At 36.1% G+C, this 72,089-nt stretch overlaps 6 protein-coding genes across 6 annotated transcripts; 1 reads left to right on the forward strand and 5 right to left on the reverse strand.

Annotated features, from left to right (window-relative positions):
- Positions 1-4,511: 4,511 nt before the first annotated feature.
- Positions 4,512-5,987, reverse strand: LOC145049953 (uncharacterized). The gene has a single exon (XM_078998287.1). The coding sequence runs from the start codon at positions 5,985-5,987 to the stop codon at positions 4,512-4,514; it is 1,476 nt and encodes a 491-aa protein (XP_078854413.1).
- A 3,839-nt stretch (positions 5,988-9,826) lies between these two features.
- Positions 9,827-11,778, reverse strand: PDE247 (Tetratricopeptide repeat (TPR)-like superfamily protein). Its single transcript, XM_079001301.1, has one exon. It carries the CDS (start codon positions 11,476-11,478, stop codon positions 9,931-9,933), a length of 1,548 nt encoding a protein of 515 aa, XP_078857427.1. The 5' UTR covers positions 11,479-11,778; the 3' UTR covers positions 9,827-9,930.
- A 3,232-nt stretch (positions 11,779-15,010) lies between these two features.
- Positions 15,011-19,234, reverse strand: LOC145053287 (stomatal closure-related actin-binding protein 1-like). Its single transcript, XM_079001302.1, has 13 exons — positions 19,016-19,234; positions 18,122-18,422; positions 17,919-18,047; positions 17,735-17,827; positions 17,495-17,635; positions 16,907-16,975; positions 16,535-16,618; positions 16,271-16,451; positions 16,078-16,194; positions 15,940-15,998; positions 15,718-15,852; positions 15,469-15,618; positions 15,011-15,372 (listed from the first exon to the last, which is right to left on the reverse strand). The coding sequence occupies exons 2-13, from the start codon at positions 18,401-18,403 to the stop codon at positions 15,322-15,324; spliced, it is 1,491 nt and encodes a 496-aa protein (XP_078857428.1). The 5' UTR covers positions 18,404-18,422; positions 19,016-19,234; the 3' UTR covers positions 15,011-15,321.
- A 7,662-nt stretch (positions 19,235-26,896) lies between these two features.
- LOC145053288 (ARM repeat superfamily protein) lies at positions 26,897-38,681 on the reverse strand. The gene is made up of 34 exons (XM_079001303.1): positions 38,382-38,681; positions 37,483-37,650; positions 37,280-37,369; positions 37,020-37,156; positions 36,825-36,915; positions 36,643-36,725; positions 36,447-36,553; positions 36,154-36,306; positions 35,985-36,049; positions 35,773-35,860; positions 35,595-35,673; positions 35,399-35,507; positions 35,234-35,293; positions 34,736-34,854; positions 34,283-34,646; positions 34,032-34,216; positions 33,497-33,569; positions 33,256-33,406; positions 33,011-33,180; positions 32,277-32,789; positions 31,886-32,179; positions 31,629-31,805; positions 30,847-31,110; positions 30,663-30,761; positions 29,701-29,885; positions 29,261-29,596; positions 29,003-29,156; positions 28,802-28,912; positions 28,554-28,721; positions 28,314-28,440; positions 28,060-28,218; positions 27,490-27,602; positions 27,346-27,405; positions 26,897-27,265 (listed from the first exon to the last, which is right to left on the reverse strand). The coding sequence occupies exons 1-34, from the start codon at positions 38,574-38,576 to the stop codon at positions 27,071-27,073; spliced, it is 5,442 nt and encodes a 1,813-aa protein (XP_078857429.1). The 5' UTR covers positions 38,577-38,681; the 3' UTR covers positions 26,897-27,070.
- Positions 38,682-48,153: 9,472 nt separating this feature from the next.
- Positions 48,154-50,164, forward strand: LOC145053289 (mitochondrial fission 1 protein A-like). Its single transcript, XM_079001304.1, has 5 exons — positions 48,154-48,388; positions 49,212-49,350; positions 49,502-49,626; positions 49,705-49,768; positions 49,925-50,164. Exons 1-5 carry the CDS (start codon positions 48,296-48,298, stop codon positions 50,008-50,010), a joined length of 507 nt encoding a protein of 168 aa, XP_078857430.1. The 5' UTR covers positions 48,154-48,295; the 3' UTR covers positions 50,011-50,164.
- Positions 50,165-52,033: 1,869 nt separating this feature from the next.
- Positions 52,034-53,669, reverse strand: LOC145051330 (protein PATRONUS 1-like). Its single transcript, XM_078999372.1, has 5 exons — positions 53,541-53,669; positions 52,902-53,009; positions 52,568-52,837; positions 52,425-52,465; positions 52,034-52,328 (listed from the first exon to the last, which is right to left on the reverse strand). The coding sequence occupies exons 2-5, from the start codon at positions 52,966-52,968 to the stop codon at positions 52,161-52,163; spliced, it is 546 nt and encodes a 181-aa protein (XP_078855498.1). The 5' UTR covers positions 52,969-53,009; positions 53,541-53,669; the 3' UTR covers positions 52,034-52,160.
- Between the last annotated feature and the right edge of the window lie 18,420 nt (positions 53,670-72,089).

A 72,089-nucleotide genomic window follows, 5' to 3' on the forward strand; every position in this document is an offset into this window, starting at 1 on the left:
CCACTTATTTTAGACTTCGTCCTCGAAGACTGCTACAAGTGAACACAACTATGGGTAGTGCTCTCTCATTTCATCCTCCGGCTCCCATGTCCACTCCGATCCCTTGCGGTGCTGCCACTGCACCTTCACCAACTCAACCCTCTTGTTTCTCAAATCCTTCGTCTTCCTGTCGAGAATAGCCACCGGTCTCTCGATATAGTTCAGACTGTCATCCACCTGAATATCCTCTAAAGGCACCACTGCGGAGTCATCTATCAAGCACTTCCGCAGCTGGGAGACGTAAAAGGTGTTGTGGATCTGACTAAGCTTGGCTGGCAGATCCAACCGATACGCAACCTTGCCCACCGGGCTATAACCCTGAAAGGTCCGATGTATCTGGGGCCCAACTTGCCCCACTTCTTGTACCGAATGACACCTTTCCAAAGCGACACCTTCAAGAGGACCATATATCCTACCTGAAACTCCAGGTCCGATCGACGTCTGTCGGCGTAGCTCTTCTGCCGACTCTAAGCAGTCTGGAGCCTGCTCCTAACCTGTTGGATCATCTCAGTAGTCTTGAGTACCACTTCTGTACTCCCCATGACCCTCTGTCCAACCTCACCCCCAACATACTGGGGTCCTGCACTTCCTCCCATAAAGCATCTCGAAGGGAGGATGGTGAATGCTGGCGTGGTAGCTATTATTGTAGGAAAACTTTTCCAAGGGAAGGTAGGTATCCCAGCTACCACCGAAGTCTAGGACACATGCCCACATCATATCCTCTAAGGTCTGGATGGTTCTCTCGCTCTGACCGTCCATCTGCGGGTGAAAAGCCATGCTAAAATGCAGACGAGTACCCAACTCGTCATGAAACTTCTTCCAGAATCTGGAAGTAAACAGTACATATCGGTCCGAAATCACTGAAACTGGAACCCCGTGCCGAGCTACTACCTCCATGATGTAGATGTCGACCAACTTCTTGACCAAAATGCTCTCCTGAATCATAATGAAATAGCCACTCTTGGTCAATCGAGCCATGATGAACCAAATCGAATCCACTCCCCATGCGGTCCTGGGAAACTTCATGATGAAATCCATAGTGATATCCTCACGTTTCCACACTGGGATACTCAATGGCTATGTCTTTCCGTGAGGTCTTTGGTGCTCTGCCTTGACCTTCCTGCAGGTCAAGCACCTCTCCACGTATCAGGCTACATCCCACTTCATGCAGGGCCACCAGTAATCAGGACGAATATCTCTATAAATCTTCATCACCCCGGGATGGATGGAAAATCTGGATTTGTATGCCTCCTCCATCAGAATTGGTGCACGCCGCCTGTGTACGAAACCCACACCCTGCGATGGAGTGTCAACAATCTGCGGCTATCATAGTCGAAGGAGGAAATTTAACCCACGATACGCTCACTCTTCTGGTGTTCCTCCTTTATAGCCTCTTGTTGGGCCTCCCGGATCCGCTCCAATAGCAGAGTCACTATTGTCATCCTCATGCAGATGTCTCTAATCGGGTTTGCGAAAGCCTTGCAGCTAAGGGCATCAGCCACAACGTTGGCCTTCCCTAGGTGGTAGAGGATCTCACAGTCGTAATCCTTCACCGTGTCCAACCATCACCGTTGTCTCATGTTCACAGCTAAAACAATGAACTTTAAATAGGCTAAATACAATTGAAAACAGAAAAAATAGCAACGGATCTTTTACTGGGCAAGTAACCCACGTGCCCTTTTATTCTCCTGATTACTTGGTCAGCTTTGACTATCATTTCTCCCCCTCAATGTTGACCTACATCTTCAGACATTCCACGCCTATGAGTGCTCTCATTTCAGCAAATTTGATTTTTGGCATTGCTTTTGTCAACACATCTGCCTTTTGTTGATCTCCACTCACATGCTCCACCTGAATTTGCTCTCTTTCAACACACATACGAATGAAATGATACTTTGTATCTATGTGTTTAATCATCCCATGGTAAACTAGATTCTTTATAAGTGCAATAGCAGATTGGTTATCCACTAGTAGCTTCACCTTTTGATCTCTTCTTCCAACAAGGTCACTCAACAAATTTCTCAACCTCAATCCCTGACAAGCAGCTGCATTTGCAGCCATGTATTCCGCCTCACACGAGCTTAGAGCAACAGTTTGTTGCTTTTGTGAGGCCCATGTTATTAAATTTCCTGAGAAGTAGTATGTCACACATGTGGTTCCTCTTCCATCCTCCCTATCATCACTGTAATTGTTGTCACTATACCCTACTAGCATGCCATCACCTCCTCTATGATACATTAGACCATATCCAGTTGTTCCTTTTACATATCTCAGGATATGTTTATGGCTGCATAATGGCTTTGTTTTGGATTCTACATATATCTGCTCACAACTCCAACACTAAAGTTCAGATCAGGTCTTGTGTGTACTAGGTATCTCAAGCTACCAACCAATTTCCTGTAATTTGTTGCATTTACAGGTTCTCCCTGTTCATCCTTGGTCAGCTTTAGCTTAGCTTCCATTGGGTACTGAGAGCTTTTACACTCTTCCATTCCTGCTAGCTTTAGGATTTTCTTTGCATACCCTTGCTGTGTGAGCATAATTCCATCTTTTCCTTGAAATACCTCTATTCCCAAGTAATTGGATAGAAGTCCCAAGTCACTCATATCAAACACTTGCATCATTCTTTTCTTGAATTCTAGGATTCCCTTTTCACTTGAGCCAGTAACTATAAGGTCATCCACATATACCCCTATGATGAGGATTAAATTGGATTTATGTACCTTATAGATTGCTTGCTCTTGAGCACGTCTGGTGAATCCTAGTTGCTTGAGTGACTGGTTTAGCTTCATGTTCCAGGCTCTTGGAGCCTGTCTTAACCCGTACAGAGCCTTCCGGAGACGATAGACCATATTCTCCTTTCCCTTGACTCAGAACCCCGTTGGCTGAGAGACATAAACCTCCTCCTTGAGGTCACCGTGTAGAAACGCAGACTTGACATCTAAGTGATGTACAAGCCAGATTTCTCTTGTCGCTAGTGCCAAGATTAACCTTATAGTTTCCAAACGAGCCGCTAGTTCAAAAACATCCTCAAAATCAACGCCCTTTTCTTAAACATACCCCTTAGCGACTAATCGGGCCTTGTGCTTGATCACGTTTCCTGTTGCATCTCTTTTCAACTTGAATACCCATTTTAACCCAATTTCCTTTCGGTTTAGTGGCAATTTGATCAAAACCCAGGTATTGTTTTTCTTGATCGATTTCAACTCTGCCTCCATAGCTAGCTTCCAATTTCTTTCAATTGATGCTTCTTCAAATGTTGTGGGTTCATCGTCAAACAATAGCAATTCTTGATTTTGCTCATACAGTCTCTGTACCTCGTCATCACCCATTCTTTCGGTATTTTGGTATATTTCATTAATTGAGAAATCCTTTTGTTGGGGTATCATCGAATGAGGCTGTCGAATATGGGTCTTCGTAATTACTGGGATATTTGCTTGGAGGTGTTGACCGTGGATCACTATCAGGTGGCGACTGCGAGTTTTCAAAGAATGAGTCTTCCAATGTGTTGTTTGGTAACGGCATCAGGGGTATTGATTATGGATCATCCGCTTCCATTTGTTCTTGGGTCAGTTGAGGTTGGGCCACAACATTAGATATGTTATTGGTCTAGTAGGTTGTAGTAAGTGGCTCATCTATTGTATCTTCAGTCTAAACCCACGATTTCGATTCTTCAAACACAACATCTCTAGCAATTACAATCAGGTGATTCCTGGGATTGTACAGTCGATACCCTTTTTTTCCTTCTTCCACCCCCAAATAAACCATGGTTTCACTCCGGTCACTTAATTTGGATACGCCCCGTAATTTCTTGACAAAACCCACACACCCAAAAACCTTAAGGTGTGCCACCGAAGGCTTTGAACCCTTCTAAGCCTCGTACGGGGTCACGTCCTTGAGTGCCTTTGTTCCAGTTTTGTTCAGCAAGTATACCGAGTGTCTCACCGCCTCACCCTAGAATTGATCTGGCATCGTCATGGCCTTGAGTAACGATCTCGTCATCTCCAGAACCGTTCGATTGCGACGTTCCACTATGCCATTTTGTTGGGGGGTATGTGGAGTCATTAGTTGTTGTCGTATTCCAGCTTTTTCACAAAACTCCAAGAATTGGTTGGAGTTAAATTCTCCCCTACGGTCGGTTCTTAGCATCCTGATCGTATGGCCACTCTCCTTCTCTACTTGTAGTTTGAGAACATCCCAAAGGCCTCATCTTTGGTTTTGATCAGGTGCACCCACATGTATCTGGAATAATCATCGACAATTAGTAAAAAGTATTGATTGTAGCCCTTTGTTGCAGGTGTGATGGGTCCACAGAGATCCACGTGTAACAATTGGAGTGGTTCCTTAGCTCTCCATTGGGCCGCCTTTGGAAGGCTTTGTCTAGATTGCTTACCTACCATACATCCTTCACACACCTGTGATGGATGAGTTACTAGAGGCAGTCCTATCACCATTTGCTTCCGTGTCATTTCTTACAACATTCTGAAATTCGTGTGGCCCATACGTGCATGCCACAGCCATGAGTCATCAACCATACTCACAGACAAGCACGTAGGCTTCCCAGGTGTGAGTTTTATCTTATATAATCTATTTCTTAACCTCTGTACCTTCATGATCAACCGACCAGTTTCATCATACATCTTCAGGAATTCCCTCTTCATTCCTATATCATATCCCTCCTCAGTCATCTGTCCCAAGCTAATTATATTGCTATGTAGAGCTGGGATATAATATACATCTGGGATAATAAACTGATCACCATTTTTGCAATCAAACAATAGAGTACCTTTCCCCTTGATAGGAACCTTAGATCTGTCTCCAAATCTTACTTGTCCAGTCACCTTTTCATCTCGTTCTGCAAATAACTCTTTAGAACCAGTTATGTGGTTACTAGCCCCATTGTCTAGGTACCACATGTTATTATCTTCTATTTCTTTTAATTGATTCGAATACACCTTCTCCTCATTCAGAAGGACCATACTTGTATTTTCTTCTCTATGTACGGTTAGCAGCAAATTAGGTCCATCTGTATTTGTAGCTAAGTTCACCTCCTGATCTTGCTGCTTTTTGGCTTTACATTCGGAAGCATAATGGCCAAGTTCTTGGCACTCGAAACATCTTATATGGCTTTTGTCGCGTGGTTTCCGGTTGGAGTTATTTGCTTCCTGTCGTGAACTACCACCAAAACATCCGCCTCTTCCACGAGTCGACCCCCGACCCCGTGAACCGCCTCTTCCGCCTCTGTCACTGCTTGCCCCTATCCCCCGACCCCCGGTCTTGCTTGGACTTCGATGACTTGAGGAGACCTCCGACTTTGCAAGTAACAAGGCATTATCACCACCTGAGTTTGCCTTCCGGAGTCGGAGTCGATCCTCATAAGCCTTTAAGTGCCCAATTGCCTCCTCGAATGGCATGGACTCCATGTCGGAGCTTTGTTCAATTGAAGCCACATGATTTATAAATTTTTCCGGAACAGTGTCAAATAACTTTCTCACCAATTCTTCATCTTCCAAAATTGCCCATGCACTTCCAAACTTTGAGATCATAGCTGATATATTCCCTTCATATTCATCTATGGTCTCTGTTTCTTTCATTTGGAGTGCTTCGAACTCGCTTTTAAATACCCATAACCTCGCCTTTTGGACCCTCTCTACACCCACATACCGTGACTTTAAAGAGTCCCAAACCTCCTTGACTGTCTTCTTCTTCGCAGCCTGTGCTAGCATCTCTTCTGGGATCGACTGAAAGATGAAGGCTCGAGCTTGCTTGCTCTTTCTCTCATCCACAACTACACTGGTTTGTGGCTCAATGGCATCCCACAACCCATGGGTATCCATAATGGCTTCCATCTTGATCGACCATGTATTGTAATTTGATGAGGTTATCATTGGGCATTGAAGAGGATATGGGCTGTCTTTTGGTGGATTGGATGTTGAAGCTACTGTCATGGTATCGTATCTAATGATCTTGGGCATACATACGATCAGAACCTTAAAGCTCTGATACCACTTGTTGGTGGGCAAGGCTTAATCTAACAGTAAAATTACCAGGGGTATAACGGGAACAAGATAGCCGAATGATTGCCTTTATTGAATGAATGAAACCGAAAAAGGTTACATGTACTTGACAGCTAAAACAATGAACTTTAAATAGGCTAAATACAACTGAAAACAGAAAAAAAAAAAAATAGCAACGAATCTTTTACTGGGCAAGTAACCCACGTGCCCTTTTATTCTCCTAATTGCTTGGTCAGCATTAAGTATCAAAGGATGCTAACAACAATAAAAAGAAAAGAAATGAGGCAAAGCATGCACAATTGAGGTCCGTAATTTGTTTGACATGCTATCATTAAGTCCCGTTTAGTATGCAGACAGGACAGGTTTAGTTGTGTTTGGATCAGAACTGGAACTATGACAATGGGACAAACATTGCAATCTTTTCCCTACTCTTGGTTTCTTGTCTGTATGAAAGACATAAATGCCCCTGCCCATTCTCGTCTTCGAAAAGAGCCCTAAAAAGATTTTTGGTTCCATTTGGTCCTTCCATGCAATAATATAAACAAAATTCAAAGTACAATAAGGATTCTTATGACTGTTGGTACTCAAAAACAGTCTTGATTGCCGCTTGGGATTAATATTGTGGATTTCCTTCCTTGGACGAGGGACACAATCCACATACCCGTTGTCTGGAGGCTTTAAATGTAAGTTTTATCATTTTGAATTCCATGAAAAGGGAAAAAGGGAGGAGGACCACATCGACGCATAGCAAATAAGAGTGCCTTCAGACAACTGCTCTATGGACTATGTCCCTTGTCCTTTCAACTGTGAACTGAAGGCAACCTGCATTATTAATCCCAAATGAAAATCACCATCTGCACACACCAATTCAATATGTACTGACAAATAGGAGTTGTTGTTCATGGCATAGTCAAATGGGAAGGAGGTCAAAGAGGAGGAATATTGTTTTTAGACGCAGGTTGTTCCAATCGTATGACAAGTAACAAGAGTTAGTTCATAAATTTGGATGAGCAATTCACACACTTTGCAAGGCTTGGAAACAATGCAAGAATGCAAGTGAAAGGGAAAGGTATATGGCAGCTACAAAAGAAAAACCTTTCAATTTTTGAAAACGATAGCTGCAAACTTTTTCACAGAGATGGGGGATGATGTTGCAATCAAATATGTCACCAAACGGGATGTTTGTGCTTATAGCTAATATAAAAACTCTTACAACATGCCTGTAAACTGCTAGCGAGGATGTCACAACTCACCTATGGAATCGAAAATATGGTCATTTGAAAGTGAAAAGGTTTCATATGTTGCACGACAAAGAGATGCTTAAGGGTGTTCCTTAGATAAGTGATTCCATTGACATGTTTGAAGTCCGCCATTAAGGAAATAACAGCAAGAAATCAATACGTCATTAAGGAATTGATTGTTTCAATTAATGCCATTAAGTACACATTGAATGCACAATATCAGTTACAAAATTCAAGCCAAGGACTAAAACTGTCAAGTTTAGCAAAAACGAGGGTTGCACGAGCCTGAATTTTTGGAGCTGCATTCGTCTCCACATGCCGCGCCCAGACACAAGTTCACATAAGTTCGGTGAATTTGGCCTACAAAATCCAAGATTCACACCTCTTGCGTGCGGCTAGAAGTTGAAGTAAAACCATATATACAAGCTTGTAAGCCTATCATACATTCAAACTTATAAACTCACTTGAGTATGGTCTTTCTACCAATATTTCGAAGCTCTCACGGAGAAGAACACAAATCCACTTAGAGTTATATATATATATATATATATATATATATATATATATATATATATATATATATATATATATAGGGTTAGGATTAAATAATAATCGTATGTATTGTGTGAATGTGTGACTAAGTTCTAGCATTTAGATTAAAAAAAATAAAAGGATATGATATTAGGATACATGTTACTAACATGGACTAGCAATTACTCTATAATTACACTTAATTAATTATAAAGGCAAATATTAAATTTTATGAAGAGAGAGAAATGAAATTTCCTTATATATTAGGCAACTAATTACATCAAATTAATTAATAAAAATCAAATCAAATGTTATATTTTATTTAATACATTCAAATATATGTTTTTAGCATTCGACGTAATGAAACATATATGAACTTATATTTTCAATCTTTCATTCTTATAGAATACGATTTCTTTCAAATATTTTTTTTTTACAGTTAAAATTCTTTAAGAATATTACGACATAAAAGAAGAAATATACACCAACTTATTTACTGTATTCTTTATGAATATGTAACTATTCTTAACGAATATGCACAATTTATAATTTTAACTAATATTCTTTAAAAATCTATAATCATTTTTAAAGACTACGTACAAAATTCATACTATATACTACTATTCTCTAAGAATCTGTAATGGTTCTTGAAGAATTTTTATTTGTTTTTTTTATGGTTTTTGGATGTCTTTATCTTTACCTTTTCACGTTAACCAATAAATCATTCAATTAAAAATTTTATTTTCCTCGTATAAACAAGAAAGAGAAAAGTTACAACATTTGGTACAAAGATTATATATTTTTTATTAGAAAAAAAGTTTATATAAAAAAAAAACAACAAAAAAAACTACATTTCCGATGATACACTTCACAAAAGATTGAGCATACTTGAACTCAACCTGTTCTATTATTTTTGTAGGTATGAAGATATTTGGGATTGAACATTCTAAAAAATTAGTATAAATAAGGACATAAAGTTAATTCGGTAAGTTGAAAGCTACATATTATTGCTTTGTTTTTTTACTCAGTAAACAATGATACATCTATATATATGATTTTAAATATATATTATTGCTTTGTTACAAATTTATAAGTTTGTCCTGTGTGGCCAATTTATGGTTCAAAATGGTTATATGTTTTCATAAGAATTTGTATATTTTTGACTATTTCCCTTATATACTATATATTTGTTTATTATCTATTTTTTGTAACGTTTCATTTTAATAGCTTATTAATTGATTCATTTATTCACCATAATTATTTATTGTTAAAGTTATTATTATTTCCTTATATAATGATTGGTCTAGAATTGGTCACACATTCATACAATATTTGATGATTATATATGATCCTAACTATATATATATATATATATATATATATATATATATATATATATATATATATATACACACACACTAAGATTTCCAACGTAACTTGTGATCAAATTTCAAACATTATAACAAACCCTTTGAAGCTTAAGACTTTCCAGAAAATGCGGAAATTACTTGGGAGTTCAAAGTATTGAAAATACAAATTGAGATTTTTTTTAAGCAATCTCAGTTTGGGTAAGGATTTGATAAGATAAAGCCAATGAAGTTAGGATTTCTTTATAAAGCCCCAATTATGTAGGGACAGTAGTTCACTAGTTCGTTCAAATTTCTCCTAGTTTTGAGTAGGGCATTTGGAGATTATGCTTAGTCATTGTTGATCTCTTTAATCTTTCTGTTTTGTAATGCTCTATATAAGAGTCAGGTATGTTATTCAATACAACAAAGCTTTGAGTTGAGTATTTGTGTTCACATATATGAAATCTTATTTTACAAATGAGAAATTAAATATTCTTCTACTTTTTGTTCCTACTTTTCTTCCTACCTATTTAAGATGATGAGAAGTTTATAAATTTAACAATCCAATCAAATTTAAATTAAGAGAAACTAAATATCCTCTTACTTTTGTTCTTATAAATCCTCCTACCCAATTAAATGATAACATGTGTCATATTAATATATTAATATATCATTAAATAAACATTAAATATTACACATGTCACTATTTCATTTGCCAGTTTCATTATCAAGTGTTCTTGTTCACTAGTATTGTTAATGTTCCCTCATATTAACTTCTGGAACATACCCAGAAATCATCAGCTCACAAGAAAGATTTTGTAACATTTTATAAACACACTCAGATTTATCATGAGATTTATCCCCAGCTACAAATTTAACAACTTTACCATCAATTTCAATTGAACTCACACCTGGATTCTTCTCAATACCTTTATTCTTCATTCTCTTCCTCACACTGCTTGCCTTATGCCAATCTTTTCCAGCAGCATATATATTCGAAAGAAGAACATAATTCGAATCCCCACCAGGGTTTACTTCACTTATAAACCTCATCAACTTTTCAGCCAATTCCACATCTTCAGCCACTCTACATGCTGCAAGAACTGATCCTAATATAACTTCATTTGGTTTCATGGGCATATTCTGTATAACATTTAGGGCTTGTTTTAACATACGTGCGCGACTATAAAGATCTACTAAACATCCGTAATGCTCGATTCTTGGTGTTATTTTATAGTCTTGTGTCATCATGTCAAAAAGTTTCAAACTTTCATCGATTAAGCCACCATGGCTACATGCAGTAAGAGCTCCAGTGAAGGTCACTTCATCTGGCTTGAAACCATCTTTCTGCATCTGGTAAAAATACTTGAGAGTGTTTTCTGGATTCCCATTAAGAGCGAATCCCACAATGAGGGAGTTCCATGAGACTAGATTGTGTTTAGACATGGTGTGAAATACTTGAAGAGCAAATTCGGTGCAACCACATCTTGAGTACATGTCTATTAATGAATTATTTATACGGATGTTGTTGTTTAGTTTACCTTTTAGTACAAGTCGATGAAGCCATAAGCCTAATCCAAGTGCTCCTAAATTTGCAGAAGCAGAGAGTGCAGAAACAATGGTGACATGATCAGGTTGAATTCCAGAAGCCAGCATTTCTTGAAACCACTCCAATGCATGTTCGTAATGACCTTTCTTTACAAACCCATCAATTAACGCTGTATATGAAATTACATCTCTCTCAGGCATTTCATCGAACACCTGGACTGCTCTAGTAATTTCTCCATTTCTCATCAATCCACCTACCAGAGTATTCCAGGTGACTTTATTCTTGAAATCCATCTTCTCAAAGCACAAGCAAGCAATGTCTACCCGATTGCATTTACAGTACATATCAATGATAGCCGTACCCACCTTGACGTTATCTTTATCATACCCGAATTTACAGACGAGAGCATGAATTGAAGATCCAAAAGAAAGAGCATGCAAAGGGAAATCAGCACAGCTGGAGAGAAGAGTCACGAAGGTAATGTGATTAGGTTCGACTCCGGCAACTCTCATACGAGTGAACTCCGCAGCAGCACGATCTAAACGACCGGTTCGGCAGTAACGAGCAATGGATGAGGTCCATGAAGAGACGTTAAGTTCACCGAAACTGGAGTCATCAGCAGTTGTATGGCGGAATATAGCGTGCTGTTTTGTGGGGATTGGAAGGATGCGAGGAGGATGAGTGAAGTGGTTGTCGTTGTGGTCATGTGGTGGTGCACAGATGGTAAGTGTTGAGGAAGCAAAGAGACTCATTTCGTTAGGTATCTTATTCTTATCCCGTCGCTTTGTAAGCACAAGTTAATGCTACAGCTTCATCGTCTTTACATGTGATTTTTTTCAATATCTGCAAGTAAGAGCATACACAAATCCATAGTTTTAAGGGAAGAGTTACCCAGGTAGAATGACTGCTATCCTCTAACCTCCGCCGTGGGCTCTATCGGCTGCCGCTTTTCCTCTCAAGTCTCCTCTCCGCCGGAGTAACTAGGAAAGTAAGAAGTTGCACGTATTTGCTCACTCTATGAATACATCTTCATAAAATATATGAAAGAGACTCGAATGTGGTGACACTAAAATAATTAATATCTAGATATGTAATTTGCACTAAAATATCTAGATACATCATTTATTAGTATGAACTACATGATCATTAATGTGTCAAAAAAAATTATTTTGGGCTAAAAAAAAACTATTTTTTCTAACTTTAAAAGCTTAAAATCTAGTTTTTTAACAGCTAAAAAATCAAAAATCCAACATTACAAAACGACGAATCCAACAAATTTACGAATCAGACAAGTCCAAAATTACAAAAAGAATACGATATGTCCAAAAATATTTGACCAATTATGAAATTAAAGAAAGTGAAGAAATCTTAAAATTAGATAATGTATATATATATATATATATATATATATATATATATATATATATATATATATATATATATATATATACTAATAAAAGAGTAGTTATTTTGCCATGTGTCATTATATTAGACCTCTTAATTAATGTGTTGCCACTTGTCAATCTATTAGTTCTTCATTTTAAATTTATTAAACCTCCTCATTAATGTGATGCTATTTTCAATGTATTTATTCTCCATTTTAAATTAAATTTTAAATTTTATATTATTGTTTTCATTAATTCACAAAAAAGTCTAATATATATTAAAAATTATTTTTATATCTTTATTTGAATCAACGACTATAATTTCACATAACTAATAAAAATATCTCTTAATTAGTAATTTATTTAAAATAATTGATTAATAATTTTGATTTTTTTTATTATAAAATTTTAATTATTTTTATAACCGTGGTTCCCACGGGTTATAAACTAGTATATATATATCCCTTATCTCTATTCTAATAAAAGAATAGGTTTAATCTCCTATTGACAAGTGTCATACAATTATAACTCCTAATTAATGTTATATAGCACATATCACGCCACTTGTCAACCTATTAATTACCCATTTTAAATTTAAATTTTAGATTTACACTCTAATTACATTAAATTAATATTTGATTATTCATTTCAAAATTCAAATTCCAAATTTTAAATTTCCCATTATAATTACATTAAATTAATAATTGATTCTTCATTTTAAATTTCAAATTTCAAATTTTCTCACTTTAATTATATTAAATTAATAACATTAGATTGAAAAATAAAATAAAATTATACTTATTATAAGGTGATATAACTTCACGTGTTTATTTAAATCAACGATATTAATTTTATATAACTAAAAAAATATCTCTTAAGTAATAATTTATTTAAGATAATTGATTAATAATTTTGATTTTATAATATTAAAATGTAATTAATTTTATAACCGTGGTTCCCACAGGTTATAAACTAGTATTCTAATAAAAGAATAGTTTTATTCTCCTTTTGACATGTGTCACCCTATTAAGCCCCTGATTAATGTATATTTTATTCTTCTTTTGTCATGTGTCAACCTATTATGTCTCCTAATTAATGCATGTCACTTGCCAACCTATTAAATCTCCATTTCAATTTTTCAAATTTTAAATTTGTCACTTTAATTACATTAAATTAATAATATTAGAATAAAAATTAAAATAAAATTAATACAAATTATAAAGTGGTATAATTTCATATATTTATTTAAATAAATGATTATAACTTTATATAACTAAAAATATTTCTTAATTAATAATTTATTTAAAACAATTGATTAATAATTTTGAATTTTTATACTATAAAAGTTTAATTAATTTTGTAACCGTGGTTTCCACGGGTTATAAACTAGTATATATATATATATATATATATATATATATATATATATATATATATATATATATACACACACACACAAACGGGGTCCCCGCAGAAGTACGGGACGGAAATACCCACTTCAGCCCCCCATCCCGAAAATAAAAGGGGGTTTAATTTCACACTCGCCCTAGAATTTTTTAAAAATTTAATCTTGTACAGAATCAGAGTCCTACATAAATTTTTAACATCCCTACTATAAAGGTGTTTTTATTAAGATTATCTCATTTTTTTTCTTTTTGATTTTTTTAGCTTTGGTTAATTAAACAACTTGTTTGTTTATCTGAAACCGGGTTTGAAAAAATCCGATAATCCAAATCTGTAACTTTATTTACAACTTAGGTTATTTAATCCGAAAATGGTTATAAATTAATCTAAAACGTGAAAAAACATAAAATTTAATATTTAAAAATAAATAAATAATACTATTAGCTAATCTAAAACAGGTTTCGAGTTATAGATGTGCTAATGGGAATCTATAAAATGTTACACTTTATTAACAAGTTTAGATACAATATAATTTATCGTTATTCAACAACCATAGGATATAGTAAATTAGGCGTACTTAATGATACCCAATTATAACCAAGGAAACAAAAAGAAAATCATTAGTATGGTTATAAACTTATTATAAAAAACATATTTATTAATTGTTAATTTGTTATTTTATTTTGTTATGTTAACTTGTAATTAGTCAAAACTTAGTTGTTAAAATAAGTGGAAGATTGAGTTTTTTTAATGACTCGTTGGTTTTTTACTTGCACACAAAGTTGGTTTATGAGATTTTTGAAAGTTTTAAAAAATGTAAGGGGGTGTTTGAGATAGCTTTTTAAACCAAAAAATCTTTTCTAGAAAATAACTTTTTGATTTATGTCTTTTTCTAAAAGAAAGTTTTAAAATATATTTGTATAAAATTTTGAATGTACAAAAGGAAAAAAACCAAAAGTAATTCACAATTTCGTAACTTCTTAACCACTCATTTTTCTTCTTCTCAAAAAGTTAATTTAAAAGATCTTTTAAAGTTACCAAACAACTTTTTAAATTTTTAATTTTTAAAAAAAATAAAAGTCCAAAAAGTCATTTTAAAAGGAATATCAAACACCCTCTAAAAAATAAATAAGTTCTCCCCGTAATTTTAATGTTCACGAAATAGGTCATTCATGTCATTTGTATATACATAACACTAAGGCTATTTGATAAAATAGAACTATTCATAAACCATCACTAAATTGGTCAGCATTTAGCATATTCGATACAAACTCTACACAACTTTAAATGATTAAAGAACCTTATTAAAAAATCAAAATCATTCAGCACTAAATGGTTCAGGTTCAGTATTATTATCAAACCTATGAAAGTGAGTAACCATCTCACATTCCATTTCCACCTTTTCACTTTCATGTGGGAAAATGAAAATTAATTGCAACTTTTATCTAATTGATATCGATTTGAGTCTGAATCTCCAAGAAAAATACATGCCAAATTTTCGTAAATAATCATGTCATGCCATAACATTACTCCAATAAAATGAGGCTATGTGCCTTCATACAATTACAAAACCTTGTACAAACAACAACAATACCCCATGAGTAACGAGGTAAGGGACAAAACCTTGTACAAACAAAGATGTCCCCAAAAAAAAGGCAAATAAAAAAAAATGCCTAGAAAAAGAAGAAAAAAACACAATCAAGCAAGCATCAACCAGAATGCTCAAAATTACACAACACATTAGAAACTCGATATAATTACAATTTTTTCTGACACTAGGATACAACACAAACTAACTTAGCAAATTTAAGTTGCTCTCTCCACTGCAGCTCTATCCTCAGGCCCACCAAGCATGATCTGGAATACGTAACCATTTACAACATCAGAATTTTTTTCTTCAAGTAAGGGGTATAAATGTCTTTTTGTAATGAGAATGAGAGATGAAGATTATACATTACAATCGAAGGCGAATCTGCGTGCAAGCATAATAGCAGCATTTCTCTCTCTTTCGGACTCGAATGCAAGCACAAAGGAGAGGCCTATTTTTGGTTGCCAGAATGATGCCTGTGCTGCAGCATTTCCACCTCCTCTAACTCCACAAAGCTTTATTTTGGATCGGAAGAAGAAATCATATTATCAAATATATATTAATCAAAATACACATAAGATTTGTTGTTGTTTTGAGAAAGGAATTGAAATTACCTGCATAAAAGGGGAGTAGAATTCTTTTGCCATTGTTGTGTTATCCTTGCAAAGTTTCATCCTCATCTTTCCTACATGAAGCACATGAACTGACTCTGAAGGATGCTCTTCCCCATTCATTTGAACAATCACTACCTGATTCCACATCATTTATCTTTTTTTATTAAAAGTATATATATGAAGAAATTTGTAAAAGAGAGCATAATAGCTGAGCTGGCATACATTAAATTCGGTGTCATGGCGACGAACCAATGCTTCCACATAGTTTCCTAATCCTGCAGCTGTTTTACATAATTTTTATAAGTTGAGTTTGGTATAAAGCATCACGAGGGGGGCATTTACGTCTTTTCACAGACAGACCTGGATCAATGGGACCAGAGGTTGTCAAAGTGATACTCAACCCATCTGACATGACATCAGCTTCAAGTAATCGCCCAACATCAGAAGGTTCAGGAGCATAAATAGGTTTTGTGGCACCTAAAAAGTATAAATTTGGATGAGTTTTATAAAAAAAAAATTAATAAAAATACATCCAAAAAAATAATCTTAATACCTGAAATAAGATCCTTTTTTCCACCTTCAGAAGCCAAACGATACCACTGAATAGAACATTCTAGAAGATCTGGGGCTTCATCACAACATGGATGAATCTGCAAATATGAGCCTAAAGACTCTGTGCCATCTAATTCAAATAAATCGGGTCTATTTTTCTCTCCCTGTTTGCTCATTGCCAACTGAATACAAAAAATAATAATTAGATAATAATTAATAAACCATCTATGATAAATAATTAAGACTGATTATTAAATTATTTTGCCTCTTTCTGGAGCTTCAATGAACACTTAGACTTCTCTGCTAGTTGAGTTCGTAATGCCTGGAGCTCATGTTCCATATCCATAACCTGTGACAAGATAATATTTAAAATTAATTAATATTGCTGATTAAATAATATAAGATGATTTTTAGAAAATTTTATCTGATGCAATTAGAGGATTAAGAAACTGGATGAAGTTAAAACAAGGTTAAGTAGACATAAATACAATATCTGTCTTCTGATATTTCAATATACTATATAGATATGGTGTTTGATGCTTGAGCTATTAAACTCCTAAAATATAGGATACTAAATAATTAAAAAGTTCAAAATTAATAAAAATACACAAAAGCAAATGCAATTAGCATGGTGTACCTTACTAGGCTGATGCAGCATCTTGATCCTTCTAGCCTCTTGTACTTCCTTCATTAGTTCTTCCACATCCTAAATATATATATATATATATATATATATATATATATATATATATATATATATAGTTTTATTGTGACTATATATATATATATATATATATATATATATATATATATATATATATATATATATATATAACACATATAGATATAGTCACAATAAAACTATATATATATATATATATATATATATATATATATATATATATATATATATATATATATATATACTATAATGGATTGCAATTCATCCTCATAAATTAGCACTATAACTAATATATTGACACTCATAAAGAACAAAAAGAAAAGATGGTAAAAAGTGGAAGTTTATATTTCATGTGTTCCACGCTATTACTAACCTAACAAGTGTTTTTGCTTTTTGTTTTTGTTTCTGTTTATTTTATTCATTTCAGGAACTTCAAAAGTTTCCTTTTATGAAGTGCACTTTGTAATATTGCTTTAAAGAATAGCTATAAAGTAAAATCTACAAATATTTTAACATTGTTTATAAAACTCTAAACAAACAAACCTGTGTCCCTGTAGCTCGGGACATTTTTTCTTGCTCCTGAAGAGCTTCTTCCACTCTCTGAACTGCAGCTCTAGCTTTCTCAATTTCAGTTCTTGCAAAAGCTCTCTCTTCATCAACAAGCTTTTTTGCATCTTCTGAAGCCTACATGTAATTATAAATCTTTACCAAAACTAAAAAGCAAAAATATAAGAGAAAATTTATTTCCTTTAAGGTGTTGAACTAAAATAATGGAACAGTAACCTGCTTTAGAAAACTTGCAAGCTTCTTAACCTCAGCCTTTTCTTGAACCAATTCTCCTTCCCTTTGTGTCAATTGACCTGATAAAGCTTCAACCTAAACATAAACATCAAAAATGAAAATTTTTAACAACTTAATTCAAAGGCAAAAGTATGGATTGTGTTTATGTCATCTAAAACAAACCTACCATGGCAATAGCCTCCTCCACATCATCTTTGTTTTTACCAACAGCACGCCCTCTCAATGATTCAAGTGCATCTTTAAGCTTTTCTAAAAGCACATGTTTCTCTAGAGAAACCACATCTCTGAGCTTATTCTGTCCCTCATATGTGAATTGCATTCAGTATAACAAAATGATTTTAATATATGTGTGAAATTACAGAGGCCAACCTCATCAGATAACTTAGCAGCAGCAGCTAAACCCTTTTCAAATTTACTGGCAAGATCACGAACAGATAAACGATTTTGTTGATCTAGCAACTTGGCAGTTTCATGTCGAGTTAACTCCCTCATAGAAACTAACTTTGAATCTTCTTTTGCCTCCATTGTGTTGTTATTAGTTCTGGTTTTGTAATTTGGAAATCGGCTGGATGCAAATAGAACATCTGCTGACACTGGGGAAACTGCATCTCTTTGAGTTGTGTAGCTGAAATCACGTCCCATTCTTGTCATGCTTCTGGTTTAGATACAACTGTCGAGAATCAAGCTTTTAGTAACAATAAAAACCCTAAATCCATAAGTCAATTTCAGATAAACAAGTAGTATGACGTAGGCTGATCTGGTCAAACTGGTCAATGGAAAGGGAAAGGGAAAGGGAAGATCAAACAATTAACAAACGATTTCTAGTTTGCAAAATGCAAAAGAAGCCAATGAAGGTTTCGCCTGATGAATAAGTCAAATGAAACCCCATTTCGTCGTGGAAACGGAATAATAGCCTAATCGGCGGAGTAAACTATTTTATGGCTTGTAATTACATCATTAGTTAGAAGTCGTCAACCTGGAGTACATCAGACATATTTAATTAAACCAAAAGTCAACAGACTGCAAAAAGGAAGAAGGAGAAGAAGAACACAAAAAGAGGATGTTTATCAAATTATAATGCAGACAAAGCAAAGCAACCGATGAAACAACGGGAATGTGCAAAACGAAGGAAAAACAGATTCAATCGGTATTAAGTATGAACAACAGCAAACACAAAAACAGCGATACCAAACTGAACCCTAATTCAAAAGCGAAAATCAGTAAATTGAACCACCTTGAAGCGAAAAAGATGATTGTACTTACAGAGCATGTAAACAGCGACTAATTAACAACCGATGAGAGACTTATTCGGTGGATTCGCTGTTGAAATCGACAGACAATGCTTCGATGATGATGTTGCAAGAAGTGAGATTGGGAATTTGGAAATTTTAAATCCAAAAGAGTATTTGGTTTGCTTTTTGAAAAGCAGGAAAAAGGCGTAGAAGATGTGTAGTAAGTCCAAAGTGAACCTCTCAAAGTCTCGAACACATACAGTGGAGTTGTTTTACCCGGCTGTTTGGAGTCTTTGTCTTAAAATTGATTACGATTAGGAAAACATGTAAAATACTTTTATTATAATTTTAACTTATTAATCTAATATCTTTTTGTCATTTTATATATAATGGTAAAAAAATAATTTTGTTACTAGAAATGATTAAAAATATGTGTGATAGACTGATAGATTTGATAAAATGATAGAAGTAAATTGTGTTTTTCATACGATTAGCCCTAATTAAAAAATTATAATTAGTTATAATAAAGTTGATTATATATATATATATATATATATATATATATATATATATATATATATATATATATATATACTAGCAGTGTACCCACGCAAAGCGGCGGGACGCGTAAGTTCTTTTGATGATATGTTTCCTTTATAAAAATGTTATGTTTTAAAAGAAATTACATGTTTCACACAAAAAGTGTATACACCTGATGTCATGTTAGCCATTAATTCATCCACTTCTACGCCCATTGATGCAAATGAAAAGTTGGTGTTGTACGCACATATATTTTTCTAAACAATTTGCCTAATTTTCTTTTCGATGTGAAAAGAATGTGTAATTCGTCAAAAATAGATGAGTCTGCCAAATTTGTCTTTCGACTCATGCAACAAAAGCCAACAAATTCAACTTGTAGTCATTTTGCCCAACAATATCCACATATGTCATTAAACTTCACCACAGATGTTTTTTTACGGATACCGGCAAAAATAAAAGCATATGGATTCTCCAGGACGCTACCATATTGTGAAACCGATGGAGTGGCATTGCCATGGATACAACCTTATCGATCTGTAGATATTTGATTCAAATAAAATATCTAAATATAAGACTATTTGAATTACATAATTGAAGTATTAAGAAATAAATAAATACTAACTTGTTGATGTCAAAATTTGACTTATCAATTTATCTGTACCGGTAGATGGACATTGTCTTTAACACCTTAAATTTTTTGATAAAATAATACATGTATTAATAAAAATTATTTACAAAATAATATTATTTATATTCTTTAGTTAAATGCAATATAAATAAAACTAAAATAATTAAACAAAATTATTAGCCAATATATATGATATTGTTCGGTAAAAATCAAATACTAACCTATTGATTTTTAAATTTGAGTTATCAATTCATCACGTGAAGGTAGTATTACATCAAGCTGAATTTGAATACCTACGTATAAACAAAAATATCTCATTAAGAATGTAAATTATGGCATGTCTCAAATATTCCGTAAAAGATTATGGTTAAATGTAATGTTGTACAATTTAGATTTTCATTTGATAACTTCAGACATAGTTGGGATGTTATTTCTATACCTGATTTTGTTATGTTTCGTCTTGTCTGGCATTGATAAGGGTTTCTATTATAAATCAACTTTCTTTGACAAAAATCCAATACACATGTAGGAGATGCATCGGTAATATCCATAAGACTCCTATTTACTATAGGCACATTTGACAAATATGTTGCGTTTTGACTATTTCCTTCACCATTAGCTATTCGTCTCTTTTTGTTTTTCTCCTTTCGTCATTTGTAACATGCCTTGTTATATGCTTTTCTTTTTTCTGCAACATTTTTTATATGAGGAATGTATAACGATGGAATACTAATCACGATTGCAAATATGAAACATACATTTTGTATTTTCTGTATCAATTTGGATAATATTATTATGTTTATTTTCTTTACCATCAAACCTCATTGCAAAGTGTACAACCCACAAAAAATATACATATACTTTCTTTTATCCATAACAAATTCAAAAATAATGATTATTCAAATATGAAATTTATTAATATATTAATTGTTCCTTGGTTGACTTGAAGAATTAATTGACTATTGATTGAGTTTACCAAACATATACAACATATGAAATTTATCGATAAAGATGGTAGTTTTTAATTGATATCACTTGGTTGGTAAATTATATGTGTGCATATGGGTTGATTTTTATTTGAATAATATATAGATAGTATTGCTTCGTAGTTTGTTTATTTATCATAATTATAAGAAGCATGTAGTCAAATATATAAGTTGTATTATTCCTTTGTGTTAAAAATAAAAATATATTGTTCGATAAAAAGTATGTAAAAACTTTCATGTTAAAAATCAAAATATGTCATATTTTCGAGTTAAAGAAAAAGTTGAGTAAATTACACATCTAGTTCTACTATTGGATTTTTTATATGACTACCCGCTACCCGTTTGTTTACATTTGTTGCAAATGGTCTTTGGTTGTAGACAATTTATTTTGGTTTTTTGCCGAACTTATATTCCTATTAATTACTTTAAATATTATATAACAAATGAAATCTATTTATTACATTAACCTCAAATAATAATAAAAAAAAATCAAATTATTCATGTGAAATCAAAATTACAAACAAATACATTAAGTTCAGTATGTTGCAATATAACAATGTATTGTAATTAAACCCATATATGCTCAAACGAAACACATAAACACATCAAATATTTTCAACGAAACAACTTTGACTAAAAAGTAATTGTATCCTCTTATAACCGAACGAAATAATATTAGTCTTAGATATAAAAGCTAAAACTTTTAACAAATAATCTGTTAGAATCTCAATGGTTTAAAACTTCAAATACAAAGAAAATTAAAAGTCTATCAAAAACCTCATTTGTCCAACCATATCAAGCTACTTGAAATCAAAAAGAATCTTGGTAAAGAATGTTATCTGGAACTATAGCATTAGATCTTGAAGTCAAGAATGCTACCTGGAACTCAAGGATCTGATATCCATTTAACGAAATGAAAAAACAGAGAGATGATTCAAATCTGTCTACAAGGCTACCTTATCAAACCACTCAAAGTTAGATTCCAGATCTGATGTGAATGGAAAAAAAAGAGTAACATAAAAACTTAAACTTTATTTAAATCAACATGAAAATAAAGTCGATTTTCTACTAATCTTGCACAAGAGAATGATTTCCAACCATAACTTTTTAGTGGCATGGTTTTAAAGTCATTATGGATAAAATCAATCTTGTTGACAACTGTTTGTATTTTTGGCTTGTTATTTTTCCAAAAACAACAAAAATAGTCATCCTCTGTGCATTTCATTGACTTTGAATAACATTTCGTAATGCATTATTACTTGTATAAAATGTTAAACTCCAATTTATTCTAACCCCTCAGTGAATATCATCCTCTATGGATGCTTTCTAAATCACATATTTCAACCTCCTACTGAATGTCCTTCCTCACCCTCACCACCCTTATGCCCAATCCCCATTCTTAGTTTTCGACTTATAAACTGAGCAACTATATGGAAGTATAAGCAATAAAGAATCCTCTTGGAGTTTCTCAAAGCTAATGTTAACACAAACACATCATAAAAAGTGATAGTTACAGGAGATGGTTAAGATTTTAACAAAAATAGTCTTTGTAGAATTTAAACAAACGAAAAGAAAATGCATTTTAAGATGGTTAGCTTAAAATTTTCATTGCCAAAATGATATAAAATTATTACCTTTCTGACTTTGAGAAGTAGCATACTCCCACCTCAAATTTAAACAACAATACTTACTCATCTGTTTCATCTCTCTCAACTTGGCAACAAACTTGGCAAGTTTTGAATAAAATACACATAGATCTTCTGAAACATGCCATACATCCAATTAAATGAAAAAAAATACTTCAAAAAAAGACTTAAGAAAAGACTGTAACATACTTTCATCAATGGAGCCTGGTAAAGGTAACATCTTCTCTGACATTGTGCATCCAGCCTCAAGCAGTTTCCTCAACTCTCTTTCCCTCTGCAACTATTCCTTTAATGTTTCCACCTTCAAAATATGATTTTTCCATTCGATTTATAGACAGGATTTAGAAGGGCATGTAAAATGACAAAAATGTCATTTAGACTACAAACAGGTTGTCTGCCCAAAAGAAGGTTCTATTCTCTAAGAAGAAAAACACTAACATAATGACATCAGCACAAAGTTAGCCCTATTTACATAGGAAATCTAAGATATAACTTACATACTTTCATCATTGTCTTATGTATTACAGGCTTATCAAGATACTCTCAAGCTTTGAAAGTTGCTTAAGGCGAATGATTAAAAAAGAAAATTACTGGTATGCATTGTTGCCACCATCTATCTGATCAAAACAAAAGAAAATGATATCAAATTACTGAAAAAACAATCGAGTTCCTGTAATTACTGAAATGGAAGATTGAGGTTTAGGGCTTAAAATATAGATAGGTTCAGGGCATGAAATCGTTGCTTACCTTGAATGCAGAGTAGCAGTTTATGAATATGATGTTTAGGTCTTGAAATCATAACAACTTCTACCAAATCCAAGCTCTTAATGGGTCTTCATGCACTAAGGGAACCTTAATCTCGACCAAAGCTGGAACTTTATGCTTCTATAATCCAAAGAGGGTCCAGATCTGAAGTTAAAACTTTAGATCTAGCCCATAGTTTGTCATACCAACTTGATATTCTTATAAAAACCCTAAAACTCACTAAAAAGGGAGGTCTAGACTGAATAAACGAGGGTAATAGCTTAATACCTTCCCAAGAGATGTCCACCGAAGTAGATTCGGGTTTCCTCCCAGCTTCTTGCCTCAATCACTTGCTTCCCAAACTCTCCACACGAAAATCTTCTCTCCAAGCTTCAACACACAATGGGCACACACACACGAGTTAGAGATGCAAAGGGAGCTGCAAAGGGACTGAAAAGAGGCTTGAGCTTCTTTAAATAGGGGTGCAAACCCTGGAAATTAAGGTTTCACTTTCCAGCTCCTACTTGTCGAGTCCCACAAAGGACTCGCCGAGTAGATCACTTAATTCGCGATCCAACCCGCTGCTACTCGACGAGTAGGGCAATCAACTCGTCGAGTAGGGCCAAAACCAAGAAATTTTTATTTAAACAATACCTGAGAATCGGGGCGTTACAGTTCTTCAGTCTGTTAACCCCTTCTTAATGCATTAAGCCATTATTCTTCAGATCTAAACCCTGTACTCCAGATCTAGACTGGAAATGCCTCTAGAAGGGTAAAGTTTCCAACTTTAACCATTAATACCCTTCCTAAAGAGATTAAGCTCAAACCCTAACCCAAAAGGCCAAAGTCTTAATCCAAAAACCACCAAAACTACAAGATAGACCATGAGGTCATAGATCTGGACCATAGAGACTAATTGATCACGTAAAGTTTCGGTTTTTTATACATGCATGGCCATTAGAAGCTCCGAAAGGCCAAAAATGATGGTCTAAAGGTTACATGGGACTTCCATGGCCATAAAGTTAGCACATTTATGCCATGAAAACCCCTCAAGACCCTAGATCTGAAGTGTTAACCCATTTAGGGCGTCCAACTCCCAAGGACCATGATATTTGGACAACACCAAGCAAAATAACCCTAAAAGAAGATTTAATCAACTGCAAGGCAAGTTTCAAGCTTTATACTAGAAAAGTGTCGTGGATGAGGCAAGGATTCTGGATCTATAAGCTCCTTCTTGTGTCTTCAAGCTTTTCCTTCTTCTAATGGCTTCAACACACACCAAAAACACTCAAAATGGCTCACAATCGCTCATAATAGCTTTAGGGTTTCGAGGTTTAAGGTTAGGACAGTGGAGGCTAGAAATGAGGCCAACACCTTAGGGTTAAGGTGTTTAAAAAGGGTGCAAAACCCTGGAATTAGGGTTTCATTTCTTCTAGTCAACTCGTCGAGTTGAGACCTCCCAACTCGTCGGGTTGGTCACCAAAACGCGCAGTCCAAAACATCTCTACTCGACAAGTCTGGGGCCTCCAAGTTGTTCTATGAAAACAAATTATAAGTTTAAATACATACCAGGAACCAGGAGTTACAATAACGTTTTGCGTCAGAACTAGAGTAAAACTGGAAAAAAAAAATTAAAATAAAGAAAGCGTAATTAAATTATTTCCAATTGATGACTTGGACTATCACTCCTAATTGGCGCCTCTAAGGCCTTCCAGTATAGAAGGATTTTCACGAGTGAAAGCTGAGGTGGAAGGGGGTTTCCACTGGTGAACACCGCCCCAAAACCTAGTGGTTTTCTTGTGGAGTGGTATGCATCAAAGGGGCTCTTATTGGCTAAGGCTATCTGGAATGGAGCCTCAAGTCACGCGTGAAAGCCTATGTGGCAGCCTAAGGGACGCATGAACACTGCCCCAATGCCCGATGGCTTGGTTGTGGGGTCTCTACGAAGACGGAGGAAGACAAGCAATAAGAAGCAAGCAATACCAACAGTCACTCTCTTTTTCTCTCTTCTTTTTGCGCCTTCATTACCAATCCACCGGTGAACACCATTTTCACAACATAGTGGATTGTTTGTGGAATGGTAAAATACCTACCTCATCTTCATTCACAATTCACAAGTGATGATTCCCCTTAAACCATCTCCAACTCATCTCCATTTTTTCCCCATAAATTGAGTGAAAAAATTGGTAAAATAGTGTTTCATTTCCAACCCTACTCCATTTTATACCCTATTTTTTACCCCAAAAAATAAATTCTTAGAATATTTCATTTTATAACTTATATATATTGTCAAATACGCTCCTCTACTAATTAGATTTAACCAAATATATTATATTTTTTATTACAAAAATGTTACAAATTATATTATCATAAATAAAATGTTTATATATAATAAGTTTAAATTAATTAATACTTTATTATAAAGAATTATTAAATACATAAGATTATATTTATAATAAACGTATTAAAATCACGATCATATTTGATTACTATATTTTATAAATTATTTTATTGTATTTCAAGTCTTTAGTATATATTTAATTTTTTTTATATGAATCCAATAAATGAATATTAAACTCTATAATTACAATTAATTAATATAAATTAGTATATAACATGATATAACAAATATTAAATATTGCATTTAAATTATATAATTAGTAGATAAAATAACCTAAAAATGAGAAAGACTAAAATTGGCAACCAAAACTTGAACTCTATTTTTGGAGATACGAATAGTATTCTCACATATTTGGGTAAATACTATTCATATCTCTAAAAATAAAGATGAAAATGGGATAAGGTTGGAAAAGAACGGAAAAAAAATAGAGTTTGGAGATGTCGTTAGACTAAGCAAAAAGATGGTCTCTCTCTCTTCCGATGAACACCGCCCCCAAATGAATGTAATAATTGTCTTGTGAAATGGTTTGTGAAGGGAGGTGACACCATTTTCACGCGGTACCATACATGATAGCTAATCGACTTCTCGTTGACTTCTCATTCCTAATCGATACTCTCTTTAACCTTGGAAGCTCTTTATTTGTTTGCTATTTGTTTTTAATAGTTGTGTTGGTTATCAGCTTATCATTATAAGTTTTCTTAAAATAATAATAATTTCTATCCTAAGCAGTAATTTTAATTTGTATGCTCTGCTCGTGGACCATGTTGTAGATGGCCAAAAAACGTAATCGTGTATATTATTATCATACGTTGTTTGTTTATTTTTAGATTATAATCACTACAGTTTAGTTATTTTTAGATTTTAATTGCTGTAATAGTTAACGTAAATATATACACGCCTAAAATCATATCGTCACATGATAATACATATACATACACGCCTAGAATCATATTGTCGACATTATCACTTGATAAACAAAAATCCCAAACGTAGGGCAAGAATTGATACTAGTGTTGGACTCTTGAGATCAATTGTGGTATATAACCAAGTCTAGGGTTTTAAGATTGTGAGATTAAAAAACACACAATGAAAAAAGAAAAAGTTTTATGAATGTACAAAATCCAGGAAGATAAAAATTGTTCTAGAGAATTTTGTGTTGAATAGTGTCAATAATGTCGATGCAGTTCTTCATATATGACTTTGCCTGTTCGTTTTTTTCAATCTCCCATTGATGGAGAAGCTCGGTTTTAAAAGGTATCTCTGCTATGCATGCTTCCGGAAGGTCTCTGTATAGCTTGGTTAGTTCATGAAGGCACTCAGAAGCTGCTATGTGAACCTGACAATAAATGGGTAAAATGGTCATTTACCATGATCATGATTATAATAAACAACATGAGATGAGAAAGAATGACATACCTGTGCAATCTTTACTATGGATATACAATCAATCACCTTGGGTGATAAAGAATAAAACAACTGAAGGTATAAAAAAAAAAAAAAAAAATTATAATTAGATTATTTACTTGAGGAAAAAAATGGTTGAAAAAGAAATTTTATTACCTCTATAGCTAATGCTGATGTATCAAGCTGTTGGCTAGATTTATCAGAATCCTTTAAACCTTCATTTATCCTCCAACATAATTCTTTAATTGATGTGAACACCGAAACTTTAACTGTTCAACAAACACATTCTACAGATTTATATCTGAATAGTGAATACACAACCACCAGTGCTAAAATGAAGGGGTTTTTTTTTACATTTTTGGTCCCTGAATATATCTGATTTTTGCAACTTTGGTCCCAAAAAGTTCTACTGCAGATTTGGTCCTTATTTGAGTTTTTTGTTACGTTTTTGGTCCATGTTCAAAGTAAAATGACAACTTTTGGTCCCTAAGATAACAGATTTTATCAACTTTGGTCCCAAAAATAATCATTTTACATGAAACAATGATCAAAAACCTCAAATAAGGACCAATATTGAAAAAATAAAGTATACTCAGGGACCAAAAACGAAACTTTACTCAAGCATGATTAAAGTCAGTTTTTCAAAAGGGCTCATTATTTTTTGGTTTTTTTTCAGTTGAGGTAAAATGAAATATAAAAAAAGAATTTGATTATTTGAGTGCATACCTATCCAAGGAATAGCAGGTGCTAGGGAGTTTAGATACACATGTACCAAATCCTTTTGCCATTTAAGAATGTCACTTAATCGAGCAAGAAGAACACAAGATGTAACACAATCAATAATCTTTTCATGGGGAACAGAAGATTCCTCTTTCTCATGTGCCTCTGCATGCATTATATCAAAGTAAACTACTTAAATGCAAGAAATAGCAACATTTTTATATTTTCATCGAATAAAAAAAAAAAAAAGTATATCTGACCTGCTTTTTCAGTGTCATTTTGTGAAGACACTTGTTTGGATTGAGAGTTGAATGCTGAATTGCACATTTCAAACATTAATGGGAACACCACACCAAAAAAGTCTGGATTTTTGAAGGCTTTTAGAACCTACCATATCACATATGTAACAAGCCAAGTCATTGTTTGAAAATATTAAACCTAGACTGAAAATTTCTCCCAAGTGTTGACTTTAGTAGAAGAGGATTGACTTTTTTTTTTACCTTCTCTAGACATCGAAAGCCTGCATCACGAAATTTCTTGGATTTTTTACTGCATGCTGAGGTTACCACATTCAAGATGGCACTTTCACAAGATGGATCAGCAGCAGAAATTGCTGTATGACAAGATGTACAAAGAGAAGACAAGGCTTCCAGTAGATCCTCCTTTCCCTGTACCATGTGAAAAAAAAAAAGTCCATTATGCCCCTCCCCTATTGAACTTCCAACAAGCATATCATAAATAAACCTACCTCCCATATACGTCCAGGAATCTCATTCATAAGAGATGTAAGCAACACTTGATGATATGAAAATAAAGATTCATCCAACACTTCACAAAGCTTTACAATTGCTTTCGCTGCCTACAAAAATAACCATGTGATTCATTAAAAATGGGAGCTTACAAGAAGTGAAAATGAAAAAAAAGTTTAAAAAATTAAAATTAAAATTACCTTCCTTTTACTAGCCCAAGATGATGAAGCAATGCCTTGAGTTATTAGAGTAACAATCTCACTTACATATAACTGAAGTGTGAGACGTTCACTTGTCATGTTCTCTTCCCATAATTCCTCATACAGACTAGACACGTTTTTATCATCCTCAAACCTGCATATATAGTTCCTCAATATGAATTCAAATTATATATTTTCATTGTAAAAAAAAAAAAAAAAAAAGGTAATAATGTGTATTTGAAAAAGAAGTTAACCAACCTTGAGAGGAAAATAACTGGCACAACTGTTGCATAATATCCACTTAAGATATCGCCAGCTGTCGATGCGTAGCTTTTTAATAAAAGGGCGCATGCAATCTGTGAATTCCGATCACCATTATATAAAGCAGCAGTTTCTTCAATGAGCTTGTGGACTTGTGAAGGGGCTGCATATTTTATAACAAATGCACAAGAATTTGCAAAGGCGCGTTTGGATGCACCACTTTTTTCCTCTTTCACTACTTGAAACAGGAGTCTAAGAAGCGTGCTTGTGAATGGTTTAATACTTCCACCAACTTTTTGAACTAAAAGGCTAATAAAGCTTGCCACACCAACCCTGTGCACAAATTTCAAATGCAATTAACTAATTGGTTTTAATTTTTGTAAAGAAAGAAAGAAATGTGGGTTATATTTATTTATTATTTATGAATAGAAATATACCTAGTATTTAGGCCAACACCAGATCGAGCTAATTGGGAAAGACGTGGGACCAACTGTTCTAGTGATTGGTCATCAACAACATCTATGCATAAGTCTAGGGTTTCCCAAAGTGGAGAGCTTTTGGCTATTGAAATTCGTAAGTTTTCAAGCTTTTCTGTTTGTATCCCAGCATTTGCTGCATGCATCTGTTGTAGGAAAATGAGCAACATGATGAGTATATAAGTGCATTTGCTGCATGCATCTGTTGTAGGAAAATGAGCAACAAAGGGCTAAGTGCAAGAAATAGCAACCTACTTTCATTTATTTGTTTATTAGAGCATCTTACTTTCATTTTTTTATTATAGCATTGTATTTTCCATTTTTTTTCTTATTAAGGCATTGTACTTCGATATATACACCCAAATATATACTTTAATTTTCTTATTAGGGCAATGTACTTTGAAAAATTATTATAATCAGGTGGTTTCTATTTAGATAACATTATTATAATCAGGTGGATTTTTCAAAGTACAATGCCTTAATGGGAAAAAATGAAAGTAGGATGCTATAATAAACAGATAATTAAAAGTTTAGTGAATTACATTTTTTGGTTCCCAAATAAAGCTGATTTTTTTTTCAATTTAGGCACAAAATGTTCTCTCTTGCAATTCTGGTCCTTATTTATGGTTTTTGTAATGTTTTTTATCCCTGTTCGAAGTAAAATCATGATGTTTTTTTGGACAAATATTGTAAAAATCAGCTATACTCAACAGACCAAAAATAGTCATTTTACTTAAAACAGGGACCAAAAATAGTACAAGAACCTCAAATAAGTATTGAAATTGCTAAAAAAAACACAGCTATACCGAGGGACCAACAATGTAATTTACTCTTAAAAGTTTGCTGCTATTTCATGCATCTAACTTTATAATAAAGCAAAAGCAATCCTCTTCCTATATTAGCACATATAATTTTAGACAAACCTCAACATAATTCAGTCCTTGGTCCTCAAGACTTGATAAGCTTTCAAGCATGCAACAAACTAATTCAGATAAATGTGGACGGATTGCAATGCCTGCACCCTGAAAACAAAAAACAAAAAAAAAAAGGAATTAAAATTTAGATTAAAATTAAATGAAAATTTTAGATTGGTGATGTAGTTGGTACCTTTGCAAGCTTTGTGACTATGGTAATTGATGACTTGCGAATGTCATCAACTTTACTCATAATTCCATCAGTGAGCAACAAAGGTAAAACAATATCCATTGTGTTTTTTGCATCAGAAATTTCAGTGAGAGATATGTCACAAAGCCTTAATGTTAATGAAGTAACAGCACGACATAGTCTATCCCCTGATTTTCTAACAGTCTCTTTTATGTCATCCATAGCACGAAATGCAGCTGTCCATATGTTCTTTAGATGCTTCCCAACCTACAATACAAGTGTATTTTTTTTTCATTGATCAGCATCAGTGAATCAAAGACAAGGGTTAATAGCAATGTACTTTCATTTTATGTTTTTTATTATAGCATTCTCTACTTCTAATTCTTCTTCTTCTTATATTATATAGCATTGTACTTTCAAAAAAAAAACTACCCAAAATTATAGCATTTTACTTCAAATCTTTTCTTACTAACACAAATCTACCCAATTACAGCATTTTACTTTCATTATTTTTCTTATTATACCATTGCACTTTGAAAAAATCTACCCAATTATAGCATTGTACTTCTGATTTTTTCTTATTAAAGGGAAAATGGCTTTGTATTTGGGTGGCATTGCTATAAGTGCTGCAATAGGAAGAAATAAGAGTGGCATGATATTATAAACAAAAAAGTAAAACTGAGCTGCTATTTCTATTATGGTGTTCATGTAATGCTTCAAAATTCCCAGGAGTTAAGCAAATAAATGTTTAAAGACATAATTTCTGAAAAAAAAATAATAATAACCTGATTAAATTTACGCCCTTGGATTAAATCTGCAAGAGCAAGACAGGAAGCCTCACGGGAACGCCAAAGCCTGGACCCACATTGTACCAACATATCTTCAATAATCAGATCCAAATATTCATCGATAGTTTTTTTCGAGTCTGCAACAAGTGATTTCCAAATATGTGCCATTGCATCCTATAGGAAAAATAAAACAGTTCAACCTAATAATAATAATAATTTTAATAAGTTGATAACAATTATAAAACTCCATATACCTGAACATTTTTATCAGGGTCATACTGGTATCTTACAAGCCTTGGAACCAACTGGCGAAGATATGGTTGTAATGCATCACCTGCCAGCTTGGCAATCTTTGAGAATCCAAAAGCAGCACCTCTTTTGGAATTCAAAGAAGCTTGATGATTGGCTAAATCCATGAATTTATAAATCAAATCTGGTTGTCCCATTTCATTTGCCAAATTGCAAAGCTCCTTGTAAGTACTAAGTTTCCCTCCACTCAAAGTTCCCCCAATCGACCCCTCTTGGAATACTTCAGTATCTTCAACAAGCTAAAACAACAAAACCCCTAAAAACTTAAATACACACCAACATATTATATTTATAGGTATGTACTTATGACAAAGATGAAATAATAAATAACTTTACCTTCACTGCTCTTTTCCTCTTTCCTGTCCCAGTCAGCGTGCCAACTAATGCACTTACCAAATTCTTCTTCATTGATTCATCACCAAGTTCATATACAATACTTAAACCTTGAGATGCAAGCTCTTGTGTGAGTTCATTTTGCTCACCAATTAGATGTGAAAATGCTTCCTGAATATCTGGAAGTAATTGTTGAATTGATGGATGTTGACCACAGTACATTGTGAGTGATACTAACCAAACAGTTCCACTACATCTTTCTTCTTTTTTGGTGCTGTATAATAGACTATCAAACAGTTTTTTAGTAATCGTATCTCTAGCAAAAACATGGCACTCTTCATTTCCTTCAAGCCCAATAGATGTTGGGATGATAGCTGAGGGTATATCTGCCATTAAATAATTTGAAGTCATGGAGAGTGAGCTGTAGTTGGTTTTCAGGATCATATCTGTAGTCACTGGAACTCCACCCCATAAGAATGAAAGAGCTTCACCAGCAGCAAACAGAATATCCTCAACCTGCTCAAAATAGAAATGTAGTTTTATATACTTCGGAAAAAAAATCTTATTATAGCAGTCAAAATTGCTTTTTTATATGGACAACATTGCTATAATTGGTAGATATTCCAAAGTACGATGTTGTAATAGGAAAAAAAATAGGGTGCTATAACAATTAAACAAATAAATCAATGAAACTACATAGAAAATAGGAAAGAGTAATCTGAAGAAATTTTATCTACCTTAGATCGAGCAAGACTAAAGATTAAGTCAAGTGCCTCATTGATGATGGAAGAAGATGATTCCTTGACACACATGTGCCCCAAAGATAGAACAATTCTTTGAATTGATTTTGTATCATCGCCAGAAAGAATCTTGCTTAACTTTTCACGTAAAAATGTCAAGACATCATCTGAAGTTGAAAGAATTAGCAAGTAGTTAGCAGTAGCTAAATAGATAAGCATGTCATATAGTTCACTAGATTCACCTGTGTGAGTGTCATGAACAAGTTTTGGTAGGGGGGCAGATAGACCAATATGACCTAGCCCTTGCATTGCAACTGAAGCTAATGTAGAGCTTTCAGAATTGACTACATCAACTAGACATTTCAGTGTGTTTTGAAGCAATGAATCTGTGATCTGCAGAACAATTATACAGTGTCAAATCCATGTTTTTAAAGATTGAAGGTTGATGAACAGATTTGAGCAAGACAGATGAGGGTGACTTACAGTAGGAGTTCTTAACAAACAGTTTGCAGAGACATATCCAAGAGCACATAAAATTCCATGCTGAATTTCAAACCTGATGAACAATGTTAAACCCAATCAGTGACTATTATTGGGTGTTTAGAAGTTGATAGAATGTTTTTGGAAGGAACTGAATCTATCAAGGAAATTGGAATCTGAAGGAACTATAAATTGTAATGTGTTTGGTTGGCAAGAAATGAAATGGAATACAATAATACTTTTTGTTTGCTGTACATATATTATATATAATGAGGGTATTTTGGTCTTTTAATGGAGGAAGAATAGAATTGAATTCCTTCCACCCCCCTACAATCTAGTTCACCTAATTCGACCTAATAGAAGGATTCTGCAGGAATTGGGAATCCACCCATTTGGCAACCAAACACACCATGGAATGGAATCTGAAATTCCAATTCCGTCAAAATCCACCAACCAACCATGCCCTTCTTCTCCAACAATTACAAAAAGAAAAAGCATCCATAAGCGTAAAAATTTAAAAGCATTGTAATGCACAAACCTTGACTTTACTGATCCTTTGATAGATGAAATCAGTTCATGAATAAGATCAGAAGCAGCAGCCATAGGAAGAGCACAAGAAGCAATTCCAAGTAAACGAGCTGCACATTCTCGTGTATCTAAGTCCACATGGGCTAGTAACAGCTTTAACCATGGTACTTTAACAGCATAACGAGAAGCCAACACCTAAAATTAAACTACACATCAGAACAATAAAAACAATAATAGAAATTAATTAACGAAATCACAAACCTCTGGAAAGTGAGATGCAACTTCAATCAAAGCCTTGGAGGCAGTTGCATGCAACTCAACAGAACCTTCATATGCCATTGCATGCTCCAACAATAAACACATGTTCCCTACACTTGTTTCTGTTGCAATCTTTTGATCTACATCAGCCTCAAAACACTGTAACAAAAACCTAATTGCAGCAATATATGTCTGAGATGGAAAAAGAAGCCGTTCTTCCCTAATTTCACTTGATTCTAGCAATTGAGGCTGTTGTTTAACAATGTAATCTAGCATGTCTGACAGTTCAGGGTATTTGTGATTTAGGGTTTCACTAGTGGATCTACTTTGATCTTTCCCAAGGTAGAGACCCTCCAATGCCATCTCCCTGTAAAGAAATAAATATTAATTAATATATTCTTAAAAGACGATTAATATAAATAATAATAATAATAATAATATAAACAGTTAACAAACCTTATATCCAGTTTAGTGTCTGCAGCACCAAGCATACAGATAAATCGACTTGGGCAGTGTTGTGAGTCAAATAAGGTTGTAGCCCATCTTAAAGCACAAAATCGTACTTCACCTTGTTCCTTGTGGGAATAAGAATAACATCATGGATTAGAGGTTAGAAGATGTTAAATGCAAAAAATAGCAGTGTTCTTTTGTTTATTTGTTTATATTACAACGTTATAGTTCCAGGTTGTTTCCTATCAAGGCATTGTACTTTCAATTTGTTTCTTGTTAAGACAAAGTATTTTGAAAAAACTACAAAGAAATAGCAGTGAAATTTGCTTTGTAATTGGATGATATTGCTATAATAGGGTAGATTTCTCAAAGTACAATGAGTTAATAGGAAGAAATGAAAGTAGGATGCTATAAGAAATATATAGATGGAAGTATGTTGCTATTTCTTGCATCAACAAAGTAAAAACAGATATGTGAAGAATTAGCATGTTAATGGACTTTTACCACTTGAGAATTTTCCAGGAGAAGTGACTCTAAATCAATTAAGACTGTTTTTGGTGCATCCTGACAATCAATCAAAACAGGATTAAGAAATCATTGGATATAATATATAAGAAAAGGAAGTAAAAAATTACAAAAAGTGAGTTGATTTGAATTCGGAGGTGATACTTTATATGCAACAGCAAGAGAGTTGGTTGCTTCTTGGACAATCAGACGAATTAATGGAGACTCTAATTTCAAAGCATTAAAAAGCCGAACAGCCATGTCAATTTTATCTCTGAAGAATAAGCATACACCATAACATAAGTCAATGATAGTAAAAAATTAGTAAATACATGAAAAAATAATAAATAAAAATAAAAACCTGAAAAGTTGAGGCAAGCGCTTTGCAAGCAATCCAATTGCTTGGAAAGCAAAGGTTTTGGTCTCACGTGCAATTGTATCTATAATGAATGCGATATCAAAACATATATTATAAGTTCTTAAAACTTCCACCAAAAGAAACCAAGTCAAATTAATTTAAAAGGTTTTAAGATAAACACCTGATTCTGAACCTGTATAACCATCAAGGGACTTAAGAACACCACTAAGTATAACAGGGCCCATTAGTTTCAGCTGCTCAATTTCTGCCTGTATATTTTTATAGATAAAGAATCAAAAAGAATGTCTCTTTATTGTGTTGACCATGGAACATTGTAACATAAATTTCTTCCAAAGTAATTTTATTAATAAAAAAGAAAATAATATCACTTACATGCTTAAAAACCCATACAGTAAACTCCATTCCTAATTGCTTCAACCTTGATGTGGTACCATTTCCTAAAAGTAACAGATGTTTTTAGCACATTGTTAACATTTAAAAGAAATCCAATAATAGATATACAAACCAATACACACATCAATATTTATTATTTAATACATACCATATATGCAGCCAAATATGCACTGTAAAGTTGAAGGAAAACTATTTGCTGCTGTAATTGACCGGCAAAATACCGACATTAACCTCACTCTTAAAGCAGGATTCCCAGGACTGACCCTCAAATCTTGAGCAATATGTTCAGCTCCAACATTCCCTTATAAACAATAAGGGTAGATTAGTCAATTCATTTGGAGATTAAAGGGGGTTAGTCAGTTAGTTGTGAGATAGTTAGAAGAAATAAGAGGGATTAGTTTCCTGTTTCATATAGATAACAAATGGTTCAAGTTTCCATACCATTGAATAGCAAAAACAGCCTATTTATCAGCTTAGAATTTTCTAATTGTACACCAGAAGTTTTCTTCTTCAAAAGTTCCTCACCTCTTTTAATAACAGGCTCATGTCTGAAAGAACAATACCCAAAAACATAATGAGATTTTGATGCAATAAAATTCATTGGATGAAATATAAAGTATAAGCAACAAGCATGTACCTATCAACACATGCAGCAACATAGAGAGGATATACAAGTTCAGCTGGAAGCTCCATGACATCTATAACATTCAACAAACCCAACTACAAAACAGAAAACAAGGTGAAGAAAATCATTAATAAAAGAAAAGAGTAAATTACAAGAACACAGAGATAAGTTGTAAAACAGGCCATGAGCTTCACCTTTCTAATGAGAAGCATGTCATGATTCAGTGGAGTCTTCCCTGCCACACGGTTGCTTTGAGAAACTGAAAGCCCAGGTGGGGATCCCCCACTGCAACATTGAGTTATTAAGATTCAAGAAAAATATATGATGATATTCAATTGAATAGAAAAAAAAAAAAAAAAAAAGTACTAAAAAGCAAACTGGATCCCAACCTAATGGATGATGGTTGATACAAAAGTGTATAAAGGCAAAACTCAACAAACATCTCTTTGTCTTGAGATCCACTTATGAGTTTATACTTTGCAGCAATTTCATCACTAATTTTACTTGAGTGACATTCACCAATCACCTAAAAACAGATGGATGGTGTATACTAATCATCAGTTATACATGTAGTGAATAACAAATAATGGAAGACTGCATTGTCAATGTCAAAAGTGGTTAGAAGATAGAACTTAGAAGTAAAACATACCTTTATGACTATTCTGAAAACTATATCTTGGTGTTGAGGAGGGAGCTTTGAGATGTTAGCTATCATAGTGGGTGCTATATTTTCCTTTTTCTGAATTGTTTACAAGAAAGACAGATTTTAGAAAAGTGATTTGCAAACTTTTGCATGATGCATGAAAGAAATATTCTTTAGAGACTCCATAGAGAAAAGATAATAATACAAACCTCTTTGCTGACACGGTCGAATGCCATCTCAATGTACACAATGCAAAAGTTTCTAACCATTGGAGCAGCATTAGCTTCCATATACAATTCCCATAATTCTTCCAAAGGCAAACCTATTTGTTGCTGGTGTTTCACTCTCTTGTTGACATGGCTTAGGATTTCCATTACCTAATTGTAATGAACAAAAACTAACAAATTTTCACAGCCATCTCAATAGTGAAAATAAATTCAAAATCAACCAGAAGCATATGAACATTTAGGGTAGCAAGACAGAAGAATACAGAGCAGATCAATTTGCTTTCAACTGGAAGTTTACTAGATATGAAACTTAAAGTAATTGATATTTGATAGCTAGAGTTTAAGAAACTTGTTAGTATTTAAGGTTTCAGAAAATGATCTTAAATGGTGGAAAGGAGGGGGGACCAAGAAAAAAAAAGTCCAAATACCTCTCAACAACCATTAGGGGAGTCTAATTAGAATAAAGTATACTCCTTAATTTCAAAAGAAATATGATTTTGGGTGTTGAATCTAGTGCATTTCATATGCTAATTACATAAGGATGTTGTTATGATTTCACAAAAGTGACAAAACTTGGTGCAGATAGCAAAGCTGTCTCAAACAGTTTAGAAGTCATAAAACCTCTTTAATATGGGAAATGAAAGTGTAGCTCCATGTTCATCACATATTAACACACGAACATCTTGCCTCCTAACCGTAATTAAGTAACATGATATAGATTATACTACCATAAGCAACAACACGGCATCTAATAGCTCGTCACAGAAGTCGAATTAATATAACTATAACGGGTTTCATAAAGGAGGTGTCAGACACTTTTAATCGAATTGAGCAACCTACAGACACAAACTGGATAAGAAGAGTGAATTCGCAGACAATACCTTGGTTCTGACGGCAGAGGATGGACGTGATAGCGAGGAAATGGTAACAGGAAGTAACTTAAGGAGCAAGTTTTCGAGTTGGGGGTCATCGCAAAGGGCCAATCGAGTAAGCATTCGATCAAGCATTTCCTCGATTTCTTCATCCGATTTCCCTGTAAAATATGACGAAGAGGACGATACTGTTGATGTCGCCATTGTTGCAAAGCTTTGAGTCTGTCTATAGGGAGCAAATTAGTATCAGGAGAGAAGATTTGGAAGCCTTGATTCGGGTTTGTGAAGGCAGCCTACGTTGGCTTTCTTTGACCTCAACAGAACTCCATTTGTTCCACTTTTACAAAATAAAAGACAAAACTTCAAAAATGGTCCCTGTGCTCTCACAATTTGGTCTTTAATTTTCAAAAACTTCACGGATCGTCCCTGTGGTTTCAAAACTTTTAACATTTGGTCCTTCCGGCTCACTCCCGTAGAATTTCACCGTTAACTCGTTTTTCAATATTATATTACAGGGGCAATTTCATCATTTTAGTTGTAACATTCCCTCTTTAATATGAAATGAGTACCTATTGTTTACACGTCAACTCCACTACCCGTCCCTCTTCCAAGAACATACCGAGTTACATTTGTAATCATTGGGTTCATTCCCATCGTAGAAGCAAGAACAGAAATTGGGATTTAGGGTTTAAACATAAGGAATTGCAATGGTGCTATCAATATGGTGTTTTCGAGAAAAATTTGCAACCGTGCAGGACTTGGGAAAAAGATATGGTACGAGACTACAACAAAACTTGTTTTTTCTTGGTCGATTGTGTTCACGTAGTGAAATCATTGACTTTACCCTTTCTTTTTTTTTTGTGTTTGCAGAAGGATATGACAACTATTTCACGTTGAAGACACACTATAGTGATATCTTCACCAGAGCACCTGGAAGGAAATACATTGATAATGTTTGTAACATCCCGACTCTCAGGTATTTATTTAAAGAATTTATATTCATAATTCTTGACCTACACTACGAATTGGTTCCCCAAACTCGTCGTGTAGAAACTTATAAAGCTGCGTAGATTCTAGAACCTACTCGACAAGTTGGAGGACCCAACTCGACGAGTTGAGGCTGGACACGAAAACCCTAAATTTTAGGGTTTGCACCCTATTTAAAGGACATTAAGTCCTCCCCTACAGCCTCCTTACCACCTTTTCACGACCAAAGAGAAAACATAATCGAGCTAACCCCTATTTTGAGTGTGTGTGAGGCTAAAAGTGTGTGTTTGGTGCATTTCTTAAAGAGGCTTGAAGAGTTAGAGGCTTGGGACAAGAAGAAGCTTGTAGATCCAGCATCTACATCGTGTTAGCATTTATTTGGATGTAAAAAGTCTTTACCTTGGCTTTCAATTTCTTATATCTCTTCTTGTGATTATTTTGTATATATAAGTATTCATATATATACCCTAATCATGGTTATTTGAAAACAGGATATTTGGGCAAAGTAACAACTAAGTACGGTGCATACCCTTATATTTGGCCAGCATAACTTCTAGGTACTAAGCTATCCTAGGGATTTGACCATTTTAACATCCATTTACTAAGATATGTATTGAAAGTACAATGAACAAATCCAAGGAGGCCTAAAGCCTAACAATGGCCCAAAGTCAGAATGTTAGTGGCCCAACAAGGCCTACAACTCCCAATAGCCTAAAAACAGCCCAAACCGCAAATCCCATGGATCAGGCCGGGTACGTTGCACGTACCAGACGTATGCCCGACATACTAGGTCGCGTTCATGGATCAGGAACTCGGCAGCGTATGCGCGACGTACGCTTGCATACACCTAACATACGCGTCATTAAGCACCTTCTCCATTAAGTGCTTAGTTCTTGCCACCAAACGTCCAAAATTCAGATATAAGTATATAGGAACATTTTAATCCATAAAGTCATGAACTTTGAGCCTTTTATGGCTCAAAATAACCCAAACCTTACTTGTAGCATTCTACGTTCACCAAATGGACCTAAACACATGCATGGTTGATCCACGACCATCAAGATGCTAACTTTATGGAATAGGGACCTCAGAAACATCAAGAGAAGCAACTCCTAACTTCTGGAGTGTAAGAAAACCGCTAGATCCCATCATATGACCAAAAAGGGACCAAAACGTCATAAAGACTAGATCTAAGCATACAAGAAGTAAGTTCCAAGCTTTATACCTCAATGAAGTTGGAAAAGATGTGAGAAATTTGGATCTACAAGTTCTCCTTTGATCAAAGCTCTTTCTTCCAAGCTCTTCTTCTTCAACACTCACCAACACACACTAAAAACACACACAAGAGGGTCAAATCTCTTCAAGAGGGGCTATGGTTTCAAAATGGGACTCAAAGGGCTATGGGGGATGAGAAATGAGAGGATCAAGGTTCAATAAGTTGTTTAAATAGGGTTCAAACCATAAATTTAGGGTTTGTCCCCTGCATGTGTATGCCCCGCATACTATGGGTTTTCCGAAAATGGCAAAACTGCCCCCTAGGGACCAAATCTGCAAAATATTTACATACCAAGGGTCAAAAATGAAAGTACCTTGAATCGGGTGCTATACAGATATAAGTAAGATTGATGGGATTTTGATGTTGCTGCTCTTTGACTTCACTTATGGTGAAAAATAAGATGAGTCGATGTTGATGTCGCATGATATATCTCCGACGAACCTAATATCTTCTGTAACACCGTAAATTTTCAAACAAATTTTTCATTTTTAATTTCATAAAACACATGTCATTTTAAATAACCACCATTTAATAGTAAACAAAGTTTTCAAAACATTATCAAAATCCAGGATCCCCATTTGTGACTCTTTTCTCTAGTGTGTACAATCGAGCCGCCGCCTTCCCGCGATCCTGATAAGAACCTGAAACACATAACACATAACACGGTAAGGACGAAGCTTAGTGAGCTCCCCAAAATACCACGTACAACACATACGCCACTCGAGGCTACAGTACGACCCTCTGGTCGATGTGTCTCAGCAGGACCCTCCAGTCTTGTAGCTCGTTGGACCCTCTGGTCCGGTCATAGCTCGTCGGACCCTTCAGTCCAGTCTGCATCGTTGGACCCTTCGGTCTGGTCTATGTCGTTGGACCCTCCGGTCCGGTCTATACAACATATGGCATACATACAACAACATGCACATAATCTCATACATACACATAGCATACAAGACCCTTCGGTCTACACATAAATACCACTCTAGGTAGTGTATAGTGAGAAGACTCACCTCGAATGATGAACGGCTCCTACAAATGTCGTCGTTGCGCACCAGCCTCTACCTCTGAGCCATATCTACAATGATCTCAAATTAGGATCTAAGTCCCAACCCTCATTCTCTAGGTCTAAAGGTATTCCACTAACTAGCCCATAAATAACCCCAAAATCCATTGGGCCCACCAAGGCCCAATAATAAATGGACTCTACCGAGGCCCAACTCTCAAGTCCAAGAGGCAAGCCCAACTCAAGGGCCCAAGGCACATATACATATTTCTCTGGTCTAAATCTCTAGCACAACAAGCCCAAACTCCGGGCCCAACACTTAAGGCCCAATAAGACTTAGCCCAAAAAGTCCACAGTGGGGTTACGCGGGGCGTACCTCCCTTGGTACGCTCAGCGTACTCCATCGTACACGAATCCTGATCGGGGACACCAATCTAGTACGCGAGGCGTACTAGATTTACGCTTAGTGTACGCCCAGATTTACTTTTTCAACTCTTTTGGTCTCAATCAGTTAAGACCATAGCTATACTCTTAGATCTGGATTCCATAAAGGCGCACACTCAATAAAGCTCGTGACTTTAAGCCTTTGCATGGCTGATCAAGTCCCAAACACAAAAACTCTCACTCCTTACTACGCAAAATTCTCATATCTCATGCATGGTTTGATTCCAACATCCAAGGACTCATTTTTATGAATCCTTTCCATTAGAAACACTTAAAGGGACATATATTAGGCTATGAAGCTTAACAACTCATAAAGCTTCAATCTTTGGGACTAAAAACCCCAAAAATGGACCTAAAACAAAACTAGTACAACAATAAGCAAGTTTCAAACTTGATACCTCTGGAAGATGCACCAACAAGAGTAGATCATAGATCCAAAAGCTAGATGCTCAAGCTATTATCTTTCAAAGCTCCTTCTTCTTCAAAGGCCAAACATAATATATCATCAGCCCACTAGATCCATGTCACACCCCGAAACCGATGGCGGAAACGTTCCGGGGCGGAGGACGTCACATGTAGTATCACAACCAATGTACATAGTAAGCGTAGTAAACACAACCATTACATTACATAGAAGTATTTACATTTGTTTGAAAACAAAGTTGTACATGTTTATATATATACATCCCAAAATTAACAAAAGTTAAGACGTGACTTTTAAACGCTCCGTCTTCTCCAAAAGATCGTGAGGTACCTGTCTAATGCGGACCTGAGAATACAAGCAGTTTGAAAATCAGCATAAAGCTGGTGAGTTCATAAGCGGTTTGTTTTTTGAAAATGAACAAGTTTCCTTTGGTTTTCTAAAAAAGTTGTTATCCAAGAAAATCCCATATTTTCTTATAAGAAAAGTCTAGTTATCCAATGTTACCCAATTTGGTTAAGAACAGTTAAGTTATCCCAGGAAAACCCTTATTTTCCTAAAAGTTGGTGGTTGGTTATCGATCCGGAATGAAGTGTACAAGTATCTACCATACTTGCAATGTTAAGAGAAATATTCTAAAAACCAGGTCATCCTTGTAAAGTGCATTAGTTTTAACACATATAAAACTAATAGGAAGTAAACTAGTTACTAGGTTCATTATTACTAACAGGTAAATCTTTGTTATCTAAATTGCGAGTTCCATAACCATACGATAGACTAGATACGAAGATAAGAAGTCCAATATCATTTTATGACTTTTGTCACCCTTGGACCTTTCGGTCCGACTATAGCTAGCAGCCAGGTGCGGGATAGTCAATCCCGTATAGATCTATACACTCAAGTCACGTTCTCCCTCCAGGAGATTCTGGTTACAGGGGCGATCCTCCACTCGCGTATCTCTGTGGAGTGTTTCAGAGGACGTGTCTCCAATTTTTAAGAATAACAAATTTACTAGTAATAATGCGAAAAACCCTATTACAAAAAGGTGGTCCTCCACTCGCGTATCTTTGTGGAGTGTTACCGAGGACGAATCAAAAGTACTAAGCTAATGCTTTTAACAGAAAAGATGTGGAAAATCATTTGTGAAATATAAAATATAACATTTTATAACGGGTTTCACAAACAGTTTGAAAACTAACTCTGCAAGTTAAACAGTTGGTTAATGCGATTTCCAATGTTAAAAGCATATGAAATATGAAACATTTCCAATAAAATCATAAGTTTGAGTACAAGATTTCCTTGTACTTTTGCTTGTATTCTCCCCCTGAAAACATTGAAAACACGGAAAAAGGTGTAGGGGTATGAACTCACCAGACGAGAAATGTGTCGGCTAGGACGCTAAGTGTCAATTCGGGGCTTGATTACACGCGAGGTTCTTATGTAATATTAAGAGATACATAATTGTATCTAATTAGACTTTGAACTACTAATTAGATAAGAATACACACTCCGAGGCACGAAAACACTTCATTTCAAAGTGTTAGGAGTGATCCGGGTAGCAGCTAAGGGGGTGTATGGCCTAAATATGGAGTTTGCTCTTCAAGAGTAAACTCTTAATGGAGATTACGACCCTAAGACCATATCCCCATGAGTTTACGGCCGTAAACTCATGGGTGGTGGGTTCTTGGTTGCTAAATGGTCTTACAACACTTGTGGGATGATTCTAGGCTTAGTTCTAAGGCATTGGAAGGGGTTTGATCAACATATGGACCATATAAAGGAGTTTACGGCCGTGAACTCTCACATACCCATTCCTTATGTGTTTTGGTGTCCCTAGGTTAAGCACAAGTGTTTCTAGTCCAAAGTACAAGCCATGGAAGGAAGTTAGGGCACCATTTGACCACCTTATAGGAGTTTACGGCCCATGAACCATTCCTTGGGGGGTTTACGGCCATGAACTCCTAAGGAGATGGTTTCTTTCAAGTTTAAGGCCCTTAACACATTGGTGGTTGATCCTAGACATTATTCCAAGGCATATGAGGTGTTTAAGGGGCATATTAACACCTTAAAAGGTGTTTGCGGCCTAAGAAAGGGTGTTTACAGTCCAAGCATGTTCTTGGGCCGTAAACTCATGTGTTACCCCTCAAATGTTAAGGTTTTGGTGTTCTAAGTCCAATCTTGTAAGCCCTTAAGTCATATTTAAGCTCCAGAAGTGTTTTGGGGCCTCCAAAACCCCATTTATGGGTGTTTACGGTCTGGGATAGTTCCTGGGCCGTAAACACATGTTCTTGGTCCTATTTCATGATTTACACACGAATTTGGAAGCTAAAGATGATACACTATGAGCTAGGATGGATTTCTTAACAAATTGGAGCTTGAAATGGGTGAATTTGGATCAAAGATTGAGTTTGTAGAGAGAGAGAGAGTAGTGAGAGAGTGTGAAAAAGTCTCAAATGAGGTTCACTCCACCTTAAATATGGTTTGAGTTTGAGACCCGGTGGAAATCTACCCGATACTGACGTTAAACAGGGTTTTTGGTCGTAGTTGTTTGTAACCCGACGGGATAAAACTTAAAATTTTCCAAATAATAATTTGGGGTGTTTTCATGTGTTTCTAATGGGTTTGAATACTCACGAGGTCATAATGAAAATTTCAAATTAAATAATCTAATTCAAGATGTAAACGAAACAAATCGATAAAGACGAGTTTTATTGATAAATACGGGTTACAGCGATGGAATAAACTTCGGGTTGTCACAATCCATATGAGAAAACCACAAAGATTCAAACTTTATGCTTTTTGGAGCTAGATCAACATGATTAAGGCTTGGATCCACAAGCTCCAAGCCAAGCAATGCTTCCTCAAGAAACTCCTTCTTCCACAATATGCACCAAAAACTCACTAAATCACCAAAATGCTCAAGAATCACTCAAATGGAGGCTTAGGGTCGATTTCTAGGGTTTAGAGGGATGGAGGCTGAAGGTATTAGGGTTAGGTTATGAGATAAGGACCTTAAATAGGGTCCAATACCCTGAAATAGCGTTCAAGTCTGTTTCGCGTACGCCCAACGTTCATATGGTACGCCCAGCGTACTCTGAAGAACGTTCGCGACCTTCCCAGGTCAGTACGCCCAACGTACTCCAAATTACGCCCAACGTACTCAGCTAAGTCTGAAACCACAAACCTTCTGAAGGCCATAACTTCTTCGTTATAAGTCCGTTTCCGACGATCCTTATATCCACGGAAAGCTAACGAGAAGCCCTACACTTCTATCAACTTTATTCCTCCTGAATCCCACTCGAAATTAGATCCAAAATTCATGAAAAGCCCAAACCAGCGCCTTAACAATACATTTGGGTTCTAAAGCACAAACCGAACTCTTTTATCACACAACCTACCTCACCCACATCCCAAAAGGGCATAACCTTTCTCTTTCAACGCCTTAAAACCTTCTCATACTCGGATTAAGGCTCACGGGCCTTAAATCACAAAATAATCCAGAACAGGGTGTTACATCTTCCTTAGTTTTTACCCTGGAAAATCATATTTAAAACATACCCACACCATTTGATTTCAAAAAATCAAGAACTCAAGAATGTTTGATTTTCAGAAATCATCTCATGTGTGGGTGTGGATGTTTAAGAACTCAAAAAATCTCTTTTAGTTACAAAATATCAACAGTGAAACATCATGATTTCAATCTCAATGTCGTTTTATCATGTATGCTAGCAATTCACCGATCGATATCCGAATATTTGATTTATTGAAAGTGCACAAACAAAATGACGTAAAGATTTGAAAAGTCTACATATATATTATAATAAATAGATGTATTTTTGGTGTGTAAAGTCTCTATTTATTTGGTTAAAACTTAATAAAATTTACAAAAATCTTCAAGTTTTTTGGAACCAAGAACTCAATAAATCTAAACTAAAACTCAAGAACCAATTCTTCATCACAAACCAAATATCATACAAGATGTGTAAGTGCATCCAAGAACTTGTGTTTATCAAAACTTGAAAATCGAACCAAAAATCATGCAAGATGTGCACGCGTGTATTAACCAAAAACCAAAAATAGAGTTCTTGATTTATGTTTCCCTCAGGTCCAAGCGTGTCGAGATTCGATATATATATATATATATATATATATATATATATATATATATATATATATATATATATAGAGAGAGAGAGAGAGAGAGAGAGAGAGAGAGAGAGAGAGAGAGAAGTGGGGGTGGGGGGTAGATAGGGCTGTCAAATCAGGCAGTCGTGTCGTGTTTTTGTCTAACACGACACGATACGAAGTCGTGTTTTTTTTCATTAACACGAAAACGAACCAATTAAAACACGACAACACGACACGACAAAGATAATATTACATAACTATTAGTGTATTTCATTCATACTTAAAGATATATAACACGACAAAAACGACAAACACAAAAAACAAGACAACCATATGCTTAATCGTGTCAATTTCGTGTCAATTTATGAACACGAACACGACACGACACGACATCGTGTTTTTTAATCTTGACACGAAACACGACACGAACACAAATTTGAGTTTTGATTTCGTCCCAATTTCGTTTCGTTTCGTGTATTTTTTTCATGTCGTGACATAAATTGACACCCCTAGGGGTAGACGGGGTCTTATAATTTTTTATCTACGGAAATTTTTAATTACATAGAAAAAAGTATAAAAAAATATTATGAGGGTAAGTTAGTCATTTCAATGTAGGGACGTACTAAAAGTATCATTTTCAAAAGTTCGTCATGTCTTTACCATGGCTCCGAGGCTTGCCTGACGCCACACATCAAACATCGAGAAAATACCACATTAAGTCATTTATGTATATAAAAATGAATAATAGCAAAAAATATGTATATAATTATTAATTATATACAAAATTGTCGCCATAAGTCGTGTATTAACAAACACCATGACTTGCCATAGTTAATAAAGTTTGAGGCTTTACATTTACACCACGTCACGCCTTACGTTACTTGTACTATTGACTAAAACCACAACAAATCCCGTTGAAAACTAGATAACCAATAACAAATATTTAATGGATAAAACCGATCATATTCAATATATAATTGGATTGATTTGGTTCGGTTGAACATGATTAATTGGATTGGATTAGATCGGTTGACAATATCTAACATCCAATAGATAATTCGATCCAACATTCTGTACAAAACATTGATATCATCGACCATTCTACACAAAATATTTGATATCCCATGTTGAACACCCTATCTCGTACACTTAAATCTCATTTGCATATGAGTACATGCCGTCTCACCATGAGGGAGTCCGATTCTGAGATGTAGTGGGTACCATATTTTAGACTCTCTTAAATAGGGTACCACTAGTGTGTATTCATTGTTCAAAACCACACATTTCATATTGGGTGATAGTTTTAATAAAGTGAAAAAAACTCTTCATTATTTTGGGTATCATTCAAAATATGTGGTCAAATTTGTAAACAACCCATGTTTTATTATTACAATTAACTTAGCGTAACCGTGTAATTACTTTGTCCGGTCGGTTTCAAAATGAAAATCCAAGCAAATAAACAACGCTTTGCATAGATAACTTGGAATAAAAGAAATAGTTGTTTTTTTTTCTTGGATATAAAAGGAAATCATAAATAGCAAGAGCTGCAAGAGAAGGCAAAGACCCTTAACCCATAAGTTTGATCCCCCACGACTTGTAGAACAGCTGCTTCGAGATATTTCTTTCGAGGATCATCACGTCATACGCTCATACGTGCAAACAAATCCATGGATGCGAAGATCGGGAAGTTCTTCGAGTCGGTGGGCACCTTCTTCACCGGCGGTGATTCTATTCCCTGGTGCGAATCCGACATTGTTGTTGTAAGTACTATTTTACTAATTCTTTTTTGTTCGAAGTTCGTTTCAGTTTATAGTTTATGATCTACAAAATAAGTGCTTTGAGTACTTCAATTTCGAACTTATTTTCGCAGTCGCGTATGTTGATGATTAAGCGTTTTCTAGCGGTGTGCTTTCTCGTTCGTTGCTATTATATAGCGTGAATTTGATTTGTTCTCGTTCTAGGTAGTAATTTGAGTTACTTTCTTCTTAATTCTTTGGAAATTGTGAGAAATTGAACGATGGTGTCGAATTATGTGGTTCTAGGTTCTAGGTTCAGGAAGACATCGAGCGATGATGTGGAATTATGTCGTTCATTGCTATTATGTAGCGTGATTTGGATTTATTCTCGTTCTAGGTAGTATTTTGAGTTGTTTTCCTCTTTGGATATTGTGAGAAATGGAACGATGCTGTCGAATTATGTGGTTCTAGGTTCTAGGTTTAGGGTGAAATCGAAGTAAAATCTGGTTTTCTACCTTTTGATCTTGGAAACTCGTTAGCTACTAAGTCTAAAGGATCTATTTGCTTTTCCTTAATGTAAGAATATCTGGGATAAAGAATTTGAAGTCTTAACCCCATGGGGTAGTTTTACATGATGATTAAGTCATTAAATGAGATGCTAGCTAGTAACTAGCGGTGTTGAGTTGTATGCTATGAAATACCTATATTTGATCATTGTTTTGTGTGGGATTGTAATTGGTAGAAGTTTTTCATGTTATCAGTTCATTCGAAGCTTGAAGACATAAATAGATAGATAAATTTTTTGAGCTTTAGGTATGATAGGTATTATCTGAATTTTCCAATTTAGGGCTGTGAGCGTGAGGTTGCTGAAGCTGAGAAAGGCTCTTCAAATGAACTCAAAAGTGAGTGCCTTTTGCGTTTGTCATGGGCTCTTGTTCACTCAAAGCGACCTGAAGATGTACAACGTGGGATAGCTATGCTTGAAGGTGAAAATATAAATTTTAAAATATTGCATTTTTAGTCAACCTTTTTCATTTCCCCCAAAAAAAAGTCCAGTTCTCTTGATTTTACTTTTCAAATGATTTCTTATGAAGATATTGTAATCTGCAAAATCTTTTGTGTGTGTGTGTGTGTTAGGTTCATTAGCAAGCAGCACAAGTAGCCCCTTGGAAATGAGAGAAAAAATGTATCTTCTTGCTGTTGGGTATTATAGAAGTGGGGACTACTCAAGGAGCAGACACCTTGTTGATCGCTGCTTGGAGGTATAAATATTAAATAATTTTATATTTTAATTTCAAAAAGTCCATTGCTATTTTTACTGCAAAATGTGGATATTGCAGATTGCACCGGAATGGAGGCAGGCAATATCTCTCAAGAAATCAATCGAAGATCGTATCAAGAAAGGTAATATCATTTCTATTAGGTGAAATGCAAGAAATAGCAACCTACTTTTATTTTCATTTCTTTCTATTACAACATTTTATTATTTTCCAAATAAATGAAAGTGAAATTGTTTTTTTTTTTTTTTTTGAATTTGTTTTGATTATGGTGGGGATGCAGATGGAGTGATTGGCATAGGCATTGCTGCGACGGCTGTTGGTCTTTTGGCTGGTGGAGTTGCGGCGGCCCTGTCACGCAAGAAATGACAATGTACTTCCATATATGTAATATCATTCTCATAATCACATAATGTTCATAACAAGAGTAATGTTTTCTTTGAAGAATCAAACATATAAATCTTTTTGCTTTTATGTTAACGCCTAAACTCCAACAACTTTCACTAAAACCGTTTCTTTGCAAGTTTTGCACATATAGTTAGTCCTGTTTTGTACTGCGTTTGACGTGCATTGGACCAGACAAAAATTGTAAATTTATGTCTCATCTGAAAAGTGAATGTCCTTCTCAACCTTGTAAAATAGTTGTAAAAAGCTTGTCTAGTTTCGTTTAATCATGTTATGAGAACTTTGATAAGCACACATACATGATTGTCTATCTGTGGGTACAATCTTTGTTTTTTAGAGTTGTTTGCTATTGTTTTTGTGTATGCATTGGATTGAGATCAAGATTGATGTATATGAGATGGAAGTTGCAAGTTTTGGTCCAATTAGGAGTGTGTATCGGTTCACATCCACTTTTTTTTTTTTTTTTTTTTTTTTTTATAGAACTAATGTGATCGAATAATCCATTGAATGTTCGATATTGCGAGCAAATCAAATCAAATTAATTATTATTAACCGAATCGAAATGATCTAATTGGACATTGGATTGGATTGGTTATATGGATTGAATATTCAAAGTATCCAATCTTTATCAAATTTTCATCCAATCTCCAATTGACCAAAATTACCATAAATAATGTAAGAGTATACCCTTCAAAGAATCATGGTTCAAAGATACGACAACTAATCCAATTCAATTATAATTGGATGTTCGGTGTCCATGGGTCCATTTTACTTGAATTGGTCAATTTGAACTAGATTAGTTAATTTCTGCATATCCTCAATCCCATCCAAAAAGACGGAGGAAGAACCCACTCTTGATCTCTCGTCTACGAAAGACATGAATTTTGTCATGGTTCCCAAGAAATGGTCTTTATGATAAGTAACAAATGCATCCTTCTAGTTGCCTTCTTTAAAAAATAGTAATGTGGGTAGCACATTCTATACCTTATTTTTTTGATGGAAAGTGGAGGCTCTATTTCCTAACGTTTGTCCCCTTCTATTGAGCCGCCTTAAGGAAGAATTGTGTTAAATTTGATTTATATGAGTTGGGGTGTGTTTACAATCAAGTAAAGATTGTTAATACCGATAGTGTTTATAAAAAGTTAAAACTGTTGATGCATATTGGTATCAAGATCCAAAGAAAAAAAAGATATATGCATCAACATAATACAAAACCGAAGAAAAAAATTTGATTCTTACATAGGAAATAAGAGAAAACTAATGTAAAACCAAATGTTGACACATATCTTAGAAAATGTACTGTAAAATAAATAAAATAGGAAAACTAATGTCTCAAAGGTAAAAAAAAAAAAAAATAATAGTATCCCTCAACTAGTAACAACATAAACAGGAAAATGACTTATATGAGTAATAAAGTTTTAAAAACGTTCAAAAAAGACCAAAGTATTGTTTGTTTAAAAAAATACCATCTAACTATATATTTGTATAAAAAAACACCAACCAAGTTTACCATTTTGTCAAATTGACTGATTTTAACAGTTGACGGACCTGTTCCTGCTTTGGGCTAATCACACATACATCTTTCTTATGACCAAATTGCCCCTGTATACAGTTATTTTTTTGTTAGAATTGACTGATTTTAACAGTCAATTAAGGTGTTGTTCAGAAACTGTTAGTATCCAAGACCATTTACATACAAAGACGAATCTGCCCTTGGTTGTGACCAAACTGCCCCTGTATACATATCTTTTATTACTAAAAACACCCCCCGTCCTAGAAAAATATGACACTTGTATACAAAAGCTAATACCAATTTCTCACTACAAATCAACTAATAGGAAAAGAAGTGGGGCAACTCTCTAAAATGTCCAAAATTTGAATTGCAGTGTCACAAATTGACAATTTTTTAAAACTATAAGGAAATAATGATTTGTTTTGTAAAATATACAAAATCCGTTTGTTGTTGTGTGCAACTGATCCACAAACATTTACATAATTCTCGTTAGTGTACTTTGCAAACTGGTGCTGAAGTAATTTGGGCAACAAAAGTACATACAAACTATATTAATATTCTCTAAATAATCATATATAATGAAATAATGGTTTTGGCTGTTTTAAATATCAATTTCCGGCTTCAAAAAGAATTCAACCTCTTCAAAATCCCAAGCACGAGGAGAGCATGGGGTAGATTCCAAATGCAATGGAGATTCCGATGGAGGTCCCAACTCCAACCAATCACAGAATTCTGACATTTCCAACTCCACAGGGGTATAATGGTCAATCTGCATCACCAGAAAGGAATATAAAAAAAAAAAATCCAGTCAGATATTTACATTAAACCTTTGCATAAATGTTTTCCAAGAGAAGATATTGAGAACCTTTAAAGGATCGGGCAACTGAGCTTCTAATGGCAAATTCCCTGAAAAAAAAAATGAGAATGTGATGCTTTTTTTACATGATATATTATACATTGAATGCAAGAAATATCAATTCAATGGATATAAGGGTAGAAGAAATTTACCATAATGTCCTGGAAGAACAATGTCCCAAAACATTGATTCAGTGATTGTTTGTTGTGCCTGAATACACTTATTGTGGTCATGCAAAAACCTTTCTTCTGCAATATTAAACTCTTCCTTTTCCTTTTCCTTTTGTGAATTCTTTTTCTTAGTTGATGCTTCTTGATGTTGATGGATTTTGGGTTTATTTGTGATGTCATTAAGTGCTTTACGACTTCCTTTCCCTAAACCCAACTTTGATTTCTTTTTTTCTTCAGAAATCATCATCGTCTCTGAAACAAAATCAACTTTAATCAATATTAAAGAAAATAATGAGAAGAGAAAGAGTATATATACTCTTTGGGATGATGTTTGAATTCTCATTCTGAATGATCAATCGCTGTTGAATGAGTTGATTTGACATTTTTTGTTCTCTCTTTCTTTGTGCAAGTTTAAATAATGATCCTGCAGCACAAGCCACAAAGTTCTTTCTGAGAAATATGAATAATTTACACATCATTGATATATTAAATTAGTACCCATTGATGAAATAACATGTCATGGTTTTAAGAATCAGACACAATTAGGCATTAGCAAAAGATGAAAATAACTATAGAATTGAAGATGTTTCAACATGTTCATGTCAGAATCTTTTTTTTGTGTGATTTGTATAGATGAATCGCCAAATTGATTTTGTTGAATCACGTCGTCCTCAAGACACCACGATCTAGGTAGATTTTTAGAATTTTTTTTTCTTTTTGGAATGAAGAGCTTTGTTCGTTTAAGGTGTCAATGATATTATAACATGTTCACTTCAGATGCTCATCCATTTTAGTCGCAAAACTTAACTTTTGGCGATTCGTTTCTAACACCAGAATCCTCGTTCTAACTACTGACAAAAAATCTAAAATAGGAGGAAACAACGAAACCCTTAAAAGCAAATTCGAAACGAACAAAACGAAATTATCAAGTAGAAACTAGAAGAAAAGAGGATACCTTGGAACGATTTGATCGACTAAAGAGAAATGGTGATCTTTCGAATGTATTTCAAAGTTGCTTCAGGGCGGGAGAAACGCTGAAATTTTGAAAGTGATGAAATTCAAGCCCTAACATCTTTAAAGGGTGTTTGGAATTGCTTAATCATTTTTTTGATAAAAATATCAAATATTTATTAGCATATTTGATGATAAAAAAAACTTAAAAATTGTTTTGATTAGCGTATGTGGTGTCAAAAGCTATATATTAATAAACTCTTTTTAAAAAATATTTGGATTTGCTTATAGTCATTTTTATAGTTATTTTAGAGGGATTTTAGACATAAAAATCCATAATTTTGTTGGTTTTATCATGTTGTGATTTTTTGTTCGTTAATGTTGAAGGTTTGTTTATTTTATTTTATTGTTATATTGTTTAACTAGTAATAACAAAACCGATAAAATTTGACAATTTTAAAGACTTTCATTTCAAATTTGGAAAACATATTTAAGGTAAAAACATAAAATATTTATAAGCTTAAGGGTTTTTTTTGTTTGCAAATTTGATTTCACATGTTTTTTTTCAAAGTTTAAACCCGAGGGCAAAATTGAATAATAATAATAATAATAACTTGCAAACTTTAGGCATAACACACTTAAAATCATTGCAGGGAAAAAAAAACTGTCACATTTTGACAAGCCTAAGGATTTTTACGGTAAAAAACCTTATTTTAAATGAATAAGTCATAAGCACTTTATAAAAAAACTATCACATTTTGCAAACTTTAAGCATCCATCTTCTTCTATTTCCTCCTCAGTTGGCTCTCGCTCGTTTTGCAATGTAATCCGATTGTTGTTCCTCCTTTTTTCTCCAACAACATCTTGTTACCCCCACTAAATTTGGATCGGACAAAATTATTGTTCATGTTTTGTGCACCCCTGTATTTTTCTTCTTGCCCTACTTTCCTTTTGGTATACATCGTTCCGATCCCGGACATTGCTGGGAACTTGACTACTCTGTGAATCGTTAACATTATGGCTCTGAAATTGTGCATTGTCGTCCTCCCAAAGATGTTATCATATGGTGCACATTCATTTATGATAACGAAACGTATGAATTTTGTATTATTCCTCTTATTGTGAAACATCCCAAAAATACATCCCAAAAAATTCGTTTTTAAAACATCAATAAAACCATCATTTCATTACCAAAGTATAAAAATCATAAACTATGTGTTTCAAAATCTCACAATATCTATCACATATCAAATCTCATGTCAAATGTCATATCAAAATATCAGAGTAAAACTCCCAGGCCGAAGATTATGGTGTGTGTCATGCAATCATCCCGAGCCCTTCCCTTTGCTAGTGGAAGTACCTGAAACCAAAACTAAAAATTGTAAGCACGAAGCTTAGTGAGCTCCCCTAAACTACCACATACAATACAATAATATATAAAGCAAATATTGGGCCTTGCCCACTGCATCAAACCGAAGTCCAGAATAACTAGGGCCTCGCCCTCTGTATCGGACCGAAGTCCGAAATAACTAGGGCCTTGCCCGCTGCACCGGATCGAAGTCGGGACTAACTAGGGCCTCGCCCACTACATCAGACCGAAGTCCGGAATAACTAGGGCCTTGCCCGATGTATCGGACCGAAGTACGAACTAACTAGGGCCTCGCCCACTGCATCGGACCGAAGTCCGGAATAACTAGGGCCTTACCCGCTGCATCAGACCAAAGTCCGGAATAAACTGAACATAACATAACATGATCGTAACATCTAACATAATCACATATACATGCATGAATCACAACGACATCAAGCATACAAACTACTTCTCAGGACTACCCCGACATCAGAACCAAGTCTGGAACTACTATCATTAAACGGGCCGGTGTTATGGCCTTAGACCCGCTCCTACTGAAAGGAAACTCACCTCGTGTAGCTGACTGCTGAAATATTGAGCGGGAAATGTCTGACTGCTGCTCCGGCGACTCCCCGACTATAATTTCCATAATGACACTTAGTCAAAACACTGATAACTATTGTTAGGGTAAAATGACCATTTTACCCCTAGCTAGAGTCAACATCCTGGTCAAAGTCAACTTCCAATTGACCTGACTCGCCGAGTTAGCCCGCCAACTCGTCGAGTCCCCTAGTCCTTCATTTGTCCTCAACCCGATCCTGCTCGCCGAGTTTAGCAAGAGCTCGACGAGTTCTCCTTTATTCATGATATTGGGACAACCTTTAACCGACTCGCCGAGTTTTATGAACAACTCGTTGAGTCTATCTTTATCATATAAACATGTCCAGTTTGTGACTTGCCGAGTTGTATGAACAACTCGTCGAGTCTATCTTCATGGGTTGGGAGATTACCTTGGACTTGCCGAGTGTGTTATTCCACTTGCCGATTCCCATGGTTTCCAGGCCATGGCTATGTCCTAATATGTTGAGTCACTCCTCTGGACTCATCTAATATATTCTAAAACTCAACTGGGTTCCTTTGAACCCTGAACTGATTTAGGGAATCAACCCATGACTCGCCGAGTCGCCAAAACTGACTCGTCGAGTCTACGAATGACCAAGCCCATAAGTCGATTTTTGATGTGCAAAACTTAACCAAAAGGTAGATCTTGGCTCCTAAGGCCAATATATCACGTAAAGTCATAAACTTTACGTGCTTGCATGAAACATTTGAGCTTAAAGGGTCAAAATGGGGGTTAATAGCATGCATGGGGGGGGGGGGGGTTCTTATGGCCATAAAGATGGTACCTTTATGCCATGAGGACCCTTCAAAGTCCAGATCTGAAGGTGTATCAACTTGGGACATCCAAATCCCAAGAATCAAGCTTCAAAGCCCAAAATAACCATAAGAAGGTCTAGGAAATCATAAGTCAAGTGCGATGCTTTATTACCAAAAAATGAGGAGAAGATGGTGTTGATTATGGATCTGAAATCACCTCTTGAATCCTCTCTCTTCCTCTTCTTCACCCAACTTCAAACACACAAGATAACTTAAGAAGTGACACTCAAATACTTACAAAGTTCCAGGGTGGCGGTTTAGGGCTTTCTGGACGTTGAAGGAGTGATAAGGGAGGCCACAGGGGCGTTATGTTCTTTAAATAGCGAGGCAAACCCTTGCAATTAGGGTTCCATCAAACAACGCCTACTCGCCGAGTCAGTTTTTCCGAATCGTCGAGTAGGCATCTTAGTCCCCGACCTGGATTCGTTCTTACTCGACGAGTTGGGCCTTCAACTCGTTGAGTCCAAGGGTAAAAATTATAAAATTAACTTAACTTAGATGCATACCTGGAACCAGGTGTTACAATTCTCCCCCACTTGTCTTAGACTTCGTCCTCGAAGTCTACTGTCTCTGAAAATATCTCGGGGTAGTGCCTCGTTATACATTCCTCGGGCTCCCATGTCGACTCTGAACCCTTGCAGTGTTGCCACTGCACTTTAACTAACTCTACTCTTTTGTTCCTCAGCTCCTTCGTCTTACGTTCCAAATTCGCCACCAGCCTCTCGATATAGTTCAGGCTATCATCAACCTGAATGTCCTCAAGGGGTACCACCGCGGACTCGTCCATTAGGCACTTCCGCAACTGAGAAACATGGATTGTGCTGTGGATCTGGCTGAGCTCTGCTGGAAGATCTATTTGATAAGCAACCCGACCCACCCAGGCCAGAACCCTAAATGGACCAATAAATCGGGGGCCCAACTTGCCTTGCTTCCGGAATCTGATAACACCCTTCCAGGGTGATACCTTTAGGAGGACCATATCGCCCACCTTAAACTCTAAGTCTGAACGCCGCTTGTCGGCGTAACTCTTCAGCCGACTCTGAGCAGTCTGGAGCCTGCTCCGGACTTGCTGAATCAGCTCCATGGTCTTGAGTACCACCTCCGTACTCCCCATGACTCTCTGACTGACCTCTCCCCAGCAGACTGGGGTCCTACACTTCCTCCCGTAGATCATCTCAAAGGGAGGTCGGTCTATACTGGAGTGATAGCTGTTGTTGTACGAAAATTTTGCTAACGGAAGATACGTATCCCAACTGCCCCTGAAATCTAGCACACATGCTCTAAGCATGTCCTCGAGAGTCTGGATCATCCCCTCGCTCTGTCCATCGGTCTGAGGGTGGAAGGCAGTGCTGAAATGGAAACGAGTACCCATCTCGTCGTGAAACCGCTTCCAAAACCTGGAAGTAAAACATATATCTCGATCCGATACTACCGAGACCGGCACCCCATGACGTGCCACGATCTCTCGAACATAGATCTCAGCCAACCTCTCTGCCAGGATACTTTCTTGAATCGGCATGAAGTGAGCACTCTTGATCAATCGATCCACGATGACCCATATCGAATCTACTCAACGTGCGGTCCTAGGAAGCTTTGTGATGAAATCCATGGTGATGTCTTCCCATTTCCACATGGGAATGTCTAGCGGCTGCATCTTGTCGTGGGGCCTCTGAAGCTCTGTATTGACCTTCCTACAGGTCAGGCATCACTCCACATACCATGCTATATCCCGCTTCATGCAGGGCCACCAATAATCTGGGCGAAGATCCCGATACATCCTCGTCACCCCGGGATGGATGGAGAATCTGGACTTGTGGGATTCATCCATCAGTACTTGTCGTACCCCTCCCCAGTAGGGCACCTAGACCCTCATATGCAGGGTCAACAACCCACGCCTATCGTAATCAAATGACGCCATCTAGCCAACGATTCTCTCACTCTTTCGGCACTCTTCCATCATACCTTCCACCTACGCCTCTCGGATCTGCTCTAGCAATGGAGTCATCACTATCATCCTCAAACATATGTCTTGGATCGGATCCGCCATCGCTTTGCGGCTTAGGGCGTCAACCACTATGTTGGCCTTTCCTGGATGGTAAGGGATCTCGCAGTCATAATCCTTAACCACATCTAGCCACCGACGTTGCCACATATTCAGATTGGGCTGATCCATGAGGTACCTCAAACTCTTGTGATCCATGTAGATAGTACACCGGACCCCATAGAGGTAGTGTTGCCAAATCTTGAGGGCGAAAACCACCGCCCCCATCTCTAATTCATGAGTCGGATAGTTAGCCTCGTGAGGCTTCAATTGCCTCGAAGCATAAGCTATCATGTGACCTTGTTGCATCAACACTGCTCCCAGTCCTATGATTGAAGCATCACAATATACTACGAAACCATATACCCCCTCTGGTAGAGCCCAAACGGCATCACCACAAACTCATAATGACCATAGCGGGTCCTAAAATGGGTCTTCTGCACATCCTCATCTCGGACCCGCATCTGGTGATATCCTGACCGTAAATCAATCTTGGAAAACCAAGATGCTCCCTGAAGTTGGTCAAACAAATCATCTGTCCTCGGGAGTGGGTAACGGTTCTTCACCGTTACCTTATTCAGCTCCAGGTAGTCTATACACATGCGATGCGACCCGTCCTTCTTTTTCACAAATAGGATCGGGGCTCCCTAAGGTGAACTGCTTGGTCTAATAAAACCTTTGTCTAGCAGCTCCTGCAGCTGTGTAGACAACTCCTGCATCTTTGGAGGAGCCAACCGGTATGGTGCCCTGGCTATCGGAGCCGCACCAGGGACCAGGTCAATCCGGAACTCAACTTGTCTCTCAGGAAGTATCCCAGGCAAATCCTCCGGGAATATGTCCGTGTACTCTCGTACCACCGGTACATCATCAACCGTCGCCTTGCCCTTATCCCGGGTATCCATAACATAGGCGATGTACCCTGCGCAACCCTGATGAAAGTAGCGCCTCGCTCTCGCTGCTGAACAAAGAATCAGTCCGCGTTGTGTCCCCTCGCCCTGAATCACTAACTCTCCCCCGCTAGGAGTGCGAACCCTCGTTAACTGCAGCTCGCAATCAATCACTGCTCCATTGGGGCTCAGCCAATCCATACCTACTACAACCTTATTCCCTCGCAGGGGAATAGGAACTAAGTCTACAAAGAACTGCTCATCAAATAACCGCAACTTACAACCCTTATGAACCCTCGCGACTCTGACAGTCCTGTCATCAGCTATCTCCACATCAAGTGGGCAATCCAGCTTCCCGGAGCTCTGCTAAATCGCTTGCTAAGCGCGAACGACACAAAAGATCGGGTGGCCCCCGAATCAAACAATACTAAAACTGAGATGTCGTTCATTAGGAATGATCCTATAGACAAACACATAACCATAAGCAATAAATAATAATAATAAAAATATGATGGAGAAGATACATACCCGTAACCACATCAGGAGTCGTCCGAGCCTCCTCAGCTGTCAACTGGAATGCTCTGCTCTTCGCCACTAGCGTCTCGGCCCGACCCTTTCGGCCGTCTGTAATCTTCAGGGTAGTAGGAGTGGGTGCCACCACCCGTCCCGCTGATGCTAAACTCGGACCCTGGGACCTTCTGTGTCCCCTCTGATTGTAATGAAAGCAAATCAGATCAGATGTTGGGATGGGGGTCGCAATGGTAGTAGCGTTACAATCCTTACTCATGTGCCCGGTCCGACCACACTTGTAGCAGCCGGAACTCCCCACCTTGCACACCCCATCGTGCAACCTACCACACTTGCCACACTGACCGTGGCTCTGCTGACCTCTAGACCTATGATCAGACACCTTGGGCTTTTTGCCCGAACTCGCTGCGCCAGACATGAACTCCAACTTCCTCTTTCTCTCCATCTCTAGATCGATCTCCTTCTCCCAAGCATGAGCTATCATATCCTCTAGCGTTTTACAGCCGGATCAGCTCACAAACTGGCAAATATCACTCTGCAACATCTCATGATATTAGGCCTTCTTCGTCTCCTCATCCGCGGCATACTGCAAAACAAGAAGGGACCTCTCCCTAAACTTGGCGATAATCTCCGCCACAGTCTTTGTCGTCTGCTGAAGGTCTTGAAACTCCCTAACAAGTTGTTGCACCTTAATGACTGGTGCGAACTCGGCCCTGAACCTGGTCGTGAAATCACCCCAGGTCATCGCATCCAAAACTGCGTCGTCGCTAATGGCTCTCCCGACCTCCTCCCACCAGTCTCGTGCCCTGTCCTTCAGAAGACTGGATGCCAATCTGACCTTGTCCCCCTCGGGACATCTGCTGGTGCGGAATGCATTGGCAACATCTGCCAACCACCTAGTATTAGAAATAGGGTCTCGGGCCCAATGGTAATTGAGAGCTCCACATGCTCTGAACTCCCTGAAGGCGAGCGTGCGCGACCCCATCATGGCCGCCACCTCAGCACGGAACACACTCAACCTCTCATCCATAAGCTCCAATATACCCTCCTTGATCGAACCAAAGATCACAGAAGTCTGCCCGAGATTAGTATGTGTGATATCTGAGGAAAGGAACTCCCTAGTCTGCTCATCTAGCTGCTCGGCCCCCGAGCCTGAACCTGATCCCTCACCTGAACTGCCAACTGCTGGTCTAGGGCGTAGAGCCACCATTCTGAAAACACATAATGACCAATCTCAGAATACAATTATAACTCGAGGGATCATATCTACTACGAGTTCCCTGGTCTTGTCTCAGCCTTCCTTGATTCGAGTACGGATCCTCTGCTTTCAATAGTACGGGTCCATACTACCTTCCACATCTATCCGTACTCTCCTCAAGAACTGCCTTGACTCCACCAAGTCCCTTCTACTACTACTGCTCTCTGCTACTCTTATCCTAGGCTTGTCCTAGGGTAATCGCCAACCCACTCTCCGCTATCAGCTGCACAAGAAGTCCCGGCTACCTCCCCCTAACTAGCTCATGAACACTATTACATATCATTAAGACTAGATAATTCTTCGAATGAAAGATCCTATTCTACAACGGTTGGACTCAAACAAGAGTTGCGTAATAGAGCTGGACCTAACCTTCTGAAATTATTTAATCTTCACAATATGTAACGTAACATATTCATTTACTGGTTAGTAAGAGGTAACTAAGACTCCTAAAAGCACAAAGCAAGCAACATTCGAGCATCAAGTACACATAATCAAACATATACTATACTGGCTATCTTACTGACAATTTTGTACTAGCATGTAGTCCTCATAGAGCCGGAACACATATAACAGGCACATAAGGCATCCTTCCTAGATCCTTAGTCCTAATCTAGCATGTTGTTCTAAATAAGCTGACAATCAAACATAGCATAAACTTGTATGTGTAATTTGGGAGTACTTACTTGAGCTCGGTTGATTGCATGCACCACATTCTTTTCTCTTTTCAAAGTTCTTTTCTTTCAAAAACAAAAATTCTTTTTGGCTTTTTCTTAAAACCCCTTTTCTTTTAAAAAAATGATATTCCTTTTTAAAAAATTTCATACACATCCCTTAGTTTAAGTTCAGACACACCCGAGAGTGTGCCCGGATCCCTCAAACCAAGGCTCTGATACCAACTTGAAACATCCCAAAAATACAACCCAAAATTTTCGTTTTTAAAACATCAATAAAACCATCATTTCATTACCAAAGTATAAAATCATAAACTATGAGTTTCAAATTCTCACAATATCTATCACATATCAAATCTCATGCCAAATGTCATATCAAAATATCCGAGTAAAACTCCCAGGCTGAAGAATGTGGTGTGTGCCATGCGATCATCCCGATCCCTTCCCTTTCCTAGTGGAAGTACCTAAAACCAAAACTGAAAACTGTAAGCACGAAGCTTAGTGAGCTCCCCCAAACTACCACATACCATACAATAATATATAAAGCAAATACTGGGCCTTGCCCACTACATCAGACCAAAGTTCGGACTAACTAGGGCCTCACCCTCTGCATCGGACCGATGTCCGGAATAACTAGGGCCTTGCCTGCTGCATCAGACCGAAATCTGGACTAACTAGGGCCTTGCCTACTGCATCAGACCGAAGTTCGGAATAACTAGGGCCTTGCCCACTACATCGGTCCGTAGTCAAGACTAATTAGGGCCTCGCCCACTGCATCGGACCGAAGTCCGGAATAACTAGGGCCTCACCTACTGCATCAGACCGAAGTCTGGAATAACTAGGGCCTTGCCTGCTGCATCAGACCGAAGTCCAGAATAAACTAAACATAGCATAAACATGATCGTAACATATAACATAATCACATATACATGCATGAATCACAAAGACATCAAGCATACAAACTACTTCTCGGGACTACCCCTGGCATCGGACCCAAGTCCGAAACTACTATCATCTAAACGGGCCAACATTGTGGCCGTAGACCCGCTCCTACTGGAAGGAAACTCACCTCGTGTAGCTGACTGCTGAAATACTGAGCAGGAAATGTCTGACTGTTGCTCCGACGACTCCCCGACTATAATTTCCACAATGACACTTTGTCAAAACACTGATAACTATTGTCAGGGTAAAATGACCATTTTACCCCTAGCTAGAGTCAACATCCTGGTCAAAGTCAACTTCCGGTTAACCTAACTCGTCGAGTCCCCTAGTCCTTCATTTGTCCTCAACCCGATCCTGCTCGCCGAGTTTAGCAAGAGCTCGACGAGTTCTCCTTTATTCATGATATTGGGACAACCTTTAACCGACTCGCCGAGTTTTATGAACAACTCGTTGAGTCTATCTTTATCATATAAACATGTCCAGTTTGTGACTTGCCGAGTTGTATGAACAACTCGTCGAGTCTATCTTCATGGGTTGGGAGATTACCTTGGACTTGCCGAGTGTGTTATTCCACTTGCCGATTCCCATGGTTTCCAGGCCATGGCTATGTCCTAATATGTTGAGTCACTCCTCTGGACTCATCTAATATATTCTAAAACTCAACTGGGTTCCTTTGAACCCTGAACTGATTTAGGGAATCAACCCATGACTCGCCGAGTCGCCAAAACTGACTCGTCGAGTCTACGAATGACCAAGCCCATAAGTCGATTTTTGATGTGCAAAACTTAACCAAAAGGTAGATCTTGGCTCCTAAGGCCAATATATCACGTAAAGTCATAAACTTTACGTGCTTGCATGAAACATTTGAGCTTAAAGGGTCAAAATGGGGGTTAATAGCATGCATGGGGGGGGGGTTCTTATGGCCATAAAGATGGTACCTTTATGCCATGAGGACCCTTCAAAGTCCAGATCTGAAGGTGTATCAACTTGGGACATCCAAATCCCAAGAATCAAGCTTCAAAGCCCAAAATAACCATAAGAAGGTCTAGGAAATCATAAGTCAAGTGCGATGCTTTATTACCAAAAAATGAGGAGAAGATGGTGTTGATTATGGATCTGAAATCACCTCTTGAATCCTCTCTCTTCCTCTTCTTCACCCAACTTCAAACACACAAGATAACTTAAGAAGTGACACTCAAATACTTACAAAGTTCCAGGGTGGCGGTTTAGGGCTTTCTGGACGTCGAAGGAGTGATAAGGGAGGCCACAGGGGCGTTATGTTCTTTAAATAGCGAGGCAAACCCTTGCAATTAGGGTTCCATCAAACAACGCCTACTCGCCGAGTCAGTTTTTCCGAATCGTCGAGTAGGCATCTTAGTCCCCGACCTGGATTCGTTCTTACTCAATGAGTTGGGCCTTCAACTCGTCCAGTCCAAGGGTAAAAATTATAAAATTAACTTAACTTAGATGCATACCTGGAACCAGGTGTTACATATTGTGATAATTGATAAGGGTTAGTGGTAGTGTGATTGTTCCCTCTATCCATACGTTGTGGCTGACGAAGCTTATTAGGTGATTCTCCGATGGTTCCACTTTCACTTGCACGTACCCAAGTAATTGTTTGAAGATGTTCTTGTACATAACATTTGTAGAACTTCCACTATTGACATAAATATCACTTACATATCTTCTTCCCATTTATCAGCCAATTATAATCGGTTTGTCTCCTCTGTGATGGTCATGACTCTAATCCCACTCGTCAAACGTGAAGTGCAATTTTCCGAGTCACTGGTTAGCTCCTATCAATCAGCATCTCCTATCATGAATATCTCATTTTTTTCTTGTGTTCGTTACCTTCAACTCTTTTGGTGCAATGCTTTCTAAGTACTTTGATCAAAGTCTCTTGATCATATCAATGAGTTGTCCTACCTGCATCTTGTTCTCTAGTTCATGTTGTAAAATGGTGCATTCAATGGTGTCATGCTTTGTGGACTCATGAAACTCGTAATATCTCCTTTGATCTTTGTTCAGTATCTTTTATCCGTTCTTGTTTCTTGTGTTCTTTCAGCTCTCACTTGTTGCAACTACATCGTTTCGAGGGCCATGTCGAGACGTTGGCGTGTTGCAGTTCGGATGTGAGAAGCGGTTGAAGCAAGTTTATTTCACGATTTGGTGTTTTGCATTTTCTAATGCATTTCCTCTAGCATAAGGTGCTTGGGTTGCTTTTTTGCCCTGGTCGGTTTTGAATTTTTCAGATGCTACGTCTTCCTGGTTCATGTACCGATGGACTCTTTCCATCATTTCTATTCTGGAGGATGGTTGTTTTCTAACTAATTATTTAAACAAAGTCCCAGGATGCAAGCCGAATGTGAAAGCGGCCATTACCATGTTATCTGCTTTCTCTGGCATATTAAGTGTGGCTTTACTGAATCGGCATACGAAAGAACTTAGAGATTTGTCCTCCCGTTGTCAGCATCCAGGATGGTTTATGCATCTATCTTGCACCACCTTTTTTGTACAAAATGTTCCATAAACTCTTATCACAGTTGGTTGAAATTGTGTATGCTTTCTGCCGACAAATTTTTATACCATAACCGGGCTGCTCCGGATAAGGTGGCTGGGAAGAAAATACACCAATAATTTTCATCTAGGTAGTAGGCGTCCATTATCCATCTATAATTTTCTATATAGTCATCTAAATCTCATGTTCTGTCGTATTTTGTGATCTATGGTATATTTACTCCCGCTGGTAGTTGGTATTCCCTTATACTTCTTACTAACGGTGAATTATCTGAACTTAGGACCTGTCATAGTGTTTGCGTCTCCATTTGCATCGTTTTGTTTATTGTGCACAAGTTGTGTGGCTTGTTTTTTTTGAGGCACTGGTTGTCCTTCTGGAGTGGGTTGCAGGTTGTATGTTTGCTGATATTGAGGTAACCAATATGATTAGTAATGTGCATATGGGAATGGTAGCGGTAGTGACATGTATGGTTGCATGTTTTGGTGATTTGTCATGGTATTCGTAAGGTGTTGTTGCAGTAATGACGACAATTCTAGGATCGTGGCATCGTTATGTTTTGTGGTAGGTCTTGTGGGTCCTCTAGATGTATTTCCTCATGTTGCACTTGAACCACTGACAACTTCCATCGTGGCCGAGGTTGCTTGCCTAGATTTTTTTGGCTTTTCATGTTGTTTGCTCGTTAGCGTCCATCTCATGGTGTTCATTTGGTTAAGCAAGAAGTGGTGTGTGTTGGATCGATGACTGGAACCATTGTTATTGTTGGTGTAAAAGTAGGGATTAAGTTGATTGGGTTAAAAGGCGTATCATTAGTGGGACGACTTGTTTGTTGATTTTCTTGCATGGTTATATACGGATGGCACCAATGTTACTACGTGGAATCCTAGATGCATGTATGGCTATCCCATTGCGGACTTCTTCCAATGAGTAGTCTTGGAAACACATTGCAAAAATTTTACAAAGGTAGGTTAGAAAGCCATACCATGGGTGGAACCCCGATATTGCTTTTTTATGCCTAAGTTAGGTGTCATATTTAGGGCATGGAGATGGGTGTCACACCCCAAAACCAAGAATGGAAGAAACGTTCTGGGGCGGAGTACGTCATGTACAGTATCACAACAATGAAAAGTAGTAAACAAGCAACAACATCATCCATTGCATTAATAATATAATTATTATACAAGTGCGTTCTGTCAAATTTTGATAAACACTAAAGCATAAATCAAAATAAAAGATGAGTCTTCAACGAGCTCCATCTTCCCTAATCCTTGCATCGGTACCTGTCTATGATGACCTGAGGATAATAGTAATTTTGAAAGCGAGTATCAGCTTTGAAGCTGGTGAGATCATAAGTATTTTAGTGTCTTAATTTGTATGTAAGAAATTGTTTGTAAATGAATTGTAAGTATGGAAAAATTTAGATGAACTGTAAGTATGGAAATGTTTGTAAAACAACTGTAAACGTTTGAAAAACCCTAGAAATCCCTATGATTCCTACTATTATAACATGGAGTCTTCTACCAAGACTTAACTGATCTCTATGTAGCCTTCTACCAAGGCATCTAGTGTCTGTGTGTGTCTCTTGTAAGAGTGTGTATTTTCCCAAGCCTGACTACCGTTAATCAAAAAGATAGTTTCTACATTACCGTGCGTCGTGTAAATATTCACGAAGTGAATGTAATGGGAAAAAGAAATAGTATTATGATGTAGCGTTGAACTACAACCGTACCAATTACCTAAAGTCTAGGGTAATTCTTCTAAGTACTGTAGTATTTGATATAAATAACTACATCGGTACTCAACTGCCTTATTTGAGGGATAAGGTATAATGTGATGTCTAGATCCCAAACTATACGCTCCCCCATCAAAGGGATTTTGGGATCTACCCACGATCCCTGCATGTATGCAAGCCATGAGCATCCACATTACTATGATCATGTATACTCGATATAACGATCATAATTGTGTTGTGATTCATCGGTATAGTTAGATCCTGAACTGGTTCCATGCTATAGCACCTAGTGACGTCTATTCTATGTATATGTAAGCATACTCATGTAAGTGTGATCATGTAATTGTACTTATGTAAGCGTAATCATGTAAAAGTATATGAACGTATGCCTTTGCTACCCAAAGGCACTGAACTGACTGAAAGGAACTATTATGTCCATATATGTATACATGATATATAACTAATGTTTAAACGACCTTCGGACGGTACCCGATATCCCACCAGACCACATCTCAAGCGCGAAAAGGAAATAGGGTGGATAGCCTTCCTAAGTCTTTTAAACATTACTTATATAGCTATACAAATATAGGCATGCTTATAACAAAATCTCTATGTAAACATAATTATGTAATTGTATAGTAATGTACTGTAATGTTCTAGCTGTAATGTACGTGCTCTATACCTAGCAAGTATAGTAATGTAATCGTTCTAGTATCGTTGTATATGTTCTCTTTCTAGTATAGTTGTATATGTTCTTCTCTAGTATAGCTGTATATGTTCTTCTCTAGTATAGTTGTATATGTTCTTCTAGTAGTAAGTATTGACTCATGAATGAACTGACTCATAGTATGATATCGCGTTCTAGTAATAGTTCTAGTATCTTCCTAAACTACCCATATGGTAGTTTACTAGTAATCTAACTGGTAAGTATGAACATGGATGTATACCCTTGCTACCCAAGGGCATTGGATGAACTGGAAGGACCTTTATGACTATATATGTACATATGTTATATAACTAATATTTAAACGAACTTCGGACGAGTACCCGATATCCCACCAGACCACATCTCAAGTGCGAAAAGGAAATAGGGTGGATAGCCTTCCTAAGTCTTTTAAACATTTCTTATATGACTATACATATAGAGGCATGCAATTTATAATATAAAAGCATAAATAAGTTTTGTAAAACCTTTGAACATAATTATTATCTTAAGAAAAGATCGACTTGATGTCAATCTATAAAACGGTTTGAAGGCATGGGTTTGATAAAACAATTTAGTATAAGGAAACATTTGTTTGAATCACAATTATAAATAAGTTTGAAATAAAACATACAGAGTAAAATGTACAGTGTAATAAGGAGTTTTAAAACATATAAAATGTTTATGAAAATTATTTGAAGGAAACTGTTTGGTAAAACGGCTAATGAGTAGTAAATCATTTAAATGCTGCTTATTAATCACATGTGATTGATATAATAAGTAGCATGATTCTACTTGTATCCCCCCATAAAACATTTAAAAATAGTTAAAACATTGATTAAGGGGTATGAACTCACCTGTTGTGGGTGATACGGATGAACTGAAGAGGTAGGACTGCTAGGTGTCAAGTGAAGTCTTGAACACACTTATGATCCTAGTTAACATATAATTTCACATATATGTAACAAATTAGTCTATAAACAACTAATAAACAAGTCAAGACACCCTAGGACATGCTAAACACCTTTATCAAGTGTTATTAGCCTCTAGGATTGCATCTAAGTGTTTGTAAGGGAAGCTATTGTGTGTGGGGCTCCAGGAAAACTCCATAAGGGAGTTCACGACCCTAACAACACTACCAAATTAGTTTACAGCCGTGAACTCATGAGTTTACGTCCGTGAACTCATACTTATGTGTCCATTTGATGTTTGATGCTCTATAAGGCCCTAATAAGCATTTCTACTTAATGGCTTGGTCTATGGAAGAGTTTAGGGCATAATATAAATCCTTTTAGGAGTTTACGACCCTAGGACCATATTCCCTTGGAGTTTATGGCCGTAAACTCCCTTGGGAGGGTGTTTATGGTGTTTTCAAGTCCCATACTCACATAGGATATGTTCTAGGCAATTGTTTAAGGCTTTAGGAGGAATTATGGCACCATTTATTGGACTTCACGGCCCTAGAACCTTTTGGGCCGTGAACTCTCTTTCTCCCTTGAATCTTAATTGTTTTGGTGGTCTAAACATGTAATGTAGGCTTCTAGTTTGAGATCCGAGGCTTTGAGGAGCATTGGGACTCTTTTGGCCCTTAAAATGGAGTTTACTCCCCAAGTGTTCTTGGGCGGTAAAATCCCAAATCTTGGGGTTTTGGATTTTTTTCTAGTCCTAAATACACTTATAAATAAGCCTAAGTTTGTTACTTATCATGGGGAAAAGACTAGGTAGCATTTAAACCTCATTTTGGAGTTTACCCTCCAAGAACATTCTTGGGCGGTAAACTCCCGAATCTCACAGATTTGATATGTAGTCTAAGTTATTAAGCACATAATAAGCATTATAAGACAACTAGATAAGTGTACTCACGATTTGGGATAAAAACCCGAAGATCCGTGAGAGAGAAAATGGCTTTTCTCTAGTTGGAAATGTAACTAATGAACCAATTTGGTTCAGAATTCTATTTATAGTCCTGAGATATTTTTGGCAGAAAATATTTTTATTTCCGGAATGAACTCTAATATCTTTGAGTATTGGAATAACAGTGTTGCACAAAACCCTAGTGCATCCACTCTACTGATATCTCTTTAAGTGTAAATCCTGAAAAACTTCCAAACTTATACTCGGAGTCTGGAATTTCACTGAAACTGTTCTAACTTCTATTGGCTTGATATGGTTTGTTCAGAATGGAAATTTCGGGTTGTCACAATGGGTTAGATAGAATTCCAAAGGGTATGCTTTCCTCACTTGGATTGGGTGGAACCTTGCTTTATAGTTAGTGATCGAACTAGTTCATGGTCTCTTCTTATGGGTTTTGCACTGGTCTTTAGGTCGCAAGGGTAAGACTCTTTATTAATAAAGCAGGTTTGCCTTTTTCGTGTTTCTTAGGGATGATTCATAGGTTGTGTACGGGAGTAGGGTGATTCTTGCTATATGTGCTCGATATCGTTTTTATGTATATACTAGGCTAGGTTCGTTGGCTGGCATGGTATTACGTGGGTTGTTGCCATACCCCATTAGCAGTCCATTGGTTTTTTATGCCCGGGCCAAGGTAACAAAATAGTGCCCTTATATTTACACAAAATGAGTGTGCTATAATATATACAAATCTTGTAAAACAAAATCCTTATAACTACAAATAAAAAAACATATATAAATCACAAAACAACGTCTTCAACAACATATAATTTGTTTTCAACAATTCTTCCTTCTTCAAGGGTGACAATGCATTTTCTTACAACATTACACATTGCTTCATAACCCATTTGTCCCACTTTGTTTTTTCATTCACTTACTGTAAAAATGTAAAGAAAAGTGAATAGATATGTTGATGATATAAAATTAAAGAACAAAAATGTAGACAAAGATATGAGTTTTTTTTTTCAGTATTAGGAAAAATAAAATACACTCTACTACAAACATGAAGTAGTAAAACTACAGTAACAATTTTTCCTAATTTAGCCCTTCTCTCTAAAAACCAGAAAAACAAAAACTAAAGTTCATGATATTTAGATCATATAATTTTAACAAGTTTCCTAATTTACCCCTGATGTTTCAAAACCAAAAAAAAGGCAAAAGTGTTTTTTTTTTTTTTTTTTTTTTTTTTTTTTTCCGATTTTCAATATGTAAAGTGATCTAGAAAACGAATCAAAGAATCATAAATAAAGATCCATTTAAAACAAACTATATCTTATATCAACAAATAACAATGGAAAATATATACCTACAACTCCTAGCTGCTGTCTTGAGATATTCAAAATAATCAAAAGTTCATAACTCAAAAGTAAAGTATACGTCCTAATTCACATAAACAGACCATAAAAATCCATAAATAAACTCTAGAACATAAAACCAAATAAATTATACCTAATCAAACCAAAAAAATCATACCTCAAGCAACTACTGATTTCAAACTTAATAGGAGAAATCAGAACTATGAACTCCTTATTTCGAACTAAAATATTCTGAACATATTCAGACTCTTACATACCTAATCTTAAAGCAAACCACAAGAAATCAAAAAATCGAACCTCTTGAAGAAAACTACTATAATCAAACAAATAAATATGAAATCAAAGATGCACATTCTGAAAATTAACTAATACATTTCGAACAAATTGGGAATCAAAAATAAAAAATAGAACATATAATCACATCTTTAACTGATGGCTTTGTACTGAAGAACTCCATGTATCCAACTTGAACAATTAAACTCAAATCGAATCAGAACACTGATAAAAAGAATAGGAGAATTATAACTCGAAATTAGAAATACAAGAATGGCAATCTTAGATGGAACCCCAACTCATACAAATAGGCAAATCACGAATAAGAAATAGGAGATAAAGAAAAAAGGTATAAATTAGATCTAGAACCAATGGATTTAGAGAAGTAGTCGACTCCTCGATCTTCTACAAACTTCATTTTTTTAGGCATTGTTTATTACATCTCCAACGTTGATTCAAGCCTACAACTTGCACCTTGGAGCTAGGTTTTGCAAGGATACTTCAAGAATTTGATTAGCTTAATTCAATTTAAGCAAGGGTATGTTTCCTACTCATTATTTCAATTATCATAGAGTGTTAGTTTTGCTTCATAAAGTATGTTGTTATTAATAGTAAACAGCCATAGAACTTTTTTAGGTTGCATGTCCCAAAACTGTTGTGTGAAATTTCGCATGTACAATGTTATTGTAACCTAAAAACCCCAATAGTGGTATCAGAGTCATGCTTGTTCAATTATTAGTATATGAAGATGAAATTTGAAAATGATAAAAAGAAACTTGTTAGTCGCAAAGCTCAATGCGCCTAGGGTTACACGCAATGCACTTTTGACTAATTTAGGGATTTAGTATTTACTAACCTAATTCGAGTTGTAGGGTAATTGTTAGTGATTGTTAGTTATTTTATCTGATTAAAACTGATCTTTAATGCTAGATAAAACCTAAACTGAATTTTGAGGAAATAAATATAAAAGGAAACTAAATATTTG

This window comes from Lactuca serriola, chromosome 5 (genome assembly GCF_051521515.1).
Source record: "Lactuca serriola cultivar US96UC23 chromosome 5, Lser_US96UC23_V15, whole genome shotgun sequence".
NCBI classification, from domain to species: domain Eukaryota; kingdom Viridiplantae; phylum Streptophyta; class Magnoliopsida; order Asterales; family Asteraceae; genus Lactuca; species Lactuca serriola.

What these genes read in the sequence shown, in the direction of transcription:
- LOC145051330 (XM_078999372.1), bottom strand. Translation starts at nt 52,968, where the DNA reads ATGTCAAATCAACTCATTCAACAGCGATTGATCATTCAGAATGAGAAT. An exon ending in TTCAAACATCATCCCAAAGA is followed by an intron (nt 52,838 to 52,901) that starts GTATATATACTC and finishes ATTTTGTTTCAG; the next exon opens with AGACGATGATGATTTCTGAA. An exon ending in TGTTCTTCCAGGACATTATG is followed by an intron (nt 52,466 to 52,567) that starts GTAAATTTCTTC and finishes TTTTTTTTTCAG; the next exon opens with GGAATTTGCCATTAGAAGCT.
- PDE247 (XM_079001301.1), bottom strand. Translation starts at nt 11,478, where the DNA reads ATGAGTCTCTTTGCTTCCTCAACACTTACCATCTGTGCACCACCACAT.
- LOC145049953 (XM_078998287.1), bottom strand. Translation starts at nt 5,987, where the DNA reads ATGACAGTAGCTTCAACATCCAATCCACCAAAAGACAGCCCATATCCT.
- LOC145053289 (XM_079001304.1), top strand. Translation starts at nt 48,296, where the DNA reads ATGGATGCGAAGATCGGGAAGTTCTTCGAGTCGGTGGGCACCTTCTTC. An exon ending in GCGAATCCGACATTGTTGTT is followed by an intron (nt 48,389 to 49,211) that starts GTAAGTACTATT and finishes TTTCCAATTTAG; the next exon opens with GGCTGTGAGCGTGAGGTTGC. An exon ending in TTGTTGATCGCTGCTTGGAG is followed by an intron (nt 49,627 to 49,704) that starts GTATAAATATTA and finishes TGGATATTGCAG; the next exon opens with ATTGCACCGGAATGGAGGCA.
- LOC145053287 (XM_079001302.1), bottom strand. Translation starts at nt 18,403, where the DNA reads ATGACAAGAATGGGACGTGATTTCAGCTACACAACTCAAAGAGATGCA. An exon ending in TTGCAAGTTTTCTAAAGCAG is followed by an intron (nt 17,636 to 17,734) that starts GTTACTGTTCCA and finishes AATTACATGTAG; the next exon opens with GCTTCAGAAGATGCAAAAAA. An exon ending in GATTCGCCTTCGATTGTAAT is followed by an intron (nt 15,373 to 15,468) that starts GTATAATCTTCA and finishes TACGTATTCCAG; the next exon opens with ATCATGCTTGGTGGGCCTGA.
- LOC145053288 (XM_079001303.1), bottom strand. Translation starts at nt 38,576, where the DNA reads ATGGCGACATCAACAGTATCGTCCTCTTCGTCATATTTTACAGGGAAA. An exon ending in AGAGGAAAAGAGCAGTGAAG is followed by an intron (nt 32,180 to 32,276) that starts GTAAAGTTATTT and finishes TTGTTGTTTTAG; the next exon opens with CTTGTTGAAGATACTGAAGT. An exon ending in CTTGGGCTAGTAAAAGGAAG is followed by an intron (nt 28,913 to 29,002) that starts GTAATTTTAATT and finishes TTATTTTTGTAG; the next exon opens with GCAGCGAAAGCAATTGTAAA.